This window comes from Phragmites australis, chromosome 7 (genome assembly GCF_958298935.1).
Source record: "Phragmites australis chromosome 7, lpPhrAust1.1, whole genome shotgun sequence".
In the NCBI taxonomy this organism is placed as follows: Eukaryota; Viridiplantae; Streptophyta; class Magnoliopsida; order Poales; family Poaceae; genus Phragmites; species Phragmites australis.
Genome location: NC_084927.1, coordinates 15,234,629 through 15,306,717, shown reverse-complemented (window position 1 = coordinate 15,306,717; position 72,089 = coordinate 15,234,629). Strand labels below are relative to the sequence as shown.

The following is a 72,089-nucleotide window of genomic DNA, read 5'->3' as shown; positions in this document are numbered from 1 at the left end:
AGTGTTTTCATTGTAGTTGGTACTGAAATTCTTTATTAACATTCAGTTAATCTCCAACAAGCCAATATTCATATTAAATTTAATTTCAAAACATATTTATTTTAATTTCAACTTGCTATATATCTAAATTTCATACCTAAAGTTTGCTATATACCTAAATTTCATTAATAAATTATAATTCATTAAAAATGGAAACTAAATATGCTCATTCCTAAATTTCTATATTGGGGTTTGCTAATTAATTAAAAAAATCTAATTGGAGGTCAATATCTACCTAAATTTCATGGATACATTTTCTAACTCATTAAAAATGGAAAATAAATATGTTCATACCTAAATTTCTATATTGGGGCATGCTAATTAATTAAAAATTATAACTGGAGCTTGCTATATACCTAAATTTCATGAATAAATTTTTTAATTAATTAAAAATTAAAAATAAATATGCTCATACCTATAGCTAATGTAAATCAATAGTAAAGATGCATTCATTAATACATAGAAATTCATACCCTTTATTAATGCATAGTAATTCATGCCCTTCATTATGTGCAAATAAAGCTACTTAATCTGGTTTAACGATTCGCCCTTCATTATGATCATGGTGTACATAGGGAGGTTTGTCATTGTCTTCCTTGAGACCTAGGTCAGCGCCCTCTCTGAAAGGAGGTAGCGTGTCGAATTGATTGTAGTCTTCCTCATCGACGACATTCTCTGCTCCAACAATCATTCTTTTTCCTTGAATGACGTGGCGCCCCTCCTTGTTAGCCAGGTCCGAGTCCGGGTCCGGGTCCTTTACATAGAAATCTTTCGTAGCATCTTTCGTAAGTATGTATGACTCTTCTTTATATCCAACGAGTTTTTAGTCCACTGCAGTTATACCGTACTTGTCGATCTTTACGCCCCATAGGAGTCTGACCCATTGGCACTGGAAGAGAGGAACCTTTAACACTCTATAGTCGAGCTTCTAGATCTCCTATATGAATTCATAGTAGGTCTCCATATTGCCATTGTAGTCATAGGCATCTATACGGACACCGCTATTTTAGCTGGCACTCTTATTATCTTGCGCTCTCGTATAAAATGTATAACCATTTATATCATACCCTTAGAATGTGAGGATTGTAGTTGACGATCTGTCAGCCAACACATTCAACTGAGCATACTCTATCTACTTATCCATCACCTGTCTACATAACCAGACGCCAAAATGATCTCGGTGCTCTCGCGTTATCCAAACATAGGACTTTCCTAGGTTTTTGGTGCGTAGTATCTTCTGGTGTTCTTCGACATACGGGGGTCCACTACAACTGATTGTTGTAGAATTACGAAATGTGCTTTTGTGAATGAAACAAGATCGTTAGTGCAAAATTAGTTTGCTCCTATCGTCCTTTTCCCCTGTAGCCTCTCCTCATGATGAGATACAAACACACCAATCAATTAGAGATTCATGTAGTCGACGTAGAAATCAATGACCTCCTCGGTTTCTCAATCATCAGCCATGCAACCTCCCGGTCGATTTCGGTTACAAACATATTTCTTCAGAACTCTCATGAACCTCTCGAAATGGTACACCTAATGCAGAAACATGGGGCCGTTAATCCTTATCTCTTTCACAATGTGAACAATGAGATGCACAATGATATCAAAAAATGATGGAGGAAAACACACCTCAAGCTGGGATAGAGTCTTGACCGCGTCTTGCTACACTTATCTAGTTTGGTCAGATCGATGGCCTTCTGTAATGTCTTGTTGAAGAATGAACACATCTTTATGATTGGGTTTCGTACCTTCGGTGACAGAATAGCTCTAATTGCAATTGGAAGCATTTGTGTTATCAACACATGATAATCATGAGATTTCATGCTAGTTAATTTTAAATCTTTCAAGTTTACTAGTCTTTTTATATCAGCGGAGTGACCGGATGGAACTTTGATTCCATGCAAACACTCGCACATTGCAATTTTCTCTAACTTACTCAGACTGTAGCTAGCGGGACCAAGATATTTGTCACCTTCTTCCATATCTTCGAGATGTAGATCCTATCTAAGATTCAAACGTTTCATGTCCTTCCATTCTTGGAGTGTATCATTTGTTTTGCCCGGTATGTCTACTAATGTACCAATCAAGTTATCACACACGTTCTTCTCAATATGCATGACATAAATTGCATGTCGAACCACCAAATCTGACAAATAAGCTAAATCATAAAAACAAGATTTCTTTTTGAACACAGGAGCTCTAAGATTAGATTTCAGAACCGGTGTACTCCCGTGTCTCTTTCCAAGGATAACCCTAAGTCCCTTTGCCATCTCATATACCTATCTCCCAGTGTGATGCTTAGGAGGTGGTCGAGTCTCAACTTTCTCATCAAAAGCTCTCATATTGTTGCGGTACGGGTGATCCTTGTGAAGAATTTACGATGACCCAGATACACCATTTTTTAGCAGTTCTTTAGCCACAAGCTCTCTGTTTCATCCAATCAATGCATGCATGCAAAGTGGCCTTCGATAGTCTGGCTCGGTAGGTTACCAAGGGCTGGCTAATCTTAGATTTTTTTGAACACCATTGTGCGTATGGTGAAAAATTCTCATTTGTATACATCCGATACCCACAAACAATTATTCCAGCAGGGATCGCTGACGTCCTAAGAGGGGATGGGTGAATTAGGACACTTAGAAACTAGTGGCTCCAAAAACTTCATAAGGTAAACATATCTCAATTTATATCTAAATGCGCTCTAGGTTTATCTAGTGTGTCTATTCGACCACTTAAGATGATTGCAACCTACTCTAGCAAGGTAAATTGCAAGTATGTAGAGAGACAAACTCGGCACAAGGGATTTTTATCCTTTAGTATCGGTGGCACATAAGCCACCCCTAGTCCACGTTGGAGCTCCATAAAGGATATGCTTCCGGTTGCCAAGTCTCTTCCACTCACTGCTCTTGAGCTACAAAGTCATCAAGCACGATGAGCTACAAAGCTACCAAGGCAAGGTCTCACCACTAACCTCTCTTTTGGTCACTTGTACGTCGTCTTCACTTTAGAGCTTTAGTCACAAAATACAAGGGTCTCCAGGTCCCCGCACAATGTTCTTGCCACTGCTCCACACCAAGTCGGAGGGTCAACAAGTTACTAGCGAGTTAGCAAGACTCCAGGGCGCCAGCGTACCTCTCAGTACATGGTTGAATCACTCCTTGATCCACTCTCTAGGTTGCAGCACCTAGAAACACTTCTCTCTAGGCCTATAAGCACTAATCACTCACTAATCTTGTACTTAATTGCCTTGAATGATTACTTTAATCACTTTAGTAGCTTGGATATCTTCTCAAGTGTGTATGAGCTTTCTATGGACTCCAGCAGCTTCAAATGATTGAGTGGAAGGCTATTTATAGCCTCAACCCCGTGGACTAGCCGTTGCTCCAATGGCTCAAACTTACTGTGAACACCGGATGATTCAGTGACAACAGTAGTACAAGCATCGGACCATTCGATGAGTACAACTTTAGCAACTAGCTATTGGAACCCCACTAAAATACATTCTGAACACCAGATTATCTGGTGTATCCTTCACTTCCATCACCAGACTATCCGACGTGTTGTCCTGAGCATGACCAAGCCATCTTCTTCCCTGTTCAACTGTCCGGTGTGTAGATCTTCTGATCATCGGATCTTTCGGTGTGTTGATTTCTATCTCTTTGCAAACTCTCTGGAAAATAATCCGGTGTGCACTGTCATCTAATCACCAGACCTTCCGGTGTTTTGATCTTCAGTCTTCGATAGATGCAGTCTTCTCTAGAACAAATACTTCGCTGTGTAAAGCACACAGATCACCAGACTATCTGGTGAAGTCATTTATTTCCTCCTATGAGTGAAAACACTCTGGTGTGTGTAATATCTTGAGCATCAGACCTTCCGGTGAGTATAATTTGATTTCAACTTAGTTTTCCATCTTTCTGGTATATGCTCCGGTAAGTGCAAACTCCTCTGCACCGGACTATCCAGTGAGAATAATATTTCTAGGATTTCTCCAATTCAATCAAATTGTTTCCCAGTTGCGGTGGATTCTTCATGTATATGAAACCTAATAATTTATATTCTTGACAAACATGTTAGTCCTAATGACTATGTTGTCATTAATCACAAAAATCACAATCATGGCCTAATAGGGCCATTTTTGGTACAATCTCTCCCTTTTTAGTGATTGATGACAACACAACCAAAGCAAGAGGCAAATGATATCAATTGACTTCAAAAGTTCACAAGACCATATCTCTTTGCTTGGATATATGGTAAGAACAAATTATGATACCAATTGTAAGAACAATCATGTTTTTACCAACATTATATCTTCCTTTTTGCTACAATTTTCCTCAAGATTATGTCCCCCTTTTAGTTGTAGCTGCCATTTAGGTAATTCTTCTTTTTTCTCTGTTGCCACTATCTCCCTTGATCAATCCATGCCAGAGTTTCTTCACCTTTGTCAACCCGAGATGCATCTCCCTTTATCAATAATCTACTCAAAATAGTTGTTGCATCTTGCTTTGGTCTTAAAATTCTTCCCCTTTGTCAACAATATCAAAAATGACTATAAACACATGTTGAATTCAAGGGAAAATATTAGAGCATCTGAGAGAGAGCTTCATAAAATATAATCCATATGAATAATACCACTTATGAAGATTTATGAGGAATTGATACCAATTGACAAGATATACCAATTGTAAAGATAGGAGGCATTGATATCAATTGAAAAAGACAAACAATGATCATAATTCATGAAACTCACATGATATAATCTAAACTCCCTCTATATGTGTGCATACATATAATGAGACCCACTTGTGAATACCACTTGAAGGAATGTATCAATATATGCACAACTAGAGAATAAGTAGAGGTAGGAAGTTTAAACCATATCATACATGGAGGTAGTTTATGTAGAAATGAATTGACAATTATACTAATTAAAGCCTTTAAGCATTACATACCTTCGGAGACTTGTTGATCACTTCAGGAGACTATAAATTATATTACTTGAAGCACATGTTAGTCTCAAAATCACAACCCATAGTATATACCCCACCTAAATGTGCGCATACAAATGTTGAATACTTATGAGAGATATGCACTTGTTATTGATAATAATGGGGAAGATACCCTACAGATTGTTTTGTGGCACATAAAGAATACCAATTGTAGAACTAGTGCCATGTAACTAATAAATCATGTAGGTTGCTCATAAGAAAGAGAGAAATATAAGCAACATAACATATGAAAAACCTATACTAGGCATTGCAATAAATTGAATTGAGAGCGCAATCCTAGAGAAGATAAGTGAATTCATCAATTTAGAGGATTTAGTGTATTGTACCCTTGCCTTATTTACCTTTGGATGGGAATTTGAGTATATGATGATTATGATCTTCATTAATATGCCTAATCTTGTACACTTAACTTCTTTGCTTGAATCTTCACTTCATCTTGTGAGCCAAATCTCCAAATCCCCGAGCCGACTTATGGACTTTGAGTCTTCTTTAGAACCCAAACTAATTGGAGCCCCTTCATGATGACGATGACTTCCTTGTGCACCCAAATGGGTTGGTTTCACCCACAGTCATTTCTCCCAACTATATGTGCAACCACTTTTCTATTTTTCTTTTTCTTGAGCTTGTAGTGGTTCTCTTGGTTTTTGTAGTTGGGCATGGTGTAGATGTTGGAGGTGGAGAGGTTCGCCATCTTGTTTTTCTCCTTGTTCTCGTTCTTAACTTTCTTGCATTGAAAGGACTTGTGACCTTCTTGATGACACTTGAAGCATGTCACGGTGGACCCCTTCGCAAGTTTCTTCATCATGGTAGTATGGTTATCTTGAAATTAAAGAGTGATGTAGATTGTTTCAAAGGGGCCTTAGGTTGAGATTCAATGCACTCAAATTTATCCTTAAGCTCTTCATGCTACTTATTTAGCAAATTAAATTTTCTTAATAATTGTGCATAATTAGAAACAAATGTAGCATGAATATCATTAAGGGCATTGAATTTCTTTAATTCTTTAGATTGTTTCTTTAGGACCCTTTGTTGCTAATTATTCAAATCAAGAAGTTCTTCTTGAGAGGTGAATCCTTACCAGATTCATCATCACTTACATTACTTTCCATACCTTTGACCATAAGCCACTTACGCGATAACTTGCGCGATGACGACTTGTGTGATGATGACGGAAGAGCTTCTCTTGGAGGAGTTGATGATGAGACTCTCATCACTTGAGCTTTAATGTTCATCTTGACTCACCCATCTTTCCATGCTTGCAAATGCTTTGATTCTTCCTCTTGTTTCCATCTTGTTCTTGGTCTTCTTCTCTTTTTTGATATGATCAATTGTTTTAACCAAGTTTTTAAGGAGATTGGATGATCAATCTTGACATTGATCCTCTTGAAGTTTTTCTCCACTTGTGACATGAGCTTGACCATCTTGTGATCAATCTCTTCATTACTTGAAGTGCTTTGCTCATCTTCTTCATCGTTCTCATCTTCTTCATCATCATTATCTTCACTTGAGCTTGACTCTTGCTCTTGTCTCCTCATCTCATGAGTGAACATATGTGAACATGGTGCTTGCTTGCTTGTGAGGGTAAGGTTTTTAGCATCGGATGAGGTAGAACCTTCAACCCCTATGTTCATGATCATCTCATGAGCGGTGATCTTGCCTAGAACTTGGCTTAGAGTCATCTTGCTCATGTCATGGTTAATATAGATGATGAAGACGATTAGCTTGTACTCTGGAAGAAGAGCTTGAAGTATTCTTCTCACCACTTGATCATATTCAATTTGCGTCAAACCTAGCCCATTGATCTCATTGACAAGAATATTGAAACGTGAGTACATGTCATCAGCATTTTCATGGAGTAGTTGTTCGATGCCATTGAGCTTAGTTACTAGCACATGATATTTTTTATTGTGCACATCTTTATGTCTTCATGTATTTCAATGAGACTAGTCCAAATATAATGTGCATTGGTGAGAGGATAAATACGATTAAATGCATCAACACATAAAGATGATAAAATGATACTCTTTGCCAATATCTTTGCCAATACATCTAATTGCCTCTACTTGTTGGTGACACATGGTCTCACCTCTTCTTCGGTGATTATCTAAACATCTAAATCTTTATCTTGAAAATAACAAGTCATTGGAATTTTCCAATGTTGGAAATTTGTACCATCAAAAAGTGGAGCACTATGGGAATCCATCCTGATGTCGGACGTCACAACTCACTAGGTGGTGAAGTCTAACCGATCACAATCAGACTAAGGCTCAAATGCCATTTGAATTGGCGAAACCTTGTAAAAGGTGTGAGATTCTAACACTAATTGTATAGCTAAATGTGAGCCCTATCTCTGATACCAATTGTAAGGATCAGTGACGTTCTAAGAGAGGGGAAAGGAGAGTGAATTAGGACACTTAGAAACTAATGGATCCAAAAATTTCACAAGATAAAACTATCTCAATCACTACTACAAAATCGGCCATATATGTCGGCTCATCACTACCGGTTCCTAATGAGCCGACAGTGATGGTGCTTTACTGCCAGTCCATACGCCTTGCGAGAAAAATCAACCAATATGGCTTTCGAACCAATAGTGACAAGGGGAATCACTATTGGCTAATAAATTGAGCCGGTAGTGATGCCCTTCACTACTGAATTATAGTACCAACCGACAGTGAAGAAGTGCCTGGATCCGAAATTTCATTCTAGTCTGCTTTTGGCTCACAAAACTTCACATCCGACTTTCTCTTTGCCTTAATTATCTTCACATCTAGCTCTTTCTCTACCTTATCCATCCACATCTGGCTCTCTCTCTCAACCTTATCTCCCCACCGGCCTCGCTCCTCTCTCACTGGCCTCCTAGGCGCCTACCTCCACCTCTTGGCCCCTCACGCATGGCCACCACCTCCTGTCACCACCTACCACCCGAGGACCCTAGTGCGATAGCCCCACTCGTGTGTCACAGGGGGCGGCGAGCCACGGCCGAGCTGTACCTCCGCGGGACAAGGTTTGGGGCACTCATGTTTGGCGCCATCGACGACGAGTCTGATTGGTTCCATGGAGACATGCATGAGCCTCCCACTGTGGACCGAGCTCGGCAAGGAGGTCGAGGTTGAGCTCCTCCTACCACATCCTCTTTGGAGCCTTCTTCCTCTGCCACGCTGGATCATGGATGAGCCAGTCCTGCACCTCCTCTTTCTAGTCCATCACCCGCAGCTCCTGCCGCTCCCTCTGCTGCTGCTGCCTCTCTCCTGCCGTTAGTTTGCCCTCAACCCCACCACCACCTCCATTCGCGGAGGCTGAAGTGGATAGGGTCACCGACATAGGAAGTGGAGACGGAGACGCTGCAATGAGGGAGCAATGGCACGGGAGGCAGAGGAGCAGATAAGCCAAGGCACCACCATGGGTCACTGGCGGCAGGAAATGGAGCCATGCGCTGGGTGGTGGCTTTCATGGCAGGCTGACCAACATCATCGAGAAGAAGGAGAAGCAGCGCTGGCTAAGGCTCACTGAGAAGTACACTGCCCTCATGCTCCTCATACCCAACCATAAAAAAGATACACGTCGGTTGCCATTTGCTCAATCTATTTGTTATATTCATCACAAATTAATTTTGTGATTCTTTCTAGGATATATAGGACGGTAGGGCGACGATGATCTCTGATGCTATCGAGTACATTCAGGAGTCTGTTGATGCTGCAACACTCAATATTTTTTTATACAAATTGTGTCATGTTCATGTTTGCTTGTTGCCTTCTGTATATGTATAGATAATGCATGATTTTTATGTTCGATTTGAACAATAGGGGGCAAATGAGTTCATCTGTTTAAGGTGTTGATTTTTCTTTTTCGAGTTGTTGTGGCAACGGTGGAGCTCGCATGGCAGGGGCACGAGGGCTCAAAAACACGATGGTGGCAGAAACAACGGTGGCGACAGTTGAGCCGGCATGATTTCGAGCCAGCTTAGTTTCTTTTTTTGGCTCCTGGAACCACCTTCAGTGTCGGTTGTACAACCGGTAGTGAAAGGGTGTGATTTTCACTATCCCTTACGTACTAATGGTTCGGAAATAGGTAGCGAAAGCCAGTAGGGGTGTTGTGTAGTAGTGAATTTTTATCTAACTATGCTCTAAGTTTATCTAGTGTCTCTACTCTACCACTCAAGAGGATTGCAACCTACTCGAGCAAGGTAAATTGCAAGTACGTAAATGCAGAAACGTAAATAAGGTAGAGAGACAAACTCGGCACAAGATATTTTTATACCAGAGGTATCGGTGGCACACAAACCACCCCTAGTCTACGTTGGAGCACTACAAAGGATATGCTCCTAGTTGCTAAGTCTCTTCCGGTTATGGCTCTTGAGCTACCAAGTCACAAAGACAAGGCCTTAAGTACAATGAGATACCAAGCCACCAAGGTGAGGTCTCACCACTAACCTCTCTTCTAGTCACTTGTACGCTATCTTCACTTCGGAGCTCTAGTAAAAAAAAAGACAAGGGTCTCCGCGTCCCCGCATAATCTTCTTGCCACCGCTCCACATGAAGTCAGAGGGTTAACAAGTTACCCGCAAGTCACCAAGACTCTAAGGAACCAACGTACCTCTCGTTACACGGTTGGATCACTCCTTGATATACTCTCTAGGTTGCAGCATCTAGCAACACTTCTCTCTAGGCCTATAAGCACTAATCACTCACTAATCTTGTGCTTAATCACCTTGGATGATCACTTTAAGAACCTTGGTGGCTTGTATGTCTTCTCAATTGTGTATGAGCTTTCTCTAGACTCCAACAGCTTTGAATGACTAAGTGGAGGGCTATCTATAGCCTTAACCCCGTGGACTAGGCATTGCTCCAACGGCTCAAACTTACTGTGAACACCGGATGATCCGGTGACAGTAGTAGTACAAGCATCAGACCATCCGGTATGTACAGCTTTAGAATCTAGCTGTTGAATCCCCACTCAAATACATTCTGAACACTGGATTATCTGGTATATCCTTCACTTCCATCACTAGACTATCTGGTGTGTTGTCCTGAGCCTGACCAAGCCATCTTCTTTCACTGTTCAACTGTCCAGTGTGTAGATCTTCTGATCATCAGACCTTTCAGTGTGTTGTTTTTCATCTCTTTGCAAACTCTTTAGAAAATACTCCGGTGTGCACTATCATCTAATCACCAGACCTTCTGGTGTTTTGATCTTCAGTCTTCGATAGATGCAGTCTTTTCTTGAACAAATACTTCACTATGTAAAATACTCAGATCACCGGACTATTCGGTGAAGTCATTTATTTCCTCCTCTGAGTGAAAACACTCTGGTGTGTGCAATCTCTTGAGCATCGGACCTTGCGGTGAGTACAATCTGATTTCAACTTAGTTTTCCATCTTTCTGAGAAATGCCCCGATGATTGCAAACTCCTATGCACCAGACTATCCAGTGAGAACAATTTCTCTAGGACTTCTTCAATTCAATCAAACTTTGTTCCAGCTATGGTGGCATCTTCATGTATTGCATCCATGAGACATACTAACATATATTCCTAACAAATATGTTATTCCCAATGATTATATTGTCATTAATCACCAAAATTACAATCATGACATAATAGGGTCATTTTCGCTACAGCGGAGTAACCGGATGGAACTTTGATTCGATGCAAACACTTGCACATTGCAATTTTCTCTTACTTGCTAACACTGTAGCAAACAGAACCAAGATATTTGTCACCTTCTTCCATATCTTCATGATGTAGATCCTGTCTATGTTTTAAACATTTTAGGTCCTTACGTGCTTGGAGTGTATACTTTGTTTTGCCTGGTATGTCTAATAACGTACCAATCAAGCTATCACACACATTCTTCTCAATGTGCATGACATCGATTATGTGTTGAACCACCAAATCTGACCAATAATCTAAGTCATAAAGCCGGATTTCTTTTTAAAGGGATCGGTGACGTCCTAAGAGGGGGATGAATTATGACACTTAGAACTATTTTGGCTCCAAAAATAACACAAGATAAACCTATATCAAATTCTATCTAGATGCGCTATAGGTTTATCTAGTGTGTCTACTCTACCGACCAAAGCACTTGCAACCTATCTAAGAAGGTAAATGTGGAAACGTAAATGAGGTAGAGAGAGCAAACTTGGTGTAAGTGATTTTTATCCCGTTGTATCGATGGTATGAATGCCACCCCTAGTCTACATTGGAGCTCCATGAAGGATATGCTCCCGGTTGGCATCCGATCATGGCTATTGAGCCACCAAGTCACAAAGACAATGTATCAACCCGGATGAGCCACCAAGCTACCAAGGCAAGGCCTCACCACTCTCTTCCGGTTCCTTGCCGTCGTGATCACTTCGAAGCTTGAGCCACCAAGGTAAGGGTCTTTGCGTCCCTGTACATGATTCTCGTCACCGCTCCACACCAAGTCGGAGAGTCAACAAACTTGCCGGCGAGTCACCAATACTCCAAGGTGCCGACTTACCACTTGGTACAAGGTTGGATTACTCCTTGATCCACTTTCTATGCAGCAATCTCCTAGCAACACTCTCTCTAGGCCTATAAGTTCTAATCACTCACTAATCTTATGCTTAATCACCTTGGATAATCACATTAAGCATTTTGGTGGCTTGAATGTCTTCTTAAGTGTGTATGAGCTTCCTCTAAACTCCAACAATATGCCACTCCTTCAAATGACTGAGTGGAGGGGTATTTATAGCCTCAAACCCGCGCACTAGCCATTAATCCAACAGCTCAGAAAAGTTGTTAACACCAGATGATCTGGTGAGAATAATAGTACTAACACCGGATCATCTGGTGAGTACAATCTCACAAACTAGCCGTTTGAACCCCCACTCAAGCCTCCGTGAACACCGAACACTTTGGTGCATACTTCATCTCTATTACCAAACTATCCGGTGAGTTATCCTGAGCCATCCGAGCATTTCCTTTTTCTCTGTGTAAATTGCTCCGGTGAAAGCATCCGGTGCACATCACTTCATCACCGGACTATCCGGTGAGTTGACTTCATCCAACAGAGCCAATGCAACCCTCTCTGGAGATAATGGTCTAGTGTGCACATCCTTAATCACCAGACCGTTTGATGCGTTGAACTTTGTTTTGCCTCTTTATACTATTCATTATCCAGTGTGTGCAACACATTGATCACTGGACCATCCGGTGCTTTAATCTTCAACTTCAATGGCTGCAACCTTCTCTAGACAAAATTCTCCAATGTTATCTTCTCTGATCACCGCACCTTGTGGTGAGGTCTTTAGGCCTCTCCATTTTTTGTAAAAAAATGCTCCAATGAGTTCAACACCCAGAGCACCGGACGATCCGGTGAGGCAAATCTTCCTAGGACTTCTCCAATTCAGTCTAACTTTGTTCCGACTGTGGTGGCTTCTTCATGTATTGCATCCATGAGACCTACTAACATATATTCTTGACAAATATGTTAGTCACATTGTCTATGTTATCATTAACCACCAAAATCACAATCATAGCCTAATAGGGCAATTTTTGCTACAATCTCTCCCTTTTTGGTGATTGATGACAACACAACCAAAGTAAGTGGCAATAATAAATGATATCAAATATAAAGATCATAAGCAAGCACAAAGTCTTACCACATTGCTTGGATGCATGTTCTTACCACTTAGTCCCCCTTTGTTGTGGCTCTCTCTTTCTCTATTTCCACTATCTCTCTTGGACGACCTATGCAAGAGCTTCTCTTTTGTCAATCTAGCCGTCTAGCATCTTTTCTTCTCCTCCTTTGTCAACTTTGGTATTTCTAGACATCTTGCTAGTTTCTACAATCTCCTCGCATTGTTCATTGTGCTTTCATCTTGCTTTGGTCAACGATCTCTCAAAAAGAGCTATAAACACATGTTGAACTCAAGGGAAAAATATTAGAGCTCATGGGAGAGGACTTCACAAATCATGATCCAATAAAAAGATACCAATTGTATGGATATCACTATAAATGAATAATACTAATTGTAGGCTATGAAAGCACATGGATTATAATTTATGAAACTCACATAATATAGTCTAAACTCCTCTATATGTGTGCATACATATAATAAGGAAGAAACATATGCACAACTAGACAATATGTCTTGATATGAAGTTTAAGCTATATTATGCATGGAGGTAGCTTAAATGAATAAAAGATTTGACAATGATACCAATTGAAGCATTTAAGCATTACATACCTCTGGGGACTTGTTGATTGCTTCATGAAACTGTAAAAGATATCACTAGAAATACATGTTAGTCTTAAAATCACAACCTATAGGATATACTCCTCTAAGTGTGTGCATACAAGTGTTGAATACTTGTGAGATATATTGCAATAAATTGAAATTGGCATATATAATCCTAGATGAGACAAATAAGCTAGAAGAAGTCAATAGTGAATGAGTCTAACTCAAGTTCGTGAGTCAAAGGCGTGGCAAGAGAGCGAGTCCACTAGTTCCCCGATCTTTAGTTTAAGAAGGTAGAACTGTTTGGTAGCAGGGTGCGTGCACTGGGACTGATCGGGATGACCTTGTCGAACAAATATGAGTAGACTAGATCTAGTGTGGCAAAAAATAGCATAAGTGTAGCTACCATTTACCTGTTTTACCTTTGGAAGGAGATTTAGGTATGTGATGATCATAATCTTCATTAATGCACCCATCTTGTACACTGGCATCTTTGCTTGAACCTTCACTTTATCTTATGAGCCAAGTCTTCAAATCCCCATAGCCGCTTTAGGCTTCAACTTTTCTTTGGAACCCAAACCGATTGGGGCCCTTCATGTTGGTGATGACTTCCTTGGTCACCCAAATTGATTGGTTACATCTACAATCATTTCTCCCAATCATGTGTGCAACCACCTTCCATTGTCTTTCTTCTTGAGCTTGTAGTGGTTGCTCTTAGTCTTGAGCCTGTAGTTGGGATTGGTGTAGAGGTTGGATGTTTTGTTAGAGAGGTTCGTCATCTTCTTCTTCTCCTTGATCTCCTTCTTCACTTATTTGCATTGGAAGGACTTGTGGCTTTCTTGATGGCATTTGAAGCATGTCACAGTAGACCCCTCCACAAGCTTTTTACCATGGTTACACGGTTATCTTGAGGAGGTTGGACATGATTCTTGCCCTTTAGTCTTGCCAAGTCCTTCTTGAGCTTCTCTGCATCTTGCTTAAGCTCATCATTTTCTTGTGCAATGAGGTCATTAGATGGTTCTACAAAAATATTCTCAATGCATTTCTCATTGCATTGGGGTGAGCATGATATATCAATTAAATCATTGCAAGAAGTAGAAGCATCTACCTTAGGCTTGAAATAAAATAGAGATGCACATTGCTTCAAAGGGACCTTAGTTTAAGATTAATGCACTCAAATTTAGCTTTAAGCTCTTCATGTACTTGTTTAGCAAATTGAATTTGCATAATAATTGTTCATAATTAGAAAGAAGGTAGCATGAATGTCATTAAGTGCATTGAATTTCTTAAGCTCTTTTGATTGTTTCTTAAGGGCTCTTTGTTTCTCATTGATCAAATGAAGGAGTTCATCATAGGAAGGAGAATCCTCATTGAATTCATCATCACTTACATCGCTATCCATACCTTTGGCCATAAGGCACTTGTGAGATGATTTGCGCAATGATGACTTGTGTGATGAAGAACTTGAGGAAGAGCTTTTCTTGGATGGAAGGATGGTGAAGCTTTCATCACTTGAGCTTGACTCTTCATCATTGCTCACCTATCTTCCTGTGCTTGCAAATGCCTTGGTTCTTCGCCTTGTCTCCCTCTTGTTCTTGGTCTTCTTCTTCTCCTTCTTGATATGTTCAATTGTGTTGACTAAGTCTTCAATAGATGATCAACCTTGCCATTGATCCTCTTCATGTTCTTCTCTAACTTTGAGAAGAGCTTGGCCATCTTAGGATTAATTTCTTCATCACTTGATGTGCTTTGACCATCCTCTTCATCGTTCTCTTCATCTTGATCACCATCATCTTCGCTTGAGCTTGACTTTTGTTCTTGTCTCCTTAGCCTTGCCTTCATGTGTTGGAATTGAGTTTGCTTACTTGTGAGAGCAAAGTTCTTAGTGTCGGATGAGGAAGAAACTTTCACCCCCGTATTCATTGACATCTTATTGGCGGTGATCTTGTCGAGCACTTGACTTAGAGTCATCTTCTTGATGTCATTGTTATCATAGATGATGGAGACTATCAACTTGAAATTTGGAAGAAGAGTTTGAAGTATTCTTCTTATCACTTGATCATCTTCAATTGGTATCAAACCTAACCCATTGATCTCATTGGCAAGAATATTCAAACGTGAGTACATATTATTAGCACTTTCATGTGATAATTGCTTGATGCCATTGAGCTTAGTAACAAGCACATGATATTTCTCATTGCACACATCCTTTGTGCCTTTATGTACTTTAATGAGACTAATCTAAACATCATGTGCATTAGTGAGAGAATAAACACGATTAAATGCATCAACACATATAAATGATAAAAGGATACTCTTGGCCAATGCATCTAATTGCTTCTCCTTTGTGATGCGAGGTCTCATCCTTTCCTCGGTGACTCTCTAAACATCTAACCCTCGGGCTTGCAAATAACAAGTCATTAGAATTTTCTATCGAGGGAAGTTTGTGCTATCGAAAAGTGGAGCACTATGGGAATCCATCACAACCTCGAACATCACAACTCACTAGGCGGTGAAGCCTAACCGATCAAATGAGACTAAGGCTCAAATCCCACTTGAATTGGCAAAACCTTATGAAAGGTGTGAAACTCTAACATAAATTGAAGTGCTAGATGTGAGCCCTAGCTTTGATACCAGTTGAAGGGATCGGTGATATCCTAAGAGGGGGATAAATTAGGAAACCTAGAACTATTTCAGCTCCAAAAACAACACCAAATAAACCTATATCAAATTTTATCTAGATGTGCTATAAGTTTATCTAGTGTGTCTACTCTACCGATCAAAACGCTTGCAACCTATATAAGAAGGTAAATGCGGAAACATAAATGAGGTAGAGAGAGTCAACTCGGCATAAGGGATTTTTATCCCATGGTATCGATGGCATGAATACCACCTCTAGTCCACGTTAGAGTTCCACCAAGGATATGCTATCAATCGGCACCTGGTCACGACTATTGAGCCATCAAGTCACAAAGACAAGATCTCAACCCCAATGAGCCACCAATATAAGGCCTCACCACTAGCCTCTCTTCAGTTTCCTTGCCACCATAATCACTTCAGAGCTTGAGCCACCATGGAAAGGGTCTCTGTGTCCCCATATGCGCTTCTCATCGCTGCTCCACACCAAGTCGGAGTAAACTCTCACAAACTAGCCATTGGAATCCCCACTCAAGCCTCTATGAACACTGCACACTACGGTGCATACTTCATCTACATCATCGGACTATCTGGTGAATTATCCTGAGTCATCCGAGCCTTTTCTTCTTCTTTGTGTAAATTGCTCCGGTGAAAGCATCCAGTGTACATCACTTCATCACCGGACTATCCGGTGAGTTGACTCTAGCAACTGAACCAATGCAACCCTTTCTAGAAATAATACTCCGGTGTGCACAGCCTCCATCACTGGACCATCCGGTGCGTTGAACTTCATTCTACCTCTTTGTACTGTTCATTATCCAGTGTGTGCAACACATTGATTATCGTACTATCCGATGCTTTGATCTTCAACTTCAATGACTGCAATCTTCTCTGAATAAAATGCTTCGGTGTATATCTTCTCTGATCACCGGACCTTCCGGTGAGATCTTTAGGCCTCTCTCCCCTTTGTCACATATGCTCCGGTGAGTTCAACACCCAAAGCACCGGACCATCCGGTGAGGCAACTCTTCCTGTGACTTCTCCAATTCAGTTCAACTTTGTCCCAGTTGTTGTGGCTTCTTCATGTATTGCACTATGAGACCTACTAACATATATTCCTGACAAACATGTTAGTCTCATTGACTATGTTGTCATTAATCACCAAAATCACAATCATGGCTTAATAGGGCTATTTTCGCTATACTTTTTGAAAATAGGAGCTCTAAGATTAGATTTCAGAACTGGTGTATTGCCGTGTCCTTTTCCAAGGATAACCCTAAGTTATTTTACCATCTCATATACCTATCTCACAGTGCGATGCTTAGGAGGTGGTCGAGTCTCAACTTTCCCATCAAAAGTCTCCTATTTCTACAGTACGGGTGATCCTTGCGAAGAAATTTACGATGACCTAGGTACACTATTTTTCAGCAGTTCTTCAGCCACAAGCTCTCTGTTTGATCCAAGCAATGCACACATGCAAAGTGGTCTTTGACAGTCTGGCCTGATAGGTTACCAAGGACTCATCAATCTTATATTGTTATGAACAGCATTGCGCATAGGGTGAAATTCTCTCGTTTGCATTTATCCCATATCCACACACAACCGTTCCACAGTGTTACAAGATCTTCCATTATTGGTTTTAGATAGACATCGATATCGTTGCTAGGTAGCCTCGGCCCTTGTATCAGCACTGGTATCATAAGGTACTTCCGCTTCATACATAATCAAGGAGGAAGGTTGTAGATACATAGTCACATGTGAAGTGCTATGACTACTGCTATGTTGCCGAATGGACCCATCCCATCCATACTCAACCCAAATCTTATATTCCTCACACCTTCTGCAAAGGGTGTCTCAGCTTTCATCATCCTTGCGCTCCTCGGTGTGTCATCTCATCAATTCGGCATACCTTTTGTTCGCGAATAAACGCTTCAAACAGGGGGCTATAGGAAAATACCACACCACCTTGACAGGATACCTTTTCTTCTTTCCTTCACCATCAATATCATCACCGTCACGCTTGTACCATAATGCACCATAGTTGAGACACGCTTCCAAGGCTGCATGCTCTTCGTGATACAACATGCAATCGTTTGGACATGCATATATGTTATGTACTTTCAACTCCAATAGGCACACAACCTGCTTGCCTTGGTACGTGTTTTTAGACAGCACATTTCCCTTTAGAAACAATTTCTTCAAGAATAGTAACAATTCTATGAAGCTTGTATCAGACCACCCATTGATTGCATTCAATTGTAGCAGTAAAAACATGATATACAACTTTGTGTGCTTCTTCTCGCGGCTCGCGGACAACAGTGTTTTAGAGTCCTCTACCATACGCTAAAACTTTTAAAACTTTCTTTCATCGGTGAAGTTCCCATCTGCATCACGCAACATCTGCTCTAGATCATTGTCATCATCGTCAACCAACATCTTCTCTAGACCATCATCAACTAACGTATCTTCGACAGACGACAAGTCAATGTATTCATCAGCTAGCATAGTGGTGCATAATTCTTTGTCATTTTTTTGCCAATGTGTTACCCTTCTTGTACTATCTCAGCTTCACCGTGCTCGTTCCAATGGGTATAGCAAGGCATAAAGTCCCTTGGCATCAAGTGGGAATGTATCTGCTGGATGGTGAAAAACTGCTTTTTGTTCTCGCAATCGACACATGGATAACACATGTATTCAGACTGTGTATTTGGCTTGTGTGCCGCGACTACTATAGGAAATACACCAAGCCATTCTTGTATTCTGCGCTCACATGGCTCGCATCGTAAATTCATTTTTTATCCTTCTACAATTATATCATTATTGTAAATCCATATTCAAAATATCTAGAAGATTTTATAATCACAAACAAATAAATTACCTCTCCATATACTACCGGCAATTGGCCTGGGTTGGAGGAGCCATCTTTTGTATGCTTTCGCGTCCACTTCCGATGAGTGTTTGTTAGTGCCATCCCTAAAAAATTTCATTATTATTCAACCCTTATGTAGGACTAATTAAGTAAAAATGAAAAATAAATAATCTCATACATAAAGTTTCTATATTAAAGCTTGCTAATTAAATAAAATATAAAAATATAATTGGATCTTGCTACATACCTAAATATCATGGCTAAATTTTATAATTCATTAAATATCAAAATAAATATGTTCATACTTAAAGTTTCCAAATTGGAGCATGCTAATTAAATAAAATATAAAAAAAATATTTGGAGCCTGCTACATACCTAAATATCATGTCTCATTTTTCTAATTCATTACAAATAAAAAAATAAATATGCTCAGACCTAAAGTTTCTATATTGGAGCTTGCTAATTGATTAAAATATATAAAAATATAATTAGAGCATGCTCTATACCTTAATTGTATAGCTAATTTTTCTAATTCATTAAAAATAAAAAATAAATATACTCATACCTATAGCTAATGTAAATCAATAATAAAGATACTTACCACCATAAGCTACTAATTGAAGCTTCCATATCATAAATGAGGTATAATTACATCTACATTGTCCTAAAACATCATGGCCATATGTTCATCTCCATCATTTCAATATCTAGAGAAATTTAGCAAATATAATTCAGCTAAAAATGAAATTACATACCTTTAAACATCTAGGGCAGGAGGATACCTCAAAATTTTAAAGCCCCTATTAACTAGGTGACAAAAAATGGCCGCCACCGAGCAAAAATAGAGCTCCTATCTGTTTTGCTTGGGCTTAGGAATGAGAAGATCACTTTTATATAACCGAGACATCACTGCCGGCTCATATAATCAGTTGGCAGTTATGTCCCACTATCGTTGTTGGCTGGTGAAGTCAGCCGGCAGTTATTATGGAGCCGAGTATCACTGCTAGCTCAAGTCATCAGCCGACAATGATTCCCCTTATCACTGCAAGTTCGTAAGCCACGATAACAGATTCTTTCTATGCGGCTTATGAACATATAGTGATGAGTTAGCATGTAAGGCCGATTTTGTAGTAGTGTAGCTTGATCCTAGGCTCTCTTGTAACTCAAGTAAGCTCAAGCTCATAATATAATAGCCGTGGTTTATACACTTAGGCATCACTTATGACTACACAAGGTCAACTTCTGCTAAGTAAACTCACTAACATGATCTCGTCTCAAGTAAGAATTTAAGCCTAACTAAACTGCTCATGAGATGAGCCATATTTTACTAAATGCATTTTTGACAAAAGCATACAACCAATATAAAATCCACACAAAATAGTCATGTGGGCTGATGTGCATATCATGAACCAAATGAGATAAAGGGGAAGTAACAACAAGATTGACTTATATAGGGCTATTTGGATTCTTCCAGGAGCAAAATGTTGGGGATCGTTATTAAGGACCCCCCGGCGGCACCTTAGCTTAACCAGCCCGACCTCCTAAGGCCTCGACCTCCCGAAGCCTCAGCCTTCTGGAGTCCTACCTCTCGGAGGCTCAGCCTCCCAAAGGCTCGGTCTCCTAAGGCCTCGGCCTCCCGAAGCCCTAGCCTTCCGGCGTCCTGCCTCCCGGAGGCTCAGCCTCCCAAAGGCTCGGTCTCCTGAAGCCTCAGCCTCCCATTGCCCAGGCCGACTTCTCGGAGGCTACTGGGTGAGTCATTAGGCCTCAGGAAAGATCTGCCAAAAGGGAAGCATTGGTCGTACTTTTCCTGCAAGGAGGTGATCGGCATTAAATACCTAGGCTAGTGGACGTCGCTCTGACACCCCGGCAAGATGGAGGCTGTCCTGACACCCCTGACAGTGCAGCGCCGGACCGTGGTTGGCGACCAGCTCGCCCCTTCAGGGGGCAGGCACCATGATAATTACCACGGTGGATATTTATCTCCCCGATAGGGTAGAACGTAGTTATCTGGGATAAGGCCCAGTAATTCAGTCAGATCCTGGATATTTGTACATTATGATAACTTATACGCTAAGCTACGCACGGCCCTATAAATAGGGAGCCATGGTCATCTGGGCAGGAGGACGAGTTAGACAGCAAAAAAGACACAAAGGTGAAAACACACCAAGTCACGTTGTGATACTCCTCCCAGAGCGATCCATTTTTTCTACCATCAATACATTTGTGGTGTTCTTTCCTCTTAAACTTCGTCTCTAAGCTTGAGTCTTCTCCTTAGAAGAAACTCTTGCCGTACTTGCTAGGGCAAGATGAACTCTTGCTCCAACACACGCCGTCCGTGGGGACTCTAACACAGAAGTGCTAAGAGAGGTAGGATGCCACCTAAGAAGAAGACCACCAAGGCCGCGTCGACAGCGGCCGACCCCCCAGTCATGCCTACATGGCAGTCCAGCCAGCTATACGCAGGAGACGCCGACAATAGGCCCCCAGCCGAGGGGAACGGGAACCTTACGGTCACCACCGACCCAACCATAACCACAGCTGTAGGCGACACCAAAGGGTTCTCTACCCCGAAGACCCAGCAACAACAAGGCGAGGCCCCCGCTACGTCCCTAGGGGCTGCGGCCGACGCTACCACCGACAACACCGTTCTGCCAAGACCACGACTCTCCTCTGCAGCCAACCTGCAGGCCATACCCTTCCTAGAGGGTTTTTGGACCCCGAAGTTTCCCAAGTTTAAAAGTGATTCGGACCCCGACGAGTTCACCCGATCCTATGCCCTAACCATAGAGGCCAGCAGAGGCGGACCGGCCACCATGGCTAAATGCTTCCCCCTCGCCTTAGAAGAGGTGGCCATACGCAGGTTCTGGGCACTGGACCCCGGCACCATTCACACCTGGCCCCAACTCCGAGACCTCTTCCGTAGCAACTTCCAGGGCACCTTCATCGAACCAGTAACCTCCAGCAGCCTGTTCACTATCAGGCAGGAGCCAGACGAAACCCTCCGGGACTACTTCCAAAGGTTCTCCCAGACCAAAGCCCAGATTAGGGGCATATTGGACTCTTCGGTCATCGACGCCGCAACCCAGGGCCTGGCCAAAGGCCCCCTATACAATCAGGTGAACCGACGCCCAATACGCACGATATAAGTCCTCATGAGCAAGTTCGAGGAATATGCATGGGCGGAGGAGGAAAAACTCCGCCGGAGGCACTCACAAGCTAGCGAGGCTTCCCGAGCCAATCCCGAGAGGCCGCACTCACAGGCCGGATCGTCACACGCCCCCGCTACCCCAACAAAGAGGAGCTTCGAGGAGGCCCTTACCGCTGGGTCCCAAAGGAGGCAACAACAACAACGCCGAAATGTCAGCAATATCAGCCCAAGCCGTGGGGCTCCGAACCAAAGCCACCCTAGAGGATGCGGCTGGGGACGCTCCGGAGGCCTCCCGGAGCGAAGCCACACTCCAAACCAACATTCTAAGGAAGTATCCTGGTGCACTCTACACGACGCAGGACGAGGACATAATACCGACAATTTCCGAACCCTCACCACATTCCGAGAGGAGTACCTTGGAAGGCAGGTGGCCTTCGCCTCAACTGATGATCCCCCCAAGGGGTGATCCAAAGATCGCAGGCAATGGGCCAACCGACGGATCGACCATCTAGCCCTGCAAAATCCTCCGCAGCTAGCCCTACCTTCACCACTCCAATCATCCCTAGAGCGGTACAGTGACGAAGGGGCACATGGCAAATAGATTGTCCTCGCCATTACCGGTGGAGGGAGCTCCGGTTGCACTTCGAAATGACAATGGTGAGACTACGCACGTGGGGTACACCACATCGGAGCGACTAGCATCCATCGACAGGCCCCCGACTGGGCCGACACCCTCATGACGTTCACCATCGATGACTCCGAGGGGGTAAAATTTCCCCACTCCGATTCCCTGGTCATCTCAGCCAACATCACCGAAGTCTAGGTCCAAAGAATACTGGTCGATGGAGGTAGCTCGGCGGACCTCCTATTCGTGCATGCCTTTGACCAGCTCTGAATTCCATGAAGCCGGCTCTCACCAAGCAGCAGACCCCTCCAGGGATTCGATGGGGCCCCCCTCAATGCCTTGGGACAGATAGAACTCCCGATCATCTTCGGCGAGGGCTCTGCATCACGATCCGAGGTCATCACCTTCGACGTCGTGGATGTACCATACGCCTACAATGCCATCCTGAGACGGGGAACTCTGAACAGATTCGGAGTTGTACCCCATCACAATTACCTCTGCCTGAATATGCCCGGACCTAGGGGCTAATAACCATCCACGACGACCAAGACCTGGCTAGGCGCATCGAGTATGGGCACCCTGCTCTGCTCCCCAGTCGCCATATCCATGCAATGACACAGGAGGACTCGAAGGACACTCCATTGGCGCATCCTGAGCACCGCTGCCCTCCGAGGCCACAACCGGATTGGGACATAAAGCTGGTCTCCATACACCAAGACCAACATGACCGGACCTTCTGAATAGGGCGGACCTCACCTCCGTGCAAGAAGCCCAACTTCTGGCCGTCTTGCGGGGTAATCTCAACACCTTCGCATGGTCCTCACAGGACCTCCCAAGAGTCAACCGCAGCATCATCGAGCACTCACTTCAGGTCGACCCGAAGGCAAGGCCCATACGCTAGGGGCTTCACAAGCTCTCTCCGGAGCGGGCAGAAGCCGCAAAGGAAGAAGTCCAGAAGCTACTGAAAGCCGGTGTTATTTGAGAGGTCATCCACTCTGATTGGCTCTCCAACACCATCCTGGTCAAGAAACACAGCTTGAAAATGGCGTATGTGCATAGATTTCGCGTCATTAAACAAAGTATGCCCCATGGATCTGTACCCCCTTCCTCGCATTGACCAGCTAGTGGATTCCACCGCCGGCTGCAAAATGCTGAGCTTCCTCGATGCCTACTCCCGGTACCACCAGGTGTGGATGGCAACGGAGGATGAGAGCAAGACCAGCTTCATTACCCCCATTCGGAGTGTACTGCTACGTCTGGATGCCCTTCGTTCTTTGGAATGCTGGGGCCACCTTCTCTCACCTAGTACACAAAGTGCTGCAACAGTAGTTGGGCCGCAACATCGAGGCCTACGTGGATGATATCGTGGTAAAAAGCCAACTAGAAGCCAATCATGTTGCTGAACTGCAAGAAACATTCAACATCCCTCGGGCCGCTGGCGTGCGGCTGAACCCAGAAAAATGTGCATTTAGCATTAGGGATGGAAAAGATGCTAGGATATCTCATCTCCCAAAGAGGCTTTGAGGCAATCCGGGAAAGATTTGTGCCATCGCAGAAATGTCGCCTCTCGCTAATCCAAAAGAAGTACAATGCCTGGCCGGCAGCCTTGCGGCCCTCAGCCGCTTCCTTGCAAAATCTGCTGAGCACAGCCTCCCTTTCTTCAAAACGCTGAGGGGCTCCAAGCCATTTAGCTAGATGCCAGACTGCCAGACGGCATTCGAGGCCCTAAAGGCACACCTTTCCCACCTCGAAACACTTGTGATTCCTCTCCCCGGTGAAGGACTACTCCTATACCTATCCGTCTCTGCGTCCGCCATCAGCGCCGCCCTGGTACGAGAGGAAAAGAGTAACGGTCTCTCCACTCAAAGGGTTGTATACTATGTCTCAGAGGCCTTAGCTGGGGCCAAGACACGCTACACTGAGCTCGAAAAAATAGCCTACACCCTTTTGATGGCCTCACGCAAGCTCCAACACTACTTCCTTACCTACGACATCACTGTCCCAACCTCGTACCCGCTTGGTGACATGTTTCGCAACTGGGAGGTAACGGGACGCATAGGAAAGTGGGTGGTAGAGTTAGCCCCCTTCGTGGTAAGGTTTGTGGCCCGCACCGCCGTCAAATCCTAAATCTTGGTAGACTTCATTGCCGAATGGACCTGACACCCACCGAACCCACCACTACACCCACCCAAAACATCTGGACCATCTACACTGACGGAGCATACTGCTCCATCGGCTCCGGAGCCGGCGTGGTCCTCATCTCTCCCATGGACCAGCAGGTCCAATACGCTGCTCGCCTGGATTTCAGCACGACCAACAATATAGCCGAATACGAGGCCGTCCTCTTAGGCCTCCGAAAGGCCCGAGCCTTGGGGACAGCCAGAGTCATCATCCGTACCGACTCTCAGATAATCGCTGGTCATGTCAACAAGAACTTCCAAGTTCAGCATCCAGACATGACAACATACCTCGAGGCCATTCACAAGGCTGAGGCACACTTCCGCAGCATATCAATACGAAGCATACCGCGGCCGGACAACAGTTAGGCAGATGCCCTAGCAAAGGCTGCAGCCATGGGTAAAGACCCACCGATAGGCACCTTCCTCGAGACCCTACACCAGCCGACTGCCAGAGCTCTTGATGAGACGGCCGCCGTCATCCTCCCCATCGTAGTCGCAGATTGGAGGGCCCCCCTCCTATCCTTCCTGAGAGGAACAGAAGAATTGGATGACCCGATTGCACTCCGCCGCATCCAGCATCGCGCCAGGGGCTACCGTCTTATAAATGGCGCCCTTTACAAGACATGTATCTGTGCTCCCCTCCTTCGCTGCATTACAAAACAAGAAGGAGCCGACCTCCTCCAAGAAATACATGAAGTCCTTTGCGGCAATCATCTGGTGCCTCGTGCCCTAGCCGGTAAGGCACTTCACCAATGGCTCCATTGGCCTACGATCATGTGCGATGTGGAAGACCTCGTCCGCACCTGCCAAGAATGCCAATGGATGGGATGTCGAAGCCACCAACCTCCAACTCCCTTGCAACCAATTGCCCCTGTTAGGCCCCTGGCTCCTTGGGGTATGGACCTCATTGGTCCATTTCCCCGTGCCAAAGGCAACCTTCAGTACGCATTGGTAGAATTAGAGTACTTCATCAAATGGGTCGAGGCTGAACCCCTCACTGCAATCACGTCAAAAAATGTCCAGAAATTCTTCTGGAAGAACATAATCTACCACTTCGGCATCCCACGACAGCTCATGGTGGACAACGGCACACAATTTGACTCTGGGCCTTTCATACAGTTATGCGACAACCTTGACATCGAATTATGCTTCACAGCAGTTCGACACCCTCAGTTCAATGGGGCCGTCAAAAGGGCCAACTGCAACATCCTCTCCGGTCTAAATCGCCGCCTCGTTGGCTTAGCTCGAGGCCTATGGGTCGAGGAACTTCTCAAGGTTTTGTGGTCCCTCCGCACCACTATCACGCGAGCCACCGGGTTCACACCCTTCCGCCTCTTGTACATAGACGAGGCCATGACCCCCAACGAGGTCAAGGGTTGCTCACTCTGGGTACAACTTCCACAAACTAACGGAGAAAGGGAGCTCTCCCTCGACCTTACCGAAGGTACACGGTTCCATGCCATTCAGAACCTCGATCACTACATCAAGAAAACTAAGGCATGGTACGATCCAAGGGTTGTGCCACGAAACTTCAAACCCGGCGATCTAGTGCTTCGACGTGCCCTAGCCCTAGGAAAGCTACGCAACAAATGGGAAGGCCCATACTTGATCCTCAAGTCAAATAGACCGATACAGAAGGGACCCCCTCAAACACAGTTAGGATGCGAAGACCCTCCGCAAGTACTATGCATAGAGAGCCCTAGGCTCAGTCCTCTCCGAAGATACCCAAAAAAAAGAAGGGAAAAAAGAGACCCTCCAGCATCTTGAAGGAATAAGCCTCCATGCTGGAAGGGCATTCCGTCCACCATCTTTAAGGTCTCGCCAACCTACGTGGCGAATAGGCAAAGACCGCTCCAGCATCTTGAAGGTATAAGCTTCCGTGCTAGACAGGCATTCCGTCCATCATCTTTAAGGTCTCGCTAAACTACATGGCGGATAGGCAAAGACCGCTCCAGCATCTTGAAGGCATAAGCCACCGTCCTGGACAGGCATTCTGTCCGCCAACTTTATGGTCTAGCTAACCTATGTGACGGATAGGCAAAGACCGCTCCAGCATCTTGAAGACCTAAGCCTCCATGCTAGAAAAGCATTTCGTCTGTCATCCTTTGGGCCTAGCAAACCTAAAATAGCGGATAGGCAAAGACAGCTACGACATCTTGAAGGTAGTGCATTCATACCGGACAAGCACAACACCCTCTGTCATTTCTAAGGCCTGGCTGACCTAACATGGTGAAGGGATAAACACCCCGGCACCAGCATGACTAAAATTCTCCATGCCAAAATCACCTGACCCTTCCGATATCCTGAAAACCTAAAACTCTGAGCTCCCCACTCCCACCTACTGCAACGCAATGCCCCTCGAAATCTCGCACCCTGTGGCCGCTAAGCAGCCGCAGGATGCGAAGGGGCTGGGATAAGTGGCACAGGAGAAGCGTCGATGCAATCAATCATAAAAAGAGAGAGAAAAAGAAACAAAACAACAAGTTAACACAATGCAAGTTGTACATACATAACATACAAATAGTGTTTTCATATAACTAACCGTTGTACATCGAATCTATACCCAACAAATTGGCTAGCCTACTATGCCTCCTTGTACCACTATGGGAAGATGAGGGTGCCCAACCGCCACACCTCCCAGAAACACTGCGGGGCCTGGAGATTCGTAACTGACAACTACCTCACAGGAGGCCGACGCAAGCCCCCTCCGCAAGAAGAGCTACTGCACAAAATGGAGACTCGGCCTCGGGAAGACGAAGGATCCATCGGGAAAGGATACGAGTCGAAGGCCGAGAAGTCCAGCTCTTCCTCCTCTTGCCCCTCTGGTGAGGCCTCCACGACATGTACCTCCTCCACCTTCACCTCGCCCAAGATAGACTCAAGAATTTCTGAGGGCACTCTTCCGTCAGAACCCTGGGGAAGGATGAGGCGCTATAAGAAGCGTGAGCCGGCAACCTCTCGGGCTATTCGGGCCGCACACCAGTCATCCCTTACAACAAAATATACATCCAGAGCGAACACCAGGGACCTCCGGCTGGAACTTAACCAATACATCGATGGCCATCTGCGGATCAATACGCCCCTCGGAATCATGGGGCATAACGAAATGACTCTGTCGACGAACGAACTGAGTAGCCCCCGACGCTCCGGACGCACACGATCCCTCCCCAAAGGCACTATCCAAGGTACGGACAAGGCCTCCTCTGGCCTCGGGCCATCATACCTATACACGCAGATCGGATTCTAGTTAAAACTCAAAGGCACAAACATTCTAGAAATAACACAGGCAAACCACAGAAAGACATGCGCGGCTCCATCAAATAAAGAAAAGATTATATACATGAAGCAGAAGGGGGTAGTCAACATGCTAAAACTTGACCCCCCCCCCCCGGGAAAGAAAAGAAAACAAAAGACAGCTCGCGACAGAGCTACACCTCCGGGGCATCCACGCACGGCTCCGACGGGGCAACAGCGCTAGACTAAGAACCTCCAGAGGGCCACGAAACGCCCGTAGACTCCGGGTGAGGGACCAAACCTCCCAACGAAAGACTCGTAAGAAGGCCCCCCGAGGCACCCAGAGTCCCTTGACCGGCCATGTTACGCAACATCACGCTCCGGCCATGCTTCGCCCATACACTACGGCGGAAGCTCTCCAGGGCTGCGCAAATCTCCGCCGTAGGTGCCTCTGGCCAGAAGGCCTCGGCCACGGAGTCCAGTTCCTGCTGCTCCAGTGCTTCGAGGGGACCAACCCCCGCCTGGTGCAGCAGGGTCAGCTGAAGCGCAGCAGCCACATGAGTGTTGTACATCGTATAGACCTTCGCAACCCTAACCATGACTTTCACGGCAGACCGAAGCCAGAAGAGCGGCATAACCGATGCCTCCGAGTCGGAGGGTAGTGGCGGGCACCGAGCCCTAAGGTCATTCAAGGCATCAGAGGTAACTCGGGCCACCTCTGACGCAAGTACCATTAACTGTTGGCCCTTCGAACGCTGTGCCCCCTACGATGCCCGAGTCTCCTCCAGCTCTCGCCGCATATTTACCACTGACGCCCGAAGGGTGTCAACGTCACCCTCGGCAGACACACGAGCTGCGTTGGCTGTATCGACAACCTCCCTCGCCTCCTGGAGGTCTTCGGCAGCCTTCCGTGCCTCAGCCTCTGCATGCTCGCGAAGCGCCATCTCCTCCCGAAGACGCCAAGTCACGCTATGATATTCCTACCATAGAGATCCATTTTTTTCTATCATCAATACATTCGTGTTGTTCCTTCCTCTTAAACTTCGTCTTCAAGCTTGAGTCTTCTTCTTAGAAGAAACTCTGGTTGTACTTACCGGGGTAAGACGAACTCTTGCTCCAACACTAAATAGTCCCATAGCATCATTCTCTATTTGTCTAGGTATAAACTTAAAAAAATATTTAGTATCGAGCCAATTGCATCAGTGGTACCACAACTTGCAATGTGGGTGTGATTTAGGACCTACATATTTTTTTATTATGGTTCTAGAATTCTGATTTTAAATTAGAATTGAAAACAAAGAGGTCGATTCTACAATCAAATTCCATAATCTGGAGGCAGATTATGCCATAATCCATAATCTAGAAAAAGAATGATTCTAGATTATGGATTATAGTACATATTTACCTACCATTACCATTACAAACATAATGTTTCACTTTTTTCTCCCTTCGCTTCTTTCTCCATCGTGCAGTTTTCCACATCACCTGTATCGCCGCCCTCCGTCGTGGTCGAGGGCACCCCATCGCTGCAGCCCAGTGTCATCCTCCTGCGCAACCTCAACCTCGCCTTCTCCCACGTGACTTCAATGTCGCTAGCCTTTGCAGTAGCCGGCCCCCTCCTTCATCGGCGTGGGCATGACCACGCCTCCCCACCGCTCGTGACATCCTGGCCACTCTCCGCCACCTCCTCGAGCGCCTCCACTTCCCTATCTCGGAGAAGGAGGCCGGGTTTGAGGACGACCTCCTCCACGTCCTCTGCATGCTCAACTGCCCCTACAAGCTCTCCCGCTCCACTCTCAAGGCCCCCAAAAGCCATCCGTGCTCTAGAGAATGAGGCCTAAGAACTGGAGGCAAAGGCGATTAAGCTCACCTCAGGCCCCTCGCGGTGGGAGGCACTGGAGATGGAGAAGGAGACCTTCACTACAGACATTCACAAGTTTGAGGCAGTGGTGAAGAACCGGAGTGCTAATATGGACAAGAAGGGGGATGCGCTACTAGATTTGGTGAAGGAGCTGGAGGCGAAGGTGATGGACGGGCGACGCATTGCGGCTAAAAATAAGGACCTGTTGAAGAAAGTGAGTCTATAGAGGAGGGGGAGGGGGAGAGAAGGGAGATTATAATAATCAATAGCTATTTATTTTAGATTACACAATTCAGATTCTAACAATCTAAATTCTAAATTATGAGAATAATTAAAATCTAAATTGTTAAAATCATAATAAAATATAAACAGGCCGTTAGTCACGTAACATCAAAATTACTCAAAACTTGTTTCTGTTGTGCAAAAGGAAGTCACGAAGCGTTCAACGCCAGCATACTAGGACACCATGCGTGCAAAGTCCATCCACGTAGGCGCAAGGGGGACACCGTCAGGACCCGATTCCAACGAGATTTGTGGAAAAGAACTTGCTGAGATTAGGTCTCGACAGACACGCACACTACGGGGAAAAAAGAAAAACAAAAGGATATTTGCCAATATTTTCTAGCCTCGCGGCCGTTTGTTCCAACTCCTGCACGGCGCGTGGCACATCACCTAGCGGCGTTGGCAACTGGGAATCTGGCCGGCGGTGGCGAGAACAGGAAGAGAAAAGTTGACTCCGGCGATCGGGATCAACTGTACTGCAGCGACCCGCTCCGATGGGCTGGGAGCCTGGGAATGAGCATGGTCGTCGATCGATCTTGACGCGGCTTCTTGAGCCCACTTACGATGCAATTCTAAATATACATATATATCGGCCTAAGTGCATGCATGCATGCATGATCGACGATCGTGAAAATTAAGGGGCCTACGGAACCTAAAAATAAAGTTCGTAGAGCTAGGGTTAGATACCCCTGCCCAAGCAAACCCAGGAGCACGTCCGCGGCGCCAAAACTAATCGATTTCCCACGCACGACGTAGCTTGGCAATCAACCAATATAATGCTGGCCGCCAAACCCAGGAGCTGGACCTGGTGGACACCACCGCCGCGGACGCTACGTACCAGGCTGCTCAGCGCCGCGGGTTACTTCCCGCCGGCGCTGGGTCCGGACTGGGAGCCCTTGAGGTTGCGCGAGCCCCAGGCGGCCTCCTCCTCGTCCGCGCAACCGCGCCACCGGCCACAGACCGTACCCTCCCTACCGGACTGATGTTCCGGGGACAGTATATATGTCGTGCTGGTCAGCGACGGTGAAGGTGGCACCGTTGGTCGTCCTGATTTCCGAAGTGCTCAAGGCGTGCGTAGTGCCAAACTTTCTCGTCGGAGGACTGCACATGCCCAAATATACCGGTTCCTAGCGTCCTCGTTGCTGCGACGTCAACCATGCATGCAAGCCCCTGGCTCGTCAAGATGGAAGATGCAACCGCATGTGGTGATCGAAGGTGAGATGTTTCAGCAGCTCACCAATCCGGTTGGAGTGGTTCGCGGAGAGGAGTGGCGTCGTGCTCATTTACATGGCCCGTTGCGGTTTCCTTTGTCGCGGTCTCCAGTCCATGGAAATCGACAGGTGGTTCTTGGGCTGGTCCTCGGTTTCGTGGACTTTGTCCCCTCCACTATGAACTGCCCCTACCACGTGGATTTGTCTTCCTGGGTTCCAACCATTCGTAGAGGCATCTGATTCGCTATTTATCCCCTTTCAATCTGCCCTCATCATGGTTGACATGAAAGCATGGGTCAAAATACATTTTAATAGTTTGCACAATGAAATTATTTTGGTCAAACAATTGAGAGATGAAAAGAATGTTTATTTATTCATTTTGCGTATAAGCTTCTTTCAATACATTATGGCAGGAGGTACAAAGCAATATTAAGGCCACACAAAACAGCCATGTGGTCGGCAAATCTAAAAGTAACGGTGCATTTGGATTCTCCCGTTATCTCTAAAGAAATCCTTGTTGATACCATAAGATACAATGTAATAAAAACAATGATAGCAAAAATGTTACCTACTCCGAAGGGGCATTCTTTATCTTACACCTATCCCACTAAGCTGACTATCGAATCGTTATAATTGATGTATGATTTCGAAGATGTAGGCATCGGTGATGTTCTAAAAGGGAGGTGAATTAGGATATTTAGAACTATTTCAGCTTAAAAATAATATAAGATAAACCTATATCAATTTCTATCTAAATATGCTCTAGTTTTATCTAGTGTGCCTACCCTACCGATCAAAGCACTTGCAACCTATCTAAAAACGTAAATTGCAAGTAAATAAATACAGAAACGTAAATAAAGTAGAGAGAGTAAACTTGGCACAAAGATTTTTTACCGTGGTATCGACAGCATGAATGACACCGCTAGTCCACGTTGGAGCTCTACAAAGCATATGCTCCCGGTCGGCACCCGGTCACAGCCTTGGAGCCACCGAGTCATAAAGATAAGGCCTCCACCCAGATGAGCCACCAAGCCACCAAGGTAAGGTCTCACCACTAGCCTCTCTTCTGGTTCCTCGCTGCTGTGATCATTTCGGAGCTTGAGCCACAAAACAAGGGTCTTCACGTCCTCGTACAATCGCTTTACCGCCACTCCACACCAAGTCGGAGGGTCAACAAGCTTGCCGACGAGTCACTAAGACTCCAAGGTGTCAACATACCAAGAGGTACATTGTTGGATCACTCCTTGATCCACTCTTTAGCAGCAATCACCTAGCAACTCACTCTCTAAGCTTATAAGCACTAATCACTCACTAATCTTGTGCTTAATCATCTTAGATGATCACTTTAAACACTTTGGTGGCTTAGATGTCTTCTCAGGTATATATGAACTTCTCTGGACTTCAGCACACTCAAATGACTGAGTTGGGGGTATTTATAGTCTCAAACTCAATGGCTCTAAAAAGCTGTTAACATCGGATGATCCGGTGTACACAGTACTACTAACACCGGATCATCCGGTGAGTACTTCCTCAAAAACTAGCCATTGAAACCCCACTCAAATCTTTATGAACACCAGATACTCCAATGTACATTCTATCTTCATCACCGAAGTTTCCGGTGAGTATACCTTAGCCATCCGAGCCAACATCTTCTTTGTGTAAATTTCTCCGGTGCCTTCTCCGGTGCACATCACTTTATCGCCGGACCATCTGGTGTGTTATCCTCAGCCAACCGAACCAATGCAACCCACTCTAGAAAATATGCTCCGATGTACAAATCTTCAGAGCACCGGACATTCCGGTGAGGTCACTACATTCTCCCCTTTGTCAACAATGTTCCGGTGCATTTCTCCAGTGCGTTCAAATCAATCACCGGACTATACGGTAGGATCTTCTGCTTCTTTTTCATCTTTATACTGTTCATTATTCGGTGTTACTTGCTTCATCACCGAACTATCTGGTGAGGCTTTCATACCTCTGTCCTCCTTAGACTTGCTCTGGTGAATGCAAATATTTGGAGCACCGAACCATCCGGTATAGTCATCTCTCCTGAGACTTTTTCAAATTCAATCAAATTTTGTCCCGGCTTCAGTAGCTTCTTCGTGTATTGTATCTATGAGACCTACTACATATATTCTTGACAAACATGTTAGTCTCAATAACTATGTTGTTATTAATCATCAAAATTACAATCATAGCCTAATAAAATCATTTTCACTACAGAAGAGAAGGAAGAGACCTTCAAAATGTAGGCTTTTATGATCCAATAATCGAACTTGTTTAGATGTTCTAGCTATTCTCCATTTCCTTAAGGACCTGTTTGGATCCTAGAAACTGAATTTGATTCTAGTAATAAGATTCTAATTCCATATGGAATTGAATTTGATAGAATCTAATTCAAGTCTAATTTTCTTGTTCGGATGTAAATTGAATCTTTTTTTAGAAATCAAATTACAAAGGTTGTTTGGCCGATTAAATATGGAATCACCATCAATAATCTATACACGAATAAATTATAAAGCTGATTAAACTCCTTCCTCCTCTCTCTCTCTACATTCTCTCTCCCTCCCTCTCTCATGCTCTCTCACTCCTTAAGTTCTCCACTCTATTGAATAAAGCTGAGATGAAGCCTCTGTTACAATTATTTCCTTGGGTAAACACAATTATAAATCACCACAAAATGAAGAAAAGTACTTTGCTCACATCAATTCTTTCTTTCGCCTTCCATTGGAAGTGCCAACAAACACTTGAGCTTGCGCTCACTAGAAGCAAGAACATAAAACAAAACTCTAGTTTACCATCATCCAACCTGGGTATCTCCTTCAGTGCAGCAACTCATTCGATTTTAGGAGCTTTTGGCCCATCTTCTTTCAACACTTCAACAAGATTGCAGGAGCTTTTGTCCCATCTTCTTTCAACACTTTAACTCATTCAGTGCAGCCATCTCTTTTGAACTCTCAGCTGCTATCCTCTGAGTCTCCTCATTCCTCAATACAATGATCTTTGCAATACATCAGACTTATTGAATCCCAAAATTTCACAACCTTCTACTTGTGACCAACTGCAACTTGCATGTTTTCTGCAATAAAAACATGAATACAGCTGTTATTTGAAGTGGCAAGTTACATTCTAAAACTAAAAAAATATTATACAAGTACCAAACTACTTTCAGTTTTCTAATCCCACATAGCTATCCTGCTGAATTATGTACGGTAAGATATTTCTATTTCTTTATAAATTATGTAACTTGTAAGTCTGAGTATCTTGAAAGGCTAACTGAGGAATCAGTGTCTCTTGCATGTAAATGCTGCAACTGAACTACTAATTTTGTACATGAAAAAACGGGTACAGCTGCAGTTTGGAATGCGAAAAGAAGAGAAGATTATCAATTTTGGTACATGAAAATAAGACCAAAGACAATCATATTCCAGTAACTCTCGGTGCTATTTTAGATGTATTCAAAGCATCGCATAAGTATATATCATATCAAGCTCATCTGTTGGGCACTATTTGGCTCGCTGAAAAGTGAAAAATTACCAGAAACCACTCACTGCATCAACCAGTAAAGCAGACATAAAAATAACTTCGAGTTTGAGACAATCTATCGATTATGTTATAACGCGTTCCAAATGCATCACATTTTTCATAGTGACTACTTAAATCATGGTGCAACACTCATGCTAGGAGCCGGAGACTATTAATATAAAAAAATCATCAAGATTCAGAAGCCAATAAACTCTACATCTCCTACATGTCTAACCAGTTCACATGCTCATACTTGTAGCCACGCCTAAAAAACACATGCACACACAAAATTTTTCCAGAACATCCATAGACACGACAGCATGTCATAGCAGCACAACTAGAAATTTCGAGGTGGATTCAAGCACAGGACTAAATAATTTGATATTTCACAAATATGGTTTGCTTCTATACCCAAAACCACTACAGATCAACAACAGCCAAGCTACCATTAGGCCCCCATGTATTCATCAAGCATAGACACTAGAAGGACATCTATGACAACGATACGCGTAATCCAAAGCGCTCGTGGTCGTATCCCACACTCGCCACCTCCCGATCTGGCGAGAGCACCTGCCAGAAGTGACTACAACGCAATCTAGAGGAAGAAGCCGATGTCGAGGTTGGCCGAGGAGGAGGAAGAAGTATCTGTAATACGGTGGAGGAGGACGACGGCGGAGATGCGTCCAGCGGCGGCGGTGGGAAGCGACCCGAGGCAGAGGAGTCGCCGCGTCAGGGTCGAGCGAGAGCGGACAAGATGAGATGGAATTGAGTTTTCCGTTTTTTCAGACAGGAATCCTCTGGAAGTATCGATGAGCTCCCATGGAATGGGCTGGAATCACGTTTTCCATTTTCATAGTGGATCCAAACAGATAGGGCCTAGAATATGATTTAAATTCGTGCCAATTCCTGCGATCCAAACGGGCCCTAAAAGGATTTTTCTTAAAAAGGGTACTCAACAAACAAGAACTGTTTATGATATTTTAATGAATTCAAAATTAGTCTTAGCATCTTCATCCCAGGTATCAACGCAGAAAAATAATGATTTGATATTTTCTTAACCCTTCTGAGCATTTTGATGTCTTTCTATCGACACTGTTTTCTTTCTCTCTTGCCCATTTTCCTTTTCCTAGAGAACCCAAATCCACCGATTCAAAGATATGTATGCAACAGAGGAGAATAATTCACAGTAACAATGTAGAGTGTAAAGTGAAAACCTTTGGGATTTGGAACGCAAGCAAAATGGGTGGTGAAAGAGAAGCAGCAGCATGGAGACATACGATTCCCTTTCCTTTGGGTTATAGCTCTCACATGAAAAGCACATGGAGGACTTCCCTTAGATCATCTTAGAGCTGGGCTCCCATTTGTTCCAGATGAGGTGATTCGAGAAGTTTCCAAAGAAAAATTGCGCCATCCAAATTTCTAAAAGAATCCATGATTCAAATGTGACCAAACGGTTTCTGTTTATCATCTAAGTCATGGTTCTGATGATGCAGCACAGATACACAGGAAAACTACAAAAACCAACTTTGTGTTCTAAAGAGATGCCAATAAAAGGCAACATTAAACATGCTGAAGTTCTCCCTGTCCGACTCTCAGCTTGCACTTCTTACTTGCAAACATATTTATTGGTGCAGGAAGAGGAAGAGCAAAAGCAATTGCACGGTCGCTACAATTGCACCTCCATGTCAGCTGCAGTAGTCGAGCCATTGGTGTAGACAGGGTGGAGAACATGACCAGCAACAGGATCAACATGAACCCACTTCCTGCCAGTCAACTTGTTGCGTTCAAACCGCACGTGGCCTTCCTTCAGGCAGAAGAGAGTGTGATCCTTCCCCATGCCGACGTAGTTCCCAGGATGGAAGCGGGTTCCTCTCTGGCGGACAATAATGTTTCCTGGTTCCACTTTCTGAAAGATAAAACAAATGTAGGTGGTCAGTAACGGTATCAGATTAATTTTCCACTTCCTGTGATAACAATGAAAATGAGTACCAATATGGTATCATCCATGGAGATTCCTCCGGATCATTTCCATTTTGATGCAATTAAGAGATTCCAGTAACCTCATTAATGTCATAGAGTAAAAGTAAATACAAATCATAAGCATTTGAAGGTTGTACCTCTCCACCAAACTTCTTAACACCCAAATACTTAGGATTCGAGTCACGGCCATTTTTTGTGGATCCAGCAGCCTTTTTGGTGGCCCAGCGTCTAAATACCAAGCCCATTCCTCCAGATGACTCTGGAATCAAGTATAGTTCAGACGGGCAAACTAATTGTTCAGAGTAGCAGAAAAGTACAAGTTCAAGTTAGACAAACTGAATGAGTCATCACCTGTTGCGCTAGTGTACACCGAAACATTTGAGACAAGATCTTTGATATTTACTCTCCTGAAAATTGATGATAAAGCCATCTTGCTTGACACAAGGTAACTGCAATCACAAAGGTTCAAGTGAACTATTTAGATATTAACTGTTATGACCAACAAGTATTATAGCCGGCACACCAAAGGTGGCTAGCAGCGCACAAATGGGAGTGCAGAGTCGTCATTAGTAGGATATCCAGCCAGCTAGAGATTTGGTTCAATTTAGCTAGAGTTAAGAGATATAATAGATTAGTTTAAATTAGAGATAAGAGTTATAATAGATTAGTTTAAATTAGAGATAGAGTCAGTTTAAATTAGAGATATACATAGAGATAAAGGAGATCATGTGAGCCGACTGGATTATGTCCAGCCAGCTATATATAGGAGGTGGCTTCTGGCCGAACAAATTAATAAACAGATTTATCTTCCTCCTCCCTCACTCTCCTCTCGGCTGATGTCTCTCCCTCCCCTTTGTTCTGATCTGCTAGCTGCCGAACCTCTCTGCTGCTCCCTGCCGTGGTTACCAGAAGGTAAATCACGGCACCCCTCGCAGGTCTCTCGAGCCCCAGCCGGTTGTGAAGCACAACTACAATCTAAGGAAGCAAGGCCTTATCAATATGGTACAAAGATGCCAGGTTTTGTTGCTGACGGCTCCAATGTGCAGGCCATGGATGCCCTGACCAAGCTCCTGGCCGACATGAAGGAGCAAATTGCCGTGCAGATGGCTGCTATTGACAAGAAAACCTCAGAAACAGCAAGCCAATTGGCTGTTCTGCAGGCCAGTTTGCCATCTGTTTCCTTGCCGCTGCAGCAGCCGATGGTGTCTATGCCATCTTTGCCGGTGACCACGCAATCTCCAACCATCCCTCCCCTGCCGCAGCATCCCCCCTTTCCCTGCTACAACAGCCCCCCATCTATGCCACACCACTCACCCCCCTGCTGCCACCATAATACCCGAGAATTTTCAGAAATTCAGAAGTTGACCGCAGGACCCGCGAGGAGTTCAAATTTGACCATTTGAACTAATGCTCAGATGGATGATTGGAGACAACGGATGCGTAGATCTCGTCGAGGTGATTCCGTTTTGCTATCTAACGTCCCGTTTGGATACTCGGTGAAGCCGTAGCAAGCCTAACAAATCTATACCGTTGGATGAAAAAAAGAGAGAAAGAGATAAGATCGGGTGGGATCATCCACCATCCCGATCACCGCCTGTTCCGCCTGACAGCCCCAAACGGCTCTCGCCTACGCCAAACCCTAGCGGCCCGCCCCACCACGCTCCGTCGCGCCGTGCCGCCCCGGCTACCGCCACTGGTGGAGGCCGAGGTCAGGGGGGTGTTGAGACCGCTGGTCGGGGGTGGACCTGGGAGGAGCAGAGAGGAGGGGTAGCCGGACTGAGTGCAAGGGGAAGCTGAGCAAAGAAGAAAGAAGAAGAGAGAAAGAAAAAAGAAGAAAGAGGAAGGAAGAAAGAAAAAAGAAGAAAGAGGAAGAAGAAAGAAAAAAGAAGAAAGAGGAAGAAGAAAGGAGGATGAAGGAGGTTGAGGAAAGGAAGGAGGAAGAAGGAAGAAGAAGAGGGTTTTTTCGCAAGATCATGGATTTCGCCATTGATTCGTGATCTCATTGCAAAGATGACTTCTTTGTAGTCCTTAGATGCCTGTGGTTAGTTGAGGTTGGTCGTTTCCGTTGTCGGATTAGAGTTTTGATTGATCTGTTGCGTGCAATGATTTAATTTGGAAGTTCAGGCTTAATCGGTGTCGAATGCAACCATAAGCTAAAAATGAAAGTTGTAAGTCTAGTCGTTATCTTTCTGATGGCGATAGTCTTGTTCGTTCATGATGTCGTCTGTGGAAGGGTAAGGGTGAGGAAGGGAAGAGTATGGCATATGCATATATTTGCAGTCTTCTGGATGTCTTTACTTTAATTGCATCGATGACGTTCTTATATTGCAAAGAAGTCTTTAATACCGTTTTGATGTTGCTGCTATGGTGATTCATAGCTAGCGCGTGGATGTTGTTGTATGGTTAGGATTATATGTTTTCAGATATCGTTAACTCATTCAGCTTCTTATCTTTATTAAAGATAATATTTAATCAATTGTAGCTAAATAGCTTGTTAATCCAATTCACTTGTTGAAATTTTTGAATCTCACCCTTGCTATCTTTCCAGGTGAGCCTTGAGGTGATGTCGCACATGCAGTGGGTGGCTGAACGTTGTTTGCACAATCAACTCCATAATTTGGTTTAGACTTGTTATGTTGTCAATTGACGACTCTTAGCCCTGTTATATATATTTTGACCCGTGGTAGCTTGGATGTATGATCGAGACATGTACCTCGTTTGCTAAGATGCTTATATTGTTATTGTGACATATATTCTCTCTCTCTCTGTTAGTGTGACATATATTTATACAGAGGAGATGCTGCCAAATTTTTCTATGAAGTTCGGCGACTGTTGTAGGTTAGTTTAGTAGCACTCCGGGTTTATGGTGGTCCCCGGGGTATTACAACCGCCCTCCATCACCATCCACAATATTCAATTTCCCCACTCACCATCCTCAATTCCGATCTTGCAACCACCCCAAATTTCATCTGTTATGCAGATTAATTCTACCATTGAGCAAGGTCATACAAGTGGTAAAACAGGTGTGCATCGCTTTCACAAACCCGAATTTCCAACCTTTGATGGCAAGGATGATCCGTTTAGCTGCCTGAATCGCTGCGAGCACTTCTTTCAGCGGCATATCATTTGGTTGGTAGCGCCTAACACTGGTACTTCATGCTGCAACAGGATGCAGGTACACCATCTCAGCTGCGTTTCAAGGAGCTATGCCATCGTCGCTTCGGGTCACCGCTATGAAATAACCCGTTGGGAAAATTGACGCACCTCTCCTTTTCTACAACAGTCGAAGCTTACATGGAGCAGTTTCAGGCCCTCTTGTGTCGTGCAAACCAACTCTCCGTGGCATAGTAGGTCCAAGTTTTTACTAGTGGTTTACCAGATCGGGTGCGCATCAACGTCAAGCTGCCAGACCCTCCCAACCTACAGATGGCGATGAGCTTGGCTTGTGCGTATGAACGTTATGCTCAGGCTATTGAAGGCGTGACAGCATCGACATGCTCCTCTAGTCGTGTATCAGGCAGGCCGGCACCATCCCAAACTACAGTGGCGTCTAAGCCTCCTGGACCACAAGGGTTGGCCCCAGGACCTGCCACGCCATCTCCCCTACTTCGCCCTTTCCATCGCCTATCTCTAGTTGAGCTGGCCGAGCGGCGCAAGAAAGGGCTACGCTACAATTGTGATGAACAGTACGTAAGCGGGCATCGCTGCAGCGCCTGTTCTACATAGAGGTGAATGACTACGATGATTACGACAGCCCAAATGATGCATCGTTTGTAGGCGCTGATGAGCGAATCGTCTCTCTTCACGCGCTCACGGGTATTCAAGCCGAGGAGACTATGCAACTTTGGGTCATCATCAACAATCAGGCACTCCTCGCACTGCTGGACTCTGGCTCTACCCACAACTTCATCAGCGAGTCGCTTGTTCATCGCATGGGTCTGCCAGATGGACAGGTTCGTGCTAGATTAAACGTTGCCATAGCCAATGATGACAAGGTGGTCTACGTAGGTTTGTTCGCTGATCTCTCTATGCGCATAACCTGTAAGACTTCACAGTGGACTGTTACACCATTCCATTGGGCGGCTACGACATTATCCTGGGAGTACGATACTTGCGAATTCTTAGGCCAATTCTATGGGACTTCAACCACCTATGCATGGCTTTCTGGCGGGGTGATCGTTGTGTCTTTTGGAAAGGCCTGGGTCCCCTCGTCAAGATATTTAGCGCATGGAGGCTCATGCGATCCACGGAGATGACTTAGATGCACTACAACTAGAGTTCGACGATTTGTTCGTGAAGCCACATGGACTACCCCTAGCGCTCGTGCAACCATAAGATTCATCTGTTGCTCGACACTACTCCTATGTCGATACACCCATATCGCTACCTGCAACTGCAAAAGGATGAGCTGGAGCACCAATGCGACGCCGCCATGCTAGAGTAGGGTACAATCCGCCCCAGCAACTCAACGTTCTCCTAACTGGTCCTCGTCAAAAAATAGGATAACACATGGAGGTTCTACGTGGACTATCGCGCGCTGAATGAACGGACAGTGAAGGACAAATACCCAATTCCGGTGATGGATGAGTTTCTCAATGAACTGCATGGCGCCTGCTACTTCACCAAGCTTGATCTTTGTTTTGGATATCATCAGGTGCGCATACACCCTAATGAGATTGAGAAGACAACCTTCCAGACGCACCACGACCATTTTGAGTTTCTGGTGATGCCCTTTGGTCTCACAAATGCACCGAGAACGTTCTAGGCCTTGATTAATGAGGTGTTGCGTTCGTTCTTGCGCCAGTTCGTTCTGGTATCCTTTGATGATATTCTGATATACAACGCATCTTGATCGGAGCATATTCAGCATGTTGCATCAATCTTCAAGCTCATGTGCCAACACTCGTTGTTCCTCATGCACTCCAAGTGCATGTTCACTGCTCTGTCCATCCCTTATTTGGGCCACATCATATCAACAGACGGGGTGGCCATGGATGGCAACAAGGTCCAAGCAGTGGAGGCCAGGCCGCACCCCCGCTCCGCTTGGTGCCTGCGTGGATTTCTAGGTTTCACGAGATACTACCGCAAATTTATACAAGACTTCGGCATCATAGCGTCACCACTGACGAAGCTCCTAAAAAAAAGGAGGCGTTTCAGTGGTCGTCCGAGGTGGACTCAACATTTCAAGTGCTTAAGACGGCCTTACCCAGCGCACCAGTGTTGCAGCTGCCGGATTTCAACAAGCTCTTCATAATTGACTACAATGCCTCGGGGACTGGCTTTGCACGGTTCTCCACCAGGGTGCCAGCGCCTTGGCCTTCTTCAGCCTGGTACAAGCAGTCCGCCATTGGCGCTCTTATTTGTGGGGGCGTAAGTTTTGTATCCGCACGGATCATTATAGTCTCAAGTTTATGTTGGACCAATACTTATCCACTATTCCTCAACACCAGTGGATCGACATGCTATTCGGATTCGACTTCACTGTGAGTTTCAGCCAGGCCGTCTCAACACGGCGGCCGATGCTCTCTCCTATCGTGACGCCGACCAAACAACCCTTTTGGCCATCTCAGTGCCCATGTTCCAAGCCTTCACGGAGATACGTCGTGATGTGGAGCTCAACATGGAGATGATAGCTACGCGTGACAAGATTCTATCAGGCGAATTGGTGCACCATGGCAGTTCACTGACGGCCTCATCATTTATGGCCGCTGTGTGTTCCTGCCCACGGCATCCAAATTGTTGCCGACGCTTCTGCAGGCAGCAAACTGCACTAGCCATGAGGGTATTCAGAAGACACTGCATTACTTGCGACCTGATTTCTACGTCCCACATGATAGGCAGCACATCTAAGAATTCCTCCGTGCGTGCATTGTCCGCCAGCGCAACAAGACAAAGACGCTACATCCGGCTGGCCTCCTACAACCCCTGGCGGTGCCATCCAGCATTTGGGCAGACATCTCCATGGATTTCATGGAGGCTTGCCAAAGGTGCACAACAAGTCTGTCATCCTCACCGTCGTCAACCGCTTCTCCAAGTACGCACACTTCATCACACTTGGTCACCCCTACACAGCCACTTCAGTGGCACACCCCTTCTTCGACGACATCGTTCGCCTCCACAGGCTACCCTCCTTTATTGTGAGCGACCGTGACCCGGTATTCTGAAAGTGCATCTAGCCCCTATGTGTGGTTTTGGTAATTAATGACAATACCTATGGACTAACAATGGTGTTGAGTTTGTTAGTAGGTTGTTCCAAAGGTGATGCATGGATGAGAAATATGTATGAGCTCTAGGTAAATGGGGAGATTGAAAATGCATCAAGATGCATGAGCTCTAGGTGATGCTCGGGTAAGTGATGACAATGCCTATGGACTAACAATCATATTGAGAATTGCTATTAGGTTATTCCATAGGAGATGCATAAATGATGAAACATGGATTCTTTGAGAAATGCCATGAGTTCAAAGAATTGCATCAAAAGTCATTAAGATTTTAGTGATGCTCATAAGAAGAAGAAGCTCAATAAGATTAGCAATAAGCTTGAAGGCTAAGTTGCTTGTGAAGATCAAGTAACTAAAGGTATAATTTGTTAATAGAGTTTTATGGACTAACCCGTGTGCTATGTGTTTAAGAATGAGTGGGGTTATGTTCTATATGAAGATTGACAATATGCATGAAGGCTAATAAGTTATTTGTGGAGATCGAGTAACTTAAGGTATAAATGTTGTCATTTAGGTTTTATGGACTAACCCATGTGTTTTGTTCTTGAGAGTGAGTTGGGGTTAGGATCCATAAGAAGGCATGAGTTGAATTGAAATCATATATGCCAAGAGTGAAGAACAAGAGTGGACTCCATATATGAAAAAGTGAATTCCTTGAAGATGTCAAATACAAAGTGGTTTTCTATGGCAAGACGGTGAAGGGCAAGCAAGACTCGGCTGCGATGGACCATCCGTGGTGAAGGGCAAGCAAATGGCTTGGCGCCGAAGGACCAAGGCGGTGGTGAAGAGCGAGTAAAGGCTTTGCGCCGATAGACCGTGCGAGGCCATGGGAAGCTATAGATGATTCACATCAATCATATGAAGAATCAAGAAGAGATGGAGTGAAGAATATATGAAAGTTGGCAACCCTCAAGGTTCGAAAGAAAGAAGCGGTACTTGAAAGTTTTTCAAAAGCTCAAAGTGGTTCAAACGAGTTTTATCTTTGAAAATTGAGTCTAGGTATGCCGCACTATTAAGAGGGATGCAACGTGAGCTAATTGTCGCGTCTCAGTGCTCAAGAGTTCCCAACCAAACCCAAAGTGAGAGTTTGTCGTTAAGAGTCCGGAGCGGGAAGTGCGGAAGTGTCTAAAATAGGTTTTGAAGTGTTCCTAATTTGATCCTATGTGTTTTAGGTCATGAATTCAGTTGGGATGTGTAGCCCTCTGAATAAGCTTTCCATAGAGTCCAAAATCGTCGAAATCGGACTCCGGGATCAAAAGTTATCGCCGTTTTTCGGAGGTCAGCTCTGCTGTGGCCGGAGACTCCGGTGTAGGCCTGATACTCCGGTACCTGCAAAGGCCGGAGACTCCGGTGAAGTCCGGATACTCCGGTACCTGGAGTGTCCGGAGACTCCGGGAAGTCTCCGGGGCTGTTTTCTGGGTTAAATGCCGACCGGAGACTCCGGTGTAGGCCGGATACTCCGGTAAAAGTCCAGAAAAGAGCATAACGGCTAGTTCTAACACATTCTGTGACCGTTCTGACGCCGTATTTGGATTTAGGGTCAGATACTCCGGTGTTCACCGGATACTCCGGTCAGTTCTGACAAAAACAGTAACGACTAGTTGTTTGGAGTGGGCTATTTATACCCCACTCACCCCATCCTTTGGGGCTGCTGCAAGGGGCACGAAAGAACACATTTTTAGAGCCAAAAGAACCTCTCCCACTCCATTCTAGTGTGTGATTCGAGAAGAAAAGTGAGTTGGGTTGAGAGATTGGAAGATTGAGTGCAAGTGAGCCAAATCCATTCTTGAGCACTTGAGTTCTCGACAAGAAGTTCGTCGTCGTGTTTGTTACTCTTGGAGGTGAAGCCTCCTAGGCGGCTAGGCGTCACCGACGAGCACCCAAGGTTGTGGGTTGCCGCGGAAGTTTGTGAAGGGCTCGACTTCGCCTCCGCAAGGGAAGAAATCAAGAGTGGATCGAGGAAAGCGGTTGAAAGAGACCCGGCTCGTTGGAGCTTCCTCAACGGAGACGTAGGATTCACGGTGGTGAATCCGAACTTCGGGAAACAAATCTTTGTGTCTCCTCTCTTGTTTCCTTACTTTTATGTTCTTGCTCAAATCTTTGTGCATATTGCTCGATCTACTTGTTTGTGTGTATTTGAGTGTAGGTTCTTCGTGAAGCTACTTGGAATCATCTCCGGGAACACACGACATCACTTGGTTTGAGCTAGAACTCTCTACTCATTAATTTTATTCAGTTTCGGGCTCAGTTCTGTACAGAACCCTGAGAATCCGGCCTTTACCGGAGTTTCCGGACCTGTACACACCGGAGTATCCGGACTACACCGGAGTCTCCGATGAACAGTAATTTCAGGCATATGAACAGTGTTTTCAGCCTTTTTCAATTTAAGTTTTATTGCGTATCTCTTGCTAAAATTGAGTAATTTTTGTCACCTTAAGATTGTAATTTTCACTCTTATTTAGGGTGATTGTGCACTAGTTGAGCCTAGCATATTTAGTTTTTTCTCTTGTGAAAAACTCGTTAGTTTATATTTCGCTGCAAGTTTAGGCCAACGGTAGAAAGGGTTGAATTTTTGTAAAAACACCTATTCACCCCCCCTCTAGGCGACATCATTGACCTTTCATATTCACAAGTCACTTTTGGAGGGACCTATTCAAGGTGGCAGGTGTGAGCCTCCACATGAGCACGGCGTTCCACCCACAGTCTGATAGACAGATGGAGGCTGCCAATAAGATCATCGCAATGTACTTGCGTTGCATCACGGGTGATCGGCCTCACGCTTGGCTGGAGTGGCTTCCTTGGGCCGAGTACTGCTACAACACGTCTTATCACTTAGCCCTGCGTACATCACCGTTTCAAGTTGTCTATGGGAGGGATTGAGTTAAGAGATAGAATAGATTAGTTTAAATTAGAGATAAGAGTTAGAGATAGAGTCAGTTTAAATTAGAGATATAGATAAATGAGGTCATATGGGCCGGCTGGGATCATGTCTAGTCGGCTATATAAAGGTGGCCTCTGGCCGAACAAATTAATAAACAAATTTATCTTCCTCCTCCCTCTCCCTCTCTCTCTCCTCGCGGCTGATCTCTCTCCCTCCCCTCAGTTCTGATCTGCTCCCTGCCTAACCTCTCTGCTGCTCCCTGCTGTGGTTACCAGAAGGTAATCACGGTAACCCCCTTGCAAGTCTCTCAACCCCTAGCCAGCTATGAAGCACAGGTACAATCTGAGGAGGCGAGGCCTTATCATTAACACTGTATTGCAGTGTTGAATAAGAAATACACCTAGACATTGTCATATTTTTCAACTTCGCCAACTATAACATTTGGGTACTTTATTTTTTACTCTTTTACTAAGCCCAAGTCTCAACCTGTAAGTGTCAAAACTAGGCCTCCCACTTAACGAATTTGTGATATATTGGTCCTCAGCAGTTCTCCTTTGAACTATTATTCATTTGCATACAACAAGTTTGTTTTGAGAGATAGAAGCAGCAAGCAAAGCAATTCAAAATACAGAGCTTATTTAGATTTGACTAAAAAAATATTAAATACATGCCCATCTTCAGTTTGACCAAAAACAATGTTAGTATGGAACTACTGCAATAATAAGCTCCTGAATTTGTACACTACTAATAATATGTCTGGACAAAACTGAATCAGTAATAATTTGTCACAAAAATGTCATGTGGGGGCAGACATACCAGCGACGCCGTGCGCGATAGGCGCGCCCAAGAGATGAGCCAACCACGGAGGCAGCTTCACCGGCAAGTTAGATTAGGATTGATTTGGTTAGAGATAGATTTGGAATTAGTAGATTCGGTTAGATTTGTTAGAGTTGGAGTTAGCTAAGAGTTGGCAGGATTATCTATATATATGTAACCGTGAGAATCAATGAAGGGAAGCAATTAGAATCCAACTCAATCCTCTATCCCGTGCCTTGCTCTTGGGCGTAGCCATCACGGCGCCGCCCAAGTTCAAGCGCATGGTTCCTCGGTCGCGTTCAGCGGCATCTCATTGCTACCAGCTCCACTCGCTGTTCTCTTCCACCGGCCGTGACAACTTGTATTCTGAGACCGCTCTTCCGCTCCCCATGGCCAACGCTGCAAAGACGATTGACGACATTGTCAAGCAGCTCGGCGACATCGCAACCCAACTGAAGTCCCTCGCCGTGACGGTCAGCCAGATCCCAGCGATCAAAGGCGACGTCAATGACCTCAAGAACTAGATCACCGCACACAATGTGGCTATCTCCCGCCTGGAGAAGACCGGATTGTCCATGGACGACAGAGTGAAGCTCGGCACATGGATTCGCGGCGATGGGCCGCAACACATGCACGCCGGCGGACCGCAGGATGACGATTGCCCTCCTCCGTGCTACCACAAACTCGACTTTCCAAATTACAACGGAATGGTCTATCCACTGCCTTGGCTCAATCCATGCGAATAATTCTTCCGTGGAATGAACACCCTGGAGGATCGCAAAGTTTGGCTGGCATCATTCCACATGGATGACGGCACCCAGCTGTGGTACTTTCACTTCGCCTGGGACAACAGTGAACCTTCTTGGCTGGACTATGTCTCCCATGTCCATCGCCGCTTTGAACTGGCCATCTAGGACAATAACCTCGGCGAGCTATTGTCGGCGAGCTCTCCTTGCTTCGTCGCACCGGAACGATGGTGGAGTACTAGGACAAATTCCTCGCACTGGTCTATCGCTGCGACGGTATGTCCGAACACCACCAGATCCAAATCTTCACTGCGGGTCTCCTGGATCCCCTCCGCATGGATGTCGAACTACGTCACCCGGCGACACTAGAGGACACGATGCACTTGGTCTGAGCATACAAACGCCGCGCTCAGGTGCAGAACGCCACGTAACCACCACGCAGTCGACCGTCAACACCGCGACCAGCCACTAGGGACCCAGCGACCGTGGTGACTGCCAAGCCGCGCCGCTTCAAGTTCCTGATGCCGGCCGAGATGGCAGACCGCCGCGCTAAGGGATTGCGCTACAACTACAACGAGAAGTTCTCGCAAGAGCATAAATGCAATAAATTGTTTCACATCGCCCTAGACTGCCTCAACGGTGGTGGCGGATACGAAGATGCCAGAGACGAGCCAAAAATCTCACTGCATGCACTATCCGACATCCAGTCCGGTGACACAATGCGCATCCAAGTCTACATCGGCGTACAACTCTTTCATGCCCTCCTGGATTCGGGATCCACATATAATTTCATTGCCAACACTGCACTATCTAAAGCTGGGCTAACACCACTCAGTCACCTAGGCCTACGGGTCACCGTGGCGAACGGTGACCGCGTTCCGAGCGCAGGCATTTGCCGCCACGTACCTATCCGCGTTCATGACGAAACCTTCAATGTCGACCTCTACTCCCTCGACCTCGGTGAGCACAATGTGGTCCTCGGAGTGCAATGGTTGCGCACCCTCGGGCCAATTATTTGGGATTTTGACAAGATGACCATGACATTTTGGCGCAGTGATCATCGCGTCACTTGGCATGGCCTAACGCGCTGAGCGTTGTCTCAGGTCCTGCACGTTTGCTCGGCACGGGTAGTGCTCGATGCAATCCTGGAGGAATTCGACGACTTGTTCCAACCACCAACAGGCCTTCCACCATCATGGGCATATGACCGTCGTATTCACCTGCTTCCAAGCACACCACCAATGGTCGTCTGGCTGTATCGTTACCCGCCCATCCAGAAGAATGAGCTGGAACGCCAATGCGCCGATATGCTGCAACTCGGACTCATCCGCCGCATCACATTGGCCTTCTCTTTGCCAGTGCTCCTCGTCAAGAAGCACGACGGCTCATGGCGCTTTTGCATCGATTACCGAGTTCTCAACGACAAAACGGTGAAGGATAAGTTTCCAATTCCTGTGATAGCTGAGCTCCTCGATGAACTGAAGGGGGCACGCTTCTTCAACAAGATCGACTTGCGTTCCAGCTATCACCAGATCCGCACGATGGCGACATCCACAAGACGGTGTTCCACACTCATGAGGGTCTCTTCGAGTTCGCCATGATGCCATTTGGCCTAACCAACGCACCGGCGACATTCCAGACCTTGATGAATTAGATCCTCCAACCATTTTACGACGCTTTATGCTGGTATTTTTTGATGACATTTTGATCTACAGCAGCTCATGGGTCGATCACCTTCGTCACACATGTGCTGTGCTCCACTTCCTCCGTTAGCATAACCTTGTCCTCAAGAAGTCAAAATTCTCCTTCGGTGCACCATCCATGGCCTATCTTGGGCATGTCGTCTCGGCAGACGGAGTCTCCATGGACAATGCTAAAATCAAGGCCGTGTTGGACTGGCTGCGTCCGACATCCATGCACGCACTGCGCGGATTCCTCGGTTTAGCGGGTTACTACCGCAAATTCATCAGGGATTTCAGCTCCATTGTTGAGCCCTAGACTCAACTCCTGAAGAAAGAGGGCTTTGCCTGGACTACCGCAGCCTCGTCCACCTTTGACAAACTAAAGGACGCTTTGACAAACTGAAGGACGCTCTGACCACAACACTAGTATTGCAACTACCGGATTTTACTATCTCCGTCACCGTGGAATGTGATGCACCGAGCTCAGGATTTGGAGCTGTTCTACACCAAGGTAGTGTTCCCATTGCATACTTTAGCAAGTCAATAGCGCCACACCATGCTAAATTGGCCGCCTATGAAAAGGAACTCATCGGCCTTGTCTATGCGGTGTGCCAAAGGCGACCATATCTTTGGGGGCATCCATTCATCGTCAAGACCGATCATTATAGCATGAAGTTCTTGCTTGACCAACGCATGTCGACGATTCCACAACATCGTTGGATTAGCAAACTATTCGACTACGATTTTGTGGTCGAGTACAAGCCTGGCACGTCAAACACAGTGGCTGATGCCTTATCTCGTTGCATCAAGGAAACCAGCAATCTCCGGGCCAACCTTCGGTCTTTTGGACGACATCCGATGGGAAACGACCGAGAACAAAGCACTGTAGGAACTCGTGACCAAGATCAACAATGGTGACATGGGGCTGTCGTGGTCGGTACGCGATGGCTTGATCATCCGTGACCGGCGCATTATTCTCGCCAATGCTTCTCCGCTGATTTCCTTGGTCATCTCAGCGGTGCATGAACCAAGACATGTGGGAGTTCAAAAAACGCTCCACTGTGTCAGTCACGATTTTTCCTAGACGGGGGCACGATCACCTGTCGAAGATTACGTGCGCACCTGTTCGGTTTGCCAGCAAAACAAAATCTCAATGCAGCATCTGGCCGGCCTTCTTCTGTCTCTACCGGTGCCGGAGCAAGTTTGGGAGGATGTGGCGATGGACTTCATTGAGGCTTTGCCCAAGGTACACGGGAAGTCAGTCATCTTGACTGTCGTGGATCGGTTTTCCAAATATGCTCACTTCCTTGCCCTGGCACATCCATATACAGTCGAATCCGTGGCCCGTGCATTCTTCGCGGAGGTGTTTCTGGACCATTGTCTCTGATCATGACGCCATCTTTACCAGCTGTTTCTGGACACAGAACTATTAAAGCTCGCCAGCGTCTGTCTACTGAAGAGCACTGCTTTTCACCCACAAACTGGCAGTCAATCAAGGCGGTGAACAAGGTCATCGTGATGTATTTGCGTTGCATGACCGGAGATCGGTCGCGACAATGGGTGTAGTGGCTTCCGTGGGCCGGATATTGTGATAACACATCATTCCACACGACTTTGCAGGATACGCCGTTCCGCATCGTCTACGGTCGCAATCCTCCTACCCTTCGTACTTACAACAGGGGCACGAGGCGTGTGGCAGCAGTCGACAGGCAGTTGGTGGACAGAGATTCCTTCCTCGCCAACGTCCGCAATCGCCTTCATCAAGCTCAACAACACGACAAGCGCTACTACGACGACAAGCACCGACCTCTCACATTCAACGTTGGCCAATGGGTATGGCTTCATCTGCATCATCGCCCGACGACATCCATCTCTGGTGCTTCCTCTAGCAAGCTGGCTCCGCGCTTCTACAACCCTTACAGAATTCGGGAACGCATTGACACGGTGGCTTATCGCCTTGATCTCCTGCCAGGCACGCCTCCATCCGGTGTTCCACATCAACTTGCTGAAACCGTTCGTCGGTGATGCTCCAGCTGCTCCACCACCACTTCTTCAAATTCACAATGGTCATGTTGTGCCAACACCTACTATCATCCTACGTTCGCGCCTAAGCCGAGGTGTTTGGGAAGTGTTGGTCCAATGAGAGGGTCAACCAGCTGTAGAGGCCTTGTGGGAACATGTTCTGGAGTTTCAACAACGTTATCTCACATTCTAGCTTGAGGACGAGTTGTTTCCAGAGGGAGGGAGAGATGTCACGTGGGGGCAGACATACCAGCGACGTTGTGCGCATCAGGCGCGCCCAAAAGATGAGCCAACCACGGAGGCAGCTTCACCGGCAAGTTAGATTAGGATTGATTTGGTTAGAGATAGATTTGGAATTAGTAGATTCGGTTAGATTTGTTAGAGTTGGAGTTAGCTAAGAGTTGGCAAGATTATCTATATATATGTAACCGTGAGAAGCAATGAAGGGAAGCAATTAGAATCCAACTCAATCCTCTATCCCGTGCCTTGCTCTCAGGCGTAGCCATCACGGCACCGCCCAAGTTCAAGCGCACGGTTCCTCGGTCGCGTTCAGTGGCATCTCATTGCTACCAGCTCCGCTCGCTGTTCTCTACCGCCGGCCGTGACAAAAAGATGAAAGCCATCTTTTTTCCTTTCGATACTGGACTTTGTTCAGATGAATTTTTACCTAAAATAATATATATGCTGAGTAATACAAACTTGTAACAAATTTTGAATAAGAATGATAGATAATACATGATAGTTCGTTTTGCCGGACATCTAAACAGTAAACCGCAAGCATCATAATAAAGCTTCACTAATCACTATTACTGAATAAACAAGTCGAGCTGGATGCAAGCAGTACTGATGTTTTTTTTTTCTATTGCAACTTAATGAATACTAAATTAGTTGTTGACTGATTCATCAAATACAGGTGGCCTTTGCTTAACGAGGAACATAAATTTTCTTTGTGTTAACAATAAATCTTCGCATATTCTTGATCTTCCTGAACATTTTTAGTCAAATGCAAATATTACATCTAGAACAAAAAGAAGAAATGTTGCACAACGTCATAGCCTTCCCAAGCTTGGTTTTGGACAATTTAAATGTATAACTATGTTTAGACCTGAACACAATTAGGAAAACCAAATATGAACACATCTGTGCTTGGAAGAAACATGGAAAGTTTCAGATTATTCAAAACCAGAACCACAACTACAACAAGAGATTATATCAGTCTTTGATATTGAAAGGGACCGATTTCAGTGATATGTGACCTCTGAAGAAAGTTATCGAAATGCAGCCATAAAGACATGTTCGAACAAACTCGAGATGCCTACGTAGGTGGGAACACCAGAACCTCAACTTCTGGAGTGATGATTTGTGCATTCATTTACTAAAACCACCATCTGGTTCATACTAACTAGCGCAAAACGCTAAAGATCCTTTTTGGTCAGAGCAAGAAATGCAGGGGCATTTCACCGAGCATGTCAGTTGCATGCATTCGGCGGCCACCTGTCGCTATTTGACTCTCAGGATTTTCACCGAACAGCTGGTGGTTAGCTTAGGCATAGAAGGCACTGCATTGCACCGTTCAGCTCCACCACTCAGGAAACAGAAGTAACGAATCCGCAACAAACAGGACGGACTGGAGAGAAAGAAATAAGTAAGGATTTAGATTTCAGAGCTCACAACAAAGAAAGAGAAAGATTCTGCTGAATAAAATAACCAATTTGTCCAAGCAAGCTAGTGCTTCATATGTAACCAACAGAAGAAGGGATCAAACTCCTCAATTCCGGATGGATCGGATCCCCGCAACACTTCAGTGGTGCTCCCCGCGGGGGGGGGGGGGGGGTGGGTGAGGACGGGAGAAGGAAGAGAGAGGCGCAGTGGTGGCGGCGTGGAAGGATACCTGGGTCCGGATAGAGGCGTGTTCGGCCGGCGCGGAGGGCGAGTCGACGGAGCCGGGAGAATGGACGTCCGGCGAGCCTTCTAAACCAAAGCGCTGTATCTGTTTGGACCTCCTATGCATCACCGAGCTTTTTTTTACATTTTCTAATAGTAATATTTAAATAAATAGTTCATCGAAGAAAAGATTTGTAAAAATAAACGTCTACAACTCTTAAAAGAGCTGCAGGGTGATTAGCATGCTACAATAGTAAGATTACATTTTATCGTCCTTTTTGGAGTGGGTAGCCCAACCCCTAAGAGTAGAGTCTGTACTGCCCCTACCTACTCACTTAGAGAGTGGGTATGCCTCAGCACCTCTTATCACCTTCTGAGAGGGCGGTTAGAGCCCTTATCATTCTCTCAAGAAGTGGTTAGCCTCCTACCGTATACCTCTCATCCACTCAACACACTATAAATAGATTGAAAATCAGTCAAAATAGGTATTTAAATCTAGAAAAAAAAGAGAGGAGGATGAGAGGATAGGGAGGCAGTGCGGTGAAGCTCTACTATTTTTTATCTGTGGATTAGGATTTTGGTTTCCGGTAAATTTTCTAGATTTAATTAAAATACCACTAGATCCAGGATTTAGGGATATAATATTAGTTATATTATATGAGACCTAGGGTTTAGCTAGGTAATCAGAAAATAAGATTTTTTTTATCTTATATTATAAAGATCTATTTCAATATGATATAGAGTACGATAGTTTTTATTATCTAGATTTTACAAAATAGTAATGTAGGTAATAATTATAGATAATTAAAAATTGTATTAAGTAGACGGAGTTTAATTAGTTTAAATTGGTTTGTTTGCTTATGAGCAATATTGATTGTAGCGAACTAAATATATTATTAGGTGATCATCGGTTCCGGTAATTTTGTCAGAAATTCGATAATCAGAAGTATAGTTTTTCGGTGTTAATGTTGGATATATTTTCGGATGTTTTCAGGATCTCCGATAACTATATTTTCATATATATTATGGTAAATGTCATATTTGTTATAGTCCTAGCGGTGTAAATCTCTCTGAATTTCAGTATGTTGTTAAGAGACTTAGTAGAGCCAATGAGACGACTATAGTAGGAATGTGCAAGTGGTTGATACGTCATTTTCAACTGGATCCCAGCAATAAGAGTTTAAGCTGAGAGCTGGGCTAAGTCGTGCTGCTTAGGGGTACTTCAGGGAGCTCGTCCTGATTAATACGACATCTACTTGGAGATAGTACATAGATATAATATGTGAACATGGTCTCCCTCTTGTGTTGCTAGCTGAGGCGTACCAAAAGGATCCAACAGAGAAAAATATTGGGGAAGCAGTAACAGGAACAAGTCAGGCAGTGATGGATAAAGCACACTCGGCAACTGTGGGGACAAGCAAGACATTAGGATTTGCAGGAGATGCAACCGAGGGGTGTAACCGATGAGGGGTAGCACATCTCTAGCACAATTGAAGAGATAGAGAGGGAGGATCAGGAGCTCGAGGAAGTAATTGCCGATAGGATTCATCCAACGAGAAGAAAAATACTTCTATTCCTGCAGAGTTGAGAAATCAAGAATTTTCAAAGCTAGTGGTCAGTGAAGGTCATCAGACACTATGGAAATATCATGAGAACAAGGCGTCCTAGGGTGCTTTGTACCCTACTAAGGAGGTTGTTATTGATACAGTGAAATTCTAGTTGTTGTCTCTTTGGAGGCAGTTCAAGGTTGTGAAGTCAAGAAAAAAGGAGTGCGGCGTCAAGTGTTTGGTGACTAATCGTTCATGGTGGGTGCACGCTTTTATGGGGAAGTGGGTTGACCATTAGGAGTACTCAATACTTAGAGAGCATGACTATCAAATTGATGAAATAGAGTTGTCCTACAGGAACCTGTCATCTGCTGCCAATGTTATGTACGAAGAGATTGTGGACAACCTAAAGTATGAGCCACATTTAATAATTCGTGTTATTGAGGAAAGGTTACATTACATAATAAACTACGCCAAGGCATGAAGGGTGAAACAGAAGGCTATTGAGATGAGGTTTGGGACATATGAAGATTCATATGACAACTTACCATGTCAACTAGTCACAATATATGCGAAAAACTCTAGAAGTTATTTTGACATCAAGCATTACCTCTCGAGTGAGAAGCCTGGAAAACGAGTATTGCAGCGTGCTTTCTTTGCATTTGCGACAACCGTCATGGCATTTAGGCACTGTCGACCCATTATTTATTTGGATGGGACGTTCCTCGTTGAGAAGTATAAATGACAGATACTGTCTGTAATTGCAGTAGACGGGAACAACCAAGTCATGTCACTGGGGTTTGCCTCCATAGAGAGTGAGAATGGGGACAGCTAGTATTGGTCTCTTGAAGCATGCTATTGTTTTGGATCGACCTAATGTATGTTTGATTCATGATAGATATGCAGGGCTGTTGCAGGCTTTGCTGTATGTGCAATACGGGAGTGTTCTACGATGTGTAAGAGCAAAGTGGCCTGACTTGAAGAGCAGGTGATGCATGAGGCATATGGGTGCAAACTTTTACAGATAATTCAAAAAGAAGGACTTGATAAATCTTTTCAAGAAATTGTGCAGTGAAAACCAACAAAGAAAGTTCAATGCACTATAGCAAGACAAGACGAACTAACCACGAAGTAGACAGCTGAGGTAGCATACACTGGAGATGAGTCGGTTGCTCTTGGATGCATCCCAACAGATACTCCCTAGATAGTAAGGAGGTCAAGGTCAGCTGTTAGGAATTTTTCGCAGTGGATACAAAATGAGCCAAGAGAGAAATGGGCATTGATGTACGACACTGGATGGGCAACGCATGGGATGATAACAACAAATCTTGTTGAGATCTATAACTGGTTTATCTGAGGTATGAGGTCCCTCCCACTTGTTAGAATTATTGAAGGCATTCTCCATGGAACTTGCAAATACTTCATTGATCACTATGCAGCTACTTCAAAGGCAATGGCAGATAACAGTATGTTGTATGGATCGATGCAATGTGATTACATGGAGAAGGCCGCAAAGAAGGCACATATGCACTGCGCAAATCAGGAGGAAACTGCAGAGCACAGGTTCAATGTCTTGTGTCGGGATAAGGGTTGTAGGGGTGGCAGACATAAGCGCCATGTACAAGAGTGTGTGCTTAGAATGAAATATGCATCTATATGTGCCAGAAGCCATAAGTACACAGGCCATGTACACACATCATAGCTGCATGTAGGGAGTCCAATATACTCCCCTGACAATATGTTTCATGCTACTTTATGAAGGATCAGATACTGAAGACAGGGAATCATGAGCTTTACAACTACGACATTGTTGACACGTTTAAAAGTGATCTGGGTCCCGCGCAAATGTACGTTGTAGACAAAGAGAAGGTGAAGTACACATCGGGACATCGAGAAACTCAGCGAATTCGGAATGATATGGATGAATCCAAGGCAGGTCCAAGGGTGAAGCAACGCAACAAGTGCGATGAAAATGGTCACACATACAAAAATTGTTCGAAAAATGCACCTGCTGTGTAGATGGGGTCATGACGGTGGTCAAAATGTGAATGTATTTAGCGTATCTCGATTTTATATTTGTAAGTTGATCGCCATAACTATGTACGTTGTATTTGGACCTCACATTTCTATTTCATTGTGTACAAATATGTCACATGTTTTAAGTCAGGTTTCTTACTATTTTTCTCCACAGCCGCACTAGATGCACGAGTAGGCCCACATCATGTACGAGCTTTTTAGGTCACAGTTCGACTGTCTGCATCCAGAGGACATGGTCTGGACCCCCTTCAACCACTTGATGATACAAGAACGTGCGTCTTTCGGTCTGTCTCTGTTGTGCAGCCACGATGAGGACTATTGGCTTACGAAGAAGCTGCTCATCTTCGACATCTACGTCGATGAGTACTCACCCCACTGCGTGATGAGGCAGTTCAGACGCTTCCATACATTCCCCCTTATCAACATTTGTATGGTTCCGCCCACGTTCACGGGTAACTAAAATCAAATACATAATCCATAGCACACTTAATCTCATTTTTAGTCTATCTAATGTGGTTGACTTGCAGATATACACGTAAGGGCCAACCGGGTGGCAACCTATGAGAAGATCGCTTGGTGCCATACGTCTTGACGTGGGCCCATGTCCTTGAGGATGTCGTCGAGGATCCTCATCCTTTCATCGACCCAGGCTTAGAGGAGTACCTATGGTGGTACATCTTGTGTACACGTACATGGATCACCTACACCCCAGGTAATGTCCGGCCGCACATCACTTCGACTACGGAGGCCTACCCGGGTCATTGGGACGAGGACGCTGCATTAGCAATATGTTTAATTAACATATCTTTTTGTCATCATATAATCCCATATGAACTGCTATGAACTGAAATTCACATTTCATGTTTGTTTCAACAGGCCAATATCATATATGATATCCATAGGAACACAACTGGAACCATGAGACACCACAGGCAAGGGATTCCGCTTAGTGCGGCGGATTTAGCGGGACTAGAACTAAAATTCCTTGCCTTAACTTGCCTAATTGATTTTTCCTGTAAAGAAGAGTTTTAGTTGTTCCTTTGTGAAGCGGGTTATCGACAGGACCGCATGGGCCCTGAAGCTTACCTCTTGCCAATCTACCGCAGACTTCATCAGTGCTCCTTCCATGTCCAGTGGGGTCCATACAGTGTCATCCAGGAGGTCTGATGTGTAACGACCTCCACCAGGAACGGCATCCACACTGTCACCTCGACCATGGCCTCTAGGGCTGGTAACAATACGTACATATTTTTCATACGCACGGCGTTTAGCAATTTCCTTTTGTTACTGATGCATTAATTTCACCTACACACTTATTAGCGCTGACACCTAGACCATGGCTAGCGCTGACACCTTCACCGTTCGTAGACCTCTCATGTAATAGGCGCCAATATACTGCCATATTCAATATATTCAATAGTATATCTAATATAATCATCCTTCCGCAAGTTACTACGATGATGAAGCTGGGACGTCTTCATCTGCACCTCCACCATTCGCACCCTACTTCGGCACTTAGGTCTGGCCATCTACAACTACCCCCGCATACCATACAGGTACAATATTGTATTTTTACTAATACATTTATTTCCACATTTACCATATCTAATACATTCACCTGTTCACAGGCCCCTCTATTGATTATGCATGGACGACAGTGGCACCATGGCAGTCGTCTTACCCGAGTTAGAAGGGTGAGCCTGGGTGTGATAGCCCAAGTGGCTTAAGCATGTCATTAAGCATCATAAGCATCATTAGCATCATGTTTATATTGTTTTGAGCAATTCTTGGCATGTGTTTTAAATTGAACTCAAATTGTTAAAGTTAATTTTAATTGATGCATTGTGAAGCAACTAAGAATATTGCTATGCAACATAGGTTTGGGAACAATTTTAGAAATTAGTCCATGCCATATGAAGAATATAAATGAATTTTCCTAAATTTTTGGGAATGATTTTTAAGGCATAAAAATTACCATAAGTTAGAAAAGGTTGCATCTTTGGAGAATTATAATTGGAAATTGGCTCAGGATATTGGGCTCAAACAAGTTAAAATGGATTTCATATGAATTATAGAATCCAGAAAAATTTATCCCAAAAAATTTGGAGGTTGGGAAGACCTTCATTTGGATTAGAACAGAGGGGAGATCTTTTCACCGTTCGGCTACTGTTCACGCGACCCATCCCCTCTCTCTCTCCTCTCTGTGACCGCCACTTTTGCTGACTTCAGTGGCCGCAAACGCAGCACGCCGTCAAATCATGCACCGAGGTTCTTTCAGGGGGTTTGGCCGCCCTTATCCCCTCCCCCTCTGCCTCTCTTGCGCTATCCCTCACTTACTCTCTCCCTGCCACCCACCATCGGAGCAGAGCGCGGCACGCGCCGCCGACCCAAATTTGTCGAGCTAACATCAAATCCGCCCTGGCCAAGCTCCTCTGAGCACTGAAGCGTGGCACCAGGGCTTCCACCGAGCCCTCACCGGTCGATTTGGTGCATTTCCTGTCCGATTTGGAGGTCGAGTCGCTGTCTTCTTCGTCTCCAACGCCTTCACTCTGCACCTCACCGCTGAAACGCCGAACCGCTCCTTCTTCGGTCGAACCAAACACCGGTGAGCTTTCCCACGGTCTATAGATTCCTTGGCATGTTTTGTTTTACCTTTTACCCGTCTCCGACGCCTTCACTCTGCACCTCACCGCTGAAACGCCGAACCGCTCCTTCTCCAGTCCAACCAAATACCGGTGAGCTTTCCCACGGCCTATAGATGCCTTGGCGCGCTTTGTTTTACCTTTTGCCCGTCTCCGGCGTGCGGTTCAGCGTGAGCCGCCCACTGCCGCCGCCCCTGCACTCATCGCCAGCCGGGCCGCAGCTGGGTTCAATGGTCGAGACGCGAGCCGTTAGATCCACCTGCTCACATAGGAGCTGTAGGAGTGCTCGACCGGGTCGATTACGCCGCCGTTTGGCCGCCGGCGTGCTTGACCAAGCCGCCGCCGTTGATTGCCGCTGTTTGCTGTCGATGGATGCCCTCCGGTCATCTCCGGTGACCACGCGCACCTTAGATGGGTCTGTCGTGCCATGCTGGTGCCACTGGTACCACTTGCCGACCGATCCGCGCTACCGTTCACCGCCGGCGAGTTTGCCTGTGCCGCTGGCACTGTGTACCTTGGGCGTGGGTCGATTTTGACCCGTGGTCAAATGTGCATGGGCCCGCTATCAGCGACCATGGCTAGCTGAGGCCGGGTATAAAATGGTTTAGGGCCTTTTAATAATCCAGTTAATTCGGAAATAGCAAATTTAGTTTATTGATCAAGTCTTAAATCGGCTGAAATTTGTAAAATGCATAGAAATTAGAATATTACTCCAAAAATAGTTAAACCAATTTTGTTGGGTTTATATGAGCATAATCTACATGTTAAAAATGCTAGGAGCTATGAAATATATACTGGAATTTCATTGGTTAATGAAATGTGTTTAATCTTTATCAATTCATAATTAATTATGGGTAAATCCAAAATTGGTGAATCTAGTTTTGTAAATCTTATTAATTTATGCCCTATTAATTAAAAATACTCACACTCATGTTAAGTATAATTAATCATCGGTTTATGTTTAAGTTCTGTATTGAGCTTAATTAATCCAGGAAATGATTAGATGCTTAACAATAATCCAAATAAGAAAGTCTTGAGGCTTTACACTCATTGTATGATGCATTGCATCTCCGTTATTGTCATGCACTATGAAGCATCCTTCTTTGCATATCATTCATACTCATCATTGCACGCATTCTTCTTTAAGCGAACGAAGGTCCAGAGTGTGACACGAGTGTGATCGAGAGTGACACCGAGGCACACCACTTCTGCAAGTTATGTTCAGGAGGTATCGGGCAAACCCCAGTGCAGCAAGGCAAGCATCTTAGTATACTTCATCTTGTATTATATCCTATATTTTTTTCAGAGTCGGAGCGGATAATACCGTAAGCTTTCAGTTAGTTGGATAGATAGAAAGTTTTCATTTCATTCACATTCTCATATAACATATTAAATAGTATAGAGGTACAATCAAAGTGAGCATGGAGAGTGATAGTTGAGATATCAAAATAAGAGAGCATTAAGTATTATCTGTGTGTGTATATATATACGACAATTTACTTATATTTTATCATATTTTAAATGAAATCACAATAGATTTTTTTTAACACCTAACATTCAGATACTTCGAATGGATACTAGCTCTCTTTTCATATTCTTTTCTCGGATCTGGAGTCAAATACGAATAGTGTGTCGAATAATACCGGATAGCCATTATTGCATCTCATACTTGCTTCGTAAGCCTTCATCGAGCGGACAGATGAGAAATATCCGTACTATTTTTACCCCAAACTATCTGTGTAAAAAGAAGGCCAGAATAAGAAAAAAAGAAAAGCTATAAATATCAGTTATAACATGAACAGATTATGATGCATCAAAATCAGTTTATGGAAAGAACCAATTTTGATAATTATATAATCAGAATCAATTTGTGTATAGAACATATTAAGATAATCTTTCGTTGTTTCAAAAGTAGCTGCTTCAGCTTCAGCCACATGAATTCTTGATATTCCTTTTTATTTCTCATAAAACGAATGGCATTAGAACCGGTTGCTGTCTATATTGATCAGAATCAGCTCGTAGCTCGCAGGCCATTCGCATCGGTTTCAGCTTGGAACCGCAAGGAACGGATTGTGGTGGTTATATTTTGTTTTTGTACTAGTCCGGTCTGGCCCCGTCCATGCTCCAAATATCCAGGTACGCATGAAGCTGCACGTTGCACTCTTGCTTACATCGTGAGATCGATGTAGCGTGGGACCAACCGGCCGCGCGCGGCGCTCCACACAGCGGCACGACATGAGACGTGTACGACGAGTGAGTGGAGGGAGATAGCTCGCCGGCGGCTGGCGGGCCGCGCGCCATCCGCCGCTAACGACGACGAAGATTCGAGGAGTCGCTTTCGCATGGGGGTTCCATCCATTGCTGAGCGCATATAGCTAGCAGGACCGATCGACCGGACAGGCATGCACCAAATATCGCGAGCGGATGGACGGTGCAGCTAGCTAGCGCGCGTGCATGGACTAAGCATTGACCCGGGCATGCAATGCTGCCGACAACAGCTAGCTAGCGGCTAGTAGTGAACGAGTGAGATAGCTCCGCACGCATGCAGTTAGCTATAGCCGGCGCTCTGGCCACAGAATATCCATGGACCAGCCGCCTTGGCAGGACCGCTGCCGTCGATAATTCTGCAGGGGGAGAGAGCCGCGACAAATCGCGCGAGACAGACACGTGCGAGATGGCCGGTTCAGTGTTCTTCGTCTTCCTTCAGGCGGTTGCTTGGCTCTGATCTTTTGAACACTATAAAAAACTGGCTCTGATCTTTTGAACACTATAAAAAACTATTTTTTGAGACATCTAGATTTTATTTCTACATGTGGTTAATAGGACTAATCGTCTGAGAAAATGACTACGTCCCCGTGCGGCTAAGGACCGTCTGTGAAAACTAATTTCCACCAGCGGTTCCTTATGTGAACCGCTTGAAAAAATAGAGCTATTTTTACAGGCGGTTCACATAAGGAACCGCCTGTGGAAATGCTCTATTTTCACAGACGGTTCCTTATGTGAACCGTTTGGGAAAATAGAAGGAATCGCCTGTATATGAACCGGCTGTGAAAATGGAGCTATTTCCATAGGTGGTTCATATAAGGAACCGTATGTGAAAATTTGTTTTCACAAGCAGTTTCTTATGTCAACCGCCTGTGAAAATAGCTCCATAAATAGTGCATCGTCTCGGGGAGCATTCAGGCAGGCTCTACTGCTGTCCGAACAGTAGAGCAGCTCAAGTGGTGGCGGATTTGGAAAATAAGGGGAATGTTTTGTTTTTGAATTTCTTGGAGGAGCCAGGTATGTGTATCCCATCCATAGCTTGTATTTTTTTAGGTTGAGATTTAGATTTAAGGTTAAATTAGGGTTTAAATGTGATCTAGAGAGATGCTCATGGTTCTTGCCATTTAGATCATCAAATTAGCTCAAATTTATTGTAATATTGATTTAATTGTATAGATTCACATGATTTCTAGCATTATATTTTAAAAATGTAGCTAGAATTTGATGTTTTTTAGCCTTATGAGGTTTCATCATGAATGGGGATTTTTTCTCTAGATCTAGATCTCTAGAGAGAGGGAGAGGGAGAGGGAGAGGGGAGAGGGGATAGAGAGTAATGAATTCATATTATTTTGAGCTATAAATTTACGTCAATGTAGATTCAATTGCGTAGACATATTATAATCATAACAAGCCAATTTTTTCCTTTTTTTTAAAAAAAATCTTTTTAATTCTGATTTTCAAATTAATTAATTGATGTATCTAATTTTGTAGTTGCAGTTAAAGATGGACAGAGTATGGATGTACGATACGTCAAGACATGAAGAAATATACATCAAAGGACTCTCTGCTTTTATTGAAGCCGTTGAGAAGGACACTTTAACTAAAAAGACAAAGAAAATATATTATCCATATTCTGACTGCAAGAACCAGAAATTGTGGGACAAATCAAGCATAATCAAATTACACTTGATCTTGAGAGGTTTTGTTGAAGATTACAAATGTTGGTCCAATCACGGTGAACAACATACAAGCGAACCAAACAAGGACATCGCCGCTGATCAAGTGGATGGTGGTGATGAGGGAGCAGTCAAAGGCGACACTGATGTTATGATAGATGATGATGCTGATTTTGATCTGGAGGAAATGCTGCGCTACGCAGAACCGCACGTTTTAAGGGACACGAGAGGTTTAGATAATTTTGAGGTGTTACAGAAGGCATCGAAGGGCTGTGGTAAGGAGTTTACGGTGTTACATTCGGTGCTTGAACTTCTGAGGTTGAAGGCCAGCAATGGATGGTCTGACAAGAGTTTCTCGGATCTATTGAGTCTCTTAGCAAACATACTTCCGAAGCCTAACTCCTTGCCCACCACCACTTATTAGGCGAAGAAGCTTATTTGCCCGTTGTCATTGTATGTGCAAAAAATACACGTGTGTCCGAACCACTGTATCCTCTACTGTAAAGAGTACGAAACCTTGGATAGATGTCCAGTGTGCAATGCGAGTCGGTACAAGAGGAATGATGATTGTGAGGACGAAGATGCTTCCGCCAACGCGAAGAAGAAGAAGAGTAATGCTGGTTGTGACGATCTAGACACTTCTTCCAACGCGGAGAAGAAGAGAAGAAGTCCTGCGATGGTGATGTGGTACCTACCAATGATCTCCCGCTTCAGCGTTTGTACTCGAACCCTAAGGACTCTGAACTAATGCGTTGGCATTTCAATAATTGCAAGAAGGATGGAACTAAGCTTCGACACCCCGCTGATGCTAGGTAATGGAGAAAGTTCTTTGCCATGTATCCAGAGTTTGCTGAAGAACCAAGGAATGTAAGGTTCGCATTGAGTACTGACGGAATGAATCCTTTCGGTGACATGAGCACCTCACATAGCACTTGGTCAGTGGTCCTGGCCATCTACAACCTTCCTCCATGGCTATGCATGAAGCGGAAGTACCTTATACTATCCATTCTTATCCAAGGACCGAAACAAACTAGTAATGATATAGATGTGTTTCTGGAACCATTGATGGAAGATATGACGAAACTGTGGAACGAGGGGGTCTGGGTGTAGGATGAGTTCCGATGACAGTACTTCATGCTGAAAGCCATGATTTTTGTTACCATCAATGATTATCCCGCCCTTTTTTTCCTATCGGCACAGGTTAAAGGGAAGCAAGGATGTGCAGTTTGCTTGGACGAAACCGCGTCTGTGTACCTTCCGTACTCACGAAAGGTGGTGTACATGCGACACCGATGGTTCTTACTCAGAACTCACAGATACCGAAAGATGAAGAAAAATTTTGACAACACGGTTGAGGAAGATACTGGCCCGAAACCTCGCAGCGGGACACTAGTGTTTCAAATGGTCAGTAGCATCAAGGTTGTTTTCGGGAAGCCGCCGAAGGGTAAAAAGAGGAAGAAAAGTGAGACGCCGACCAGCACACTGTGGAAGAAGATGTCAATTTCTTTACTGGAAGGACTTGGACGTCCGTCACAGTATCGATGTCATGCACGTTGAGAAGAATGTGTGTGATAGCATCCTTGGCCTCTTACTGGACATACCGGGCAAGACAAAAGATGGAATCAAGTCACGTAAGGACTTGGTGCATTTTGAAATCAGGCCAGAGCTACACCCTGAAGACAAACCAAATGGGAAACATTATCTTCCCCCGGCTAGCTACTCTCTGACACCTGAGGAGAAAAAGGCTCTGTGCAAGTGCTTACGTGGGGTGAGAGTCCCGACTGGCTACTCATCCAACATTAAGAACCTAGTCTCAATGAAAGATTTGAAGCTAATCGGCATGAAGTCTCACGATTGTCATGTGATGATGACGCAGATGCTCCCTATTACAATCATGGGTATCAAGCCAAGATACATAAGGTGGTCATCACATAGTTGTGTCACTTCTTTAACGCAATTTGTCGAAGGATGAACTCCTGTCGTAGGGATCCCGAGAGACCCCTTTTTAAAGATTCGGTCGGGGGGATGATCCTGAACGAGCTCGTCGGGGAAACAAATGGAAACGAAAATAAATGCAACGGCCGGTGGTGGGGGATGATCGACCTAGTGCAAAAAAGATATAAATGCACCGGGGTTTAGACAGGTTCGGGCCGCACGGGGGCGTAATACCCTACTCCTGTGTAGATGCAATATCTTTCCTTGAAGGGAATTCTTCAAGGATGTGCCTGGTTACAAGGGTGTATTGCCTAACAGAGAGCTTGAGGCTCCCGTGTTCTAGCTCTGCTCGAGCTTGCTTGTGATGTTCTTCGTCTCATGTTACTTAGTCTCTTCTCTTGATCTCGTCTTGTCTTTGTATGGTCTTTGTCAAGCTTGTGTCTTGGCTTTTTTTTATGCTTTCATGTGTTCTCCATCCTTTCCTTTTATACACACGCCGACCTCGACTTATCCTGAATGGGAAAGAGAGGGCACGAGTGCCAAGGCGCCATGGAGAAAGGCGTCATCATTCCGTCTCGGTGAAGTGACAGGGGCGGTGGAAAAATACGGCGCGCATCCGACCACCCGCCACCGTGGACGTCCTCCGGCGTCGTTGAGAGGGCCCACCGGGCAGCCACAGAGGCGCCCAGTGCGCCCACCCTGTCTTGTTCTTCTGTCAGGGTAGGGTGGCAGGCGGAACGCTTTGATCCTGACAACGTTATCCTGAGGTACCCCGGATGATACGGGACGGGACCCGTGCAATTAATGGACTCACGCCCCCCTGCCAAAGCATGGCAGGGACTGACACCATGGCATGGGCAGCTGAGAATGTCAGGATGTCAGGCTGCGCGTGCCCATTAAATGCGGTATTGGACCTTTGACTGGCTGACACCCCGCCGACGGGTCCCTCTGGGTCGTCGGGGCGTCGGGCGATCTTGCGCGAACCTTCGGGGAACCGAGTGCTCGGGGGCTGCCACGTGCAGCCCCGAGCACTCTCTCCTGAGCACTCCTGTAGGACCCTTCGGGGAACCGAGTCCTCGGGGGCTGCCACGTGCAGCCCCGAGCACTCTCTCCCGAGCACTCATTTAGACCCTTTGGGGAACCGAGTCCTCGGGGGCTGCCACGTGCAGCCCCGAGCACTCTCTCCCGAGCACTCCTGTAGACCCTTCGGGGGATCGAGTCCTCGGGGGCTGCCACGTGCAGCCCCGAGCACTCTCTCCCGAGCACTTGGGCAGATCCTTCGGGGGACCGAGTCCTTGGGGGCTGCCACGTGCAGCCCCGAGCACTCTCTCCCGAGCACTTGGCTGTTCGGCCCATCGGGGGACTATGGTACTTGGGGGCGAGTGGGAACCCCTCTGAGCACTTTCTTCCCGGTACTTGGACTCTGCAGGTCATCGGGGAACTGGGGTGCTCGGGAACCAGAGGCTGTGGCCCCGAGCACCTTCTTCCGGAACTTAGATTTTCCTCATCCTGTAGGGGGCACCTTGCGGGATGGTGACACGTGGCGGACAGCCGGCCCGGTCTCGGGACTCAGGGACCCCTGGTTCCTGATACACCGACAGTAGCCCCTGGGCCCATTGGTAGGTGATGGCACGGAGACTGCGGATGGGCCCTTCGTTGCGGTCGAGGCCGAGGCTGGCGTGGACGCCACATGGCAGGCTTTCGAGAAGTGGCCTTTCTGGACCCGGGCCTCGGGTACGACCCAGCGGGGAAATGAGTAGACGCGTGTCCACACAACTCCCGAAGGGTATGACGACCGTACGGGCGGCACGCGAGGCCGTCGCGCAGATCGAGGAAAATACGCCTGGCAGCTGCTGACACCGCACGATCGGCGGGAGATTCGCCTGGCAGTTGCGTCGATCGAGGGGCAATATTTGAACTTTGAGATATAAAAGGGGGAGGGGATCGGTCCATCCCCCTCTTTACGCCTTCTTGCACTCCTGCTCTTGCCTTCTTTGTGCTCCAAAGCCCTTAGGAAACTTTCAGGCGACCGGAGCACTTTTCCTTCCCTTTTTCCATCACCAAAACACCTCCACTCTTGCCAAGATGCCGAGGGTAGGAGGAGGCCGTCGGGACAAGGCTCCGGACAGCATTATGCCGGAGTCTCACCTGAGGAACGAAGAGGCGGCGGCCAAGATCAGGAAGTTGCTGGTGCCCGAGGGGCAAGAGGGAGCTGTGGTGGTGACACCGGCGAGCCTGACGCCAGCGACGACTGTTCCCGGGCGGATCGTTCTCTTCACCTCTTTCGTGGTGTCGGGGTTGGTGCCGCCGTTCTCCACTTTCTTCCTTCAAGTGCTCGAGACCTACGGCATCCAACTGGTGCACTTGAGCCCCAACTCTATCATGGTGTTGGCGATCTTCGCGCACCTCTGCGAGATGTTCGTGGGGGTGGCGCCTTCGGCGACGCTGCTTCGACACTTCTTCGTCCTTCGGCCGGTGGGGAAGAAGAGAGGGCACTCCACGGCGGATGTCGCAGGGTGCTGCAACCTTCGGCTATGGGACGGCCTGGGGGAGCACTACATCCCCCAGGTATTGCGCAGCAAGTGGGAGGAGTGGCGACGGGACTGGTTCTTCGTCGACGTCGACCCCCATGAGCGCCTCGAACTACCAGAGGCGGCGGCGGAACCTCGGAGGTCGATGCGGGAGGCGCCGCCACCAGAAGACGCGAGGCTGGAGCCAGTGTTGGAGCGCATCCGGCTTCTGCGCGACTCTGGGCTGACTTCCGTCATGGTGGTGGTGGATTTCCTGTGCCGTCGTCTGGTGCCTCTGCGGGAGCGGGCCCGGCCGTGTTGGTTCTACACCGGGCTGGAGGACATCACCCGGACCCAAATCGGCGCAAGCTGGGACCTGGGCCCGGCGGAGCTGAGGGGCATGACGCGGGTGATCACCGGAGTAGAAGACATGGGCCGGGCAGAACTCCCGTGGCCGGAGATGGCGCTCTGCGCCAATCTCGACCGGGTGGCGATCATGGCGCGGCTGCCGGAGTTCGACGCCCAGGGGCCCGTGGACCGGCCGAGGAGCCGGAGCCCCGAGGCCTCCGAGCTCCCTAGATTGGACGAGCTGCTCGGCGAGGAGGCTACAAACAGCTCGACGTGGGCTGGCGACGGGGCCGCTGCGGGCAGCAGCCGCCGCGCCAGAGAGGAGGGTGCCTCCGATACTACCATGGTGGTGGAGCCGGGGGATCGGGGAAAGCGTCCCCGAGTCCTCATCTCGGTGCCGGATTCTCCACCGTCGCTGTCGGTAGCGGCGGCATTTCCGGTGCTGGAGCCGTGGCTTGTGCGGATGGGGCCTGCGCCGGCGCCTGAGAGTCGCGCGGCGGCCCTGCCGAGCCCCCAGCGGAAGAGGCGGCAGGAGGACTCCGGGCCGGCGCCGCCGGACCCGGACTTCAGGCTCCCGGTAGCCAAATGGGAGTACCGGTAAGTTTCTTTCTTTGCTCTTTCTTAGGCGCTTTTTGCCCGAACTGAGTTTTGATTTTGATCTTCACCTATCTCCCGCAGGCCGATTGCAGGCGCCACCGTGACTGAAGGGGTGCGGGCACCGAGGCCAGAGCCGAGCCCACCGGCCGCGTCGACGCAGGCGGACGCAGGGACAACGGAGGCGCCAACAGTCGTGGCGGCCACTGGGAGAGCGGCGGAGGTGGCGGTCGAGAGGAGGACAGAGCAGCTGTCCGAGTCCTCGGCGCCGGCAGAACCTACCCCGGGCGTGCAGAGCCTGGGGCGGATGACGTTGGAGGCAGCGGCCTTGTCGGGGCCGGCGGACGTGGCGGCCGACATGGGAATGCGGCCGCAGTCCGAGTCTTCGGCGCCGGCGGAGCCTACCCCGGGCAGGCAGAACCCGGGGCGGATGGTGGTGTGGGGTCCTGCGGAGACCTCGAACCCCCCGGAGGAGATCTGTGGGGAGGCCGACGCCCCACCGGTGCCCGGCCAGCCCGCCGACCCCTTCCTGGCTGCAATCGAAGGCGTCCAAGTGGCGGTCGGGCGGCTGGGCGCGGCAGTGGGCGCAAAGGAGGAGCAGCTCGAAGCTGAGCGCGCCCGCCTGGCTTCGGAGAGAGCGCAGCTCGCGAGCGCCCAGGAGAAAGCCCGCGCGGCGGCCGCGCGGGAACAGAAGCTCTTGGAAGCTACCCGCGCGGAGGTCGCGCGGGAACAAGAAATTTTGAAGGCCGCACGGGCGAAAGCCGCTCGGGAGCGAGAAGACGCCACCCGCCTGGCTGAGGCATCGAGGCAGCAGGCTGCCGAGGCCCTTGCCAGGATGGGGCAGGCGCAGGAGAGGGAGGCGGCGGTCGCAGTCCGTGAGAAGGCGGTAGAGGAACTGCGGGCCGAGCTGTCCTGCCGGGAGGGTGTGGCCGAGCAGACGCGCGCCGACCTCCAACATTGGGAAGACGACCTCCGGAAGATCAGAGAAGACATCCGCCGCTGGGAGGAGGACATCTCCCTTTGGGAGGTGGACAATAAGATCTCAGCGGCGGATCTTGGTGCCCGGGAGGATTCGGTGACCCAACAGGAGGACGCACTGGCCCGGCGGGAGGGCGAGCTGAGTCGTCGAGAGGGCGAGGCTACCGCGGAGGCAGCGGCTGCTGCTACCAGGGCGGAGGAGAACGCGAAGCACGAGGCGGAATTAACCGCCCGTGAGCGGGCCTTGTCCGAGCTGGTGGCGAAGACGAAGCAGGCTGCCAGCTCCGTAGCTGTTGGCGGTTCTTCTGGCCCGGCCGGGGACCAGGGACTTGAGGCGCAGCTGCGGGCTGCCAAGGAGAAGCTCGAGACCGCGTTCGTCTCGCGGGTCAACCTGCAGCATATGTTGGAGGATATACTCCGGCGGATGCGATGGGCTGTGGAGAAGGGCGGTCTCGGACGGCTCGTTGAAGACCAGAAGAGCAACAGCCCTGCATGACAAGTGTTAGGGCTTCAGCAGGTCTGCGAGCGCCTCGAAGCCCTGCCCTGGGCTGTCCAAGAACTCGCCGCCCGGGAGGGACGCGGCTTGGCCCATGCGGTGGCCGAGCACGTCCTGGCCTGCTACCAAAGCAGAGACCCGAACTTCCCGCTGGAGCCGGCACGGGAAGGAGTGGTTGAAGCTGAGGGAGAGGCTACCCGGGAAGCGGTTCGGAGTACCGCTGCCGAAGTGGCGGCCGGCTTTAGGCGGGAAGTGCCGCCGCCGCCAGCCCCCGGGGACGACTCAGAAGACTCAGCTGCCGCCTCCGCTGCCGACTAGACTTTTTGTTGTTGTTTTTCTTTCTTTTGTTGTTGTCTTGACTGGTGTAAATATGGGAGTGATCCCTCAGAAATGCTTGTATGTGCCTTGTGAATATAATGGCAGCTTTTCTTTGGGCTCGCAACTCCAGTGTTCTTGAGTGCTTGATGTTCCTTCTGATGTTTTGCCTTGAAGCCCCGGGGAGTACTCAGTCGGACCGTTCCCGACCTTCCCATCCCCGAGAATGAAGTTGTCCCGACTGTTGCTATTGGCGCATTGAGCCCTCGAGCTCTCGCGAGTCCGCATCGTCTAAGTTGAAAGACAGAGACATGAATTTCCTTGCTCGGGAGATAGATCGATCCAGCACGGAACACGCCATGACCGATGAACACTTTTTCACCTCGCGACCACTCAGTTAGTAGATGGGAGACGCGTGCGGGCGGAAATGTGACCAAGAGTCCCCGTGGTCCGATGGTGCCCGGGCTTAAGACGGACTGGACCGAGCACTGACAGCCCGCCCCTGAGGCTTGAGCTCCGGACTACTCGAGCAGCTCGAGCGATAGGATTACCCAGGGCACCCAAGACTCGGTAGTGCTCGGGGTCCTTAAAAGCGGACCGAACACCACGACCACCACGAAGGGCTTCGGTCAGACATTACCGTACACGCGGTACTCCTTTCTACGAACCGCTCTGTCATTCCAGGAAAAAGTAGACACACGGTAGGGTTTTGTGCGCGAGGAGATCATCTCGTCGAGCAGATTAAAATGCGAGAGCCCCCGAGGATGACTCGGGAACATAAAATTATTGAACGCAGACTTGTCTGAATGTAACCACTCACCGGACAGCTGTCGGCCTTCCGGCCAACCGATCCAGGAGGGGTGTGTGCTTTCGAGCTCGGGGTACCCGGGGACTTGGTTCCTTCAATGGAGTGCCCGAGCGCCCAGAGGCACACGAGGATCCCGGGGTCGAGTGATCTCGACCACTCATGCCTAAGTGGTAGGACCACCCGAGGACCCTTGGGGCCGACTAGAGACCGGGGCATTGAAGCCCTCGCGGTCGAGCTGCTCTTGATTGTCGGCCTGTGACTTAAGAGAGAGAGTAGGGAATTTCTTTGCCTGGTGCGCCCTGTTAGTGCGGTACTTGTTATAGACTGCTCTCGTTTTCGACCCGAGACCTCTTGAATACCCAAAACGGTGGATGAGAGCGGACAGAGGCATAACCCAGAGGTCCTATGGTTCGGTGGCGCCCGGGTATGACAGACCAGGCCGAGCACCGACAGCCCGCTCCGGGGGCCTGAGCTCCGGACTACTCGAGCAGCTCGAGCGATAGGATTACCCAGAGCACCCCGGAACTCGGTAGTGCCCGGGAGCCTGCCACGACACCGAACACCATAGCCTACCATGCCGGACGTAAGTCAGCGGCAACTGCTCGCATGCATACCGATTGGGATTCTTTTATCAGCGGGGAAAATGAGAGAGCGAACTTTTTCTCGCACAACCGAGCACCTCACCAGACAGATTAAACATACGAAATCCAGAAAAATGAATTTGACATAGCGATTGCCTACTGAGATATTGAATTTACAAGTTTTACAAGGTTGGGCGACGGTGACTTACCCAATGGGTGGAGCCCTCGGTCAGCTTGGGCAGGGGGAAGCCCCCGGCCTGGTTGACTTGAGCCGCGAGCATGGCCATCTACGGGTAGAAC

At 46.5% G+C, this 72,089-nt stretch overlaps 1 protein-coding gene across 2 annotated transcripts; it reads right to left on the bottom strand.

Annotated features, from left to right (window-relative positions):
• Window positions 1–36,213: 36,213 nt before the first annotated feature.
• Window positions 36,214–53,194, bottom strand: LOC133924016 (uncharacterized). Of its 2 annotated transcripts, none has more exons than XM_062369369.1 (4): window positions 53,065–53,194; window positions 37,157–37,254; window positions 36,943–37,064; window positions 36,214–36,731 (listed from the first exon to the last, which is right to left on the bottom strand). In XM_062369369.1, the coding sequence occupies exons 2-4, from the start codon at window positions 37,233–37,235 to the stop codon at window positions 36,492–36,494; spliced, it is 441 nt and encodes a 146-aa protein (XP_062225353.1). In that variant the 5' UTR covers window positions 37,236–37,254; window positions 53,065–53,194; the 3' UTR covers window positions 36,214–36,491. The 2 variants fall into 2 exon arrangements, with proteins under 2 accessions (XP_062225353.1, XP_062225354.1); XM_062369370.1 differs by lacking the exon at window positions 53,065–53,194 and adding an exon at window positions 46,724–47,572.
• Window positions 53,195–72,089: the final 18,895 nt, after the last annotated feature.

Coding starts and splice junctions, on each gene's coding strand:
- LOC133924016 (XM_062369369.1), bottom strand. CDS start 37,235: ATGGCTTTATCATCAATTTTCAGGAGAGTAAATATCAAAGATCTTGTC. Junction 37,065..37,156: donor GGTGTACACTAGCGCAACAG/GTGATGACTCAT, acceptor ACTTGATTCCAG/AGTCATCTGGAGGAATGGGC. Junction 36,732..36,942: donor TTAAGAAGTTTGGTGGAGAG/GTACAACCTTCA, acceptor TTTATCTTTCAG/AAAGTGGAACCAGGAAACAT.